Source organism: Triticum dicoccoides, chromosome 4B, assembly GCF_002162155.2.
Source record: "Triticum dicoccoides isolate Atlit2015 ecotype Zavitan chromosome 4B, WEW_v2.0, whole genome shotgun sequence".
Classification (NCBI taxonomy): domain Eukaryota; kingdom Viridiplantae; phylum Streptophyta; class Magnoliopsida; order Poales; family Poaceae; genus Triticum; species Triticum dicoccoides.
In genome coordinates this window covers 643,712,624-643,768,284 of record NC_041387.1, presented here as the reverse complement: position 1 = coordinate 643,768,284, position 55,661 = coordinate 643,712,624, and the positions used below count along the sequence as shown (strand labels likewise).

General features: G+C 46.3%; 1 protein-coding gene and 1 pseudogene across 2 annotated transcripts; one reads left to right on the top strand and one right to left on the bottom strand.

Annotated features, from left to right (window-relative positions):
- Positions 1–18,833: 18,833 nt before the first annotated feature.
- LOC119291979 (sugar transporter ERD6-like 4) lies at positions 18,834–52,433 on the bottom strand. 2 transcript variants are annotated; one of them, XM_037570790.1, is made up of 17 exons: positions 52,107–52,433; positions 51,922–52,011; positions 22,141–22,200; positions 21,994–22,059; positions 21,768–21,833; positions 21,594–21,669; positions 21,241–21,305; positions 21,071–21,163; positions 20,879–20,959; positions 20,711–20,795; positions 20,558–20,604; positions 20,424–20,486; positions 20,282–20,341; positions 20,041–20,106; positions 19,888–19,947; positions 19,667–19,781; positions 18,837–19,574 (listed from the first exon to the last, which is right to left on the bottom strand). In XM_037570790.1, exons 1-17 carry the CDS (start codon positions 52,353–52,355, stop codon positions 19,462–19,464), a joined length of 1,455 nt encoding a protein of 484 aa, XP_037426687.1. In that variant the 5' UTR covers positions 52,356–52,433; the 3' UTR covers positions 18,837–19,461. The 2 variants fall into 2 exon arrangements, with proteins under 2 accessions (XP_037426688.1, XP_037426687.1); XM_037570791.1 differs by lacking the exon at positions 20,424–20,486 and having other exon boundaries at positions 18,834–19,574; positions 20,510–20,604.
- On the top strand, positions 26,699–28,479 carry LOC119291980 (annotated as a pseudogene).
- Positions 52,434–55,661: the final 3,228 nt, after the last annotated feature.

The window sequence follows — 55,661 nt, the reverse complement described above, 5'->3', positions numbered from 1 at the left end:
CAGTTGAGTAGGGGAGGGGTGCGGGGGGTCGGCGGCGGCGGTTGAGTAGGGGAATCGAGGGTGCGGGGGGTCGGCGGCGGCGGCCGGTGGACCGGGGGGGTGCTCGGTGGCGAGGGGGACCAGATCTGGCGACGTGGGATAGCGATCGAGATGGAGGGGGGTCGAGATCGAGTGTCCATGAAATTTAAAAATATTCATGATAGTTCAAAAAGTGCTCATGAAATACAATCAATAAATGAAGGCTACGATTTAAATACAATCGATCTTAGCTAGCTATCTATTCACAATCTTCTTGCCCTTCTTTTTCGCAAATGGAGTTCTTCTGTGGAATGGACGTCCTTTAGGTAGGGTGGTCCTGCTTCTTCTTGTGGTGTATGCTGCTACTTCATCATCGTCGTCATGTTCGATCCTCGGGTCGCCATACTTGTCGAAGTCTTGCTCATTGGTTACTCCATCCATTCCGATGATCTTCCTTTTGCCTCTCCTCACGACAACACGACTGGGCTTTGACGGGTCGGTAATGAAGAAGCATTGGTCAACTTGGGAAGCCAGTACCCATGGCTCATTTTTCGCGGTGACGTTTGCGCCCGCGGTCTTGGATTTGGCTTCGGGTATAACCATGGTGGTGAAATACCGGTCTTCTTTTAGTACGCTCTTCGCCCATCTGACACGGAACATCGGGACCTTCTCTCCAGCGTAGCTCAGCTCCCAGATCTCCTCGATCCTTCCGTAGTATCTGTCCTTGTCATTACCGGTGTAGGATTCCATCATTACCCCGGAGTTCTGATAACCATCGCTCTTCATGTCCTTGCCCTCGGTGTACAATGTGTAGCCGTTGATATCGTACGCCTCATAGGTCATCAGGTTGTGCTCGGCGCCCTATGACAAGGCGAATATGAGTTGTTCTTCCGTGGAAGAATCCTCATGTAAAGGGTACAACAGAAGCTTCTGCTTGAACCAACGCGTGAAACATGAGTTGTGCTCTTTGATTATATCTCCATCCGTCCTCTATTGGCCTCGGTCATTGTACGTCTTCTTAATAAAGGTTTTGTGCTCTACCACCCAAGGATCGACCACGTCTATGTGTTGTAGCGCGACTAGGTTTGCTCTTTCAAAGTCGGCGAGTCGACCCTCTAAGTCAACATGCATTTCGCGGCGACCCTCACGGTGACCCCATCCAGCGAGCCTGCCGAGGTGCCTGTTGACGGGCAGACCAACGGGGTTCTCAATGCCTAGATAATTCGTGCAGTAGGAGATGCACTCTTCGGTCAGAAAGCCCCTGGCTATACTTCCCTCTGGACGTGACATGTTGCGAACGTATCCTTTGATGACACCATTCATCCTTTCGAACGGCATCATGCTGTGCAGGAACGTCGGCCCGATTTGGATGATATCCTCCACTATATGGACTAGTAGATGCACCATAATGTCGAAGAATGCGGGCGGGAAGTACATCTCAAGCTCGCATAGTATCACCACGATCTCTTCCTGTAGCCTTCTGAGTTGCCTCACGCCAATCGACTTCCGAGAGATGACGTCAAAAAAGTTGCATAGGCCAAATAGCGTTTCACGGACGTGCGCGTCCATGATCCCACGGATTGCAACTGGAAGTATCTGCGTCATCAGCACGTGACAGTCGTGAGACTTCATCCCACTGAACTTCTGCTTCGCTGGGTCTAGGTATCTGCTTATCTTCCCCGCGTAACCGTAAGGAAGTTTTACTCCTAGGAGGCAGGTGAAAAACTGCTCGATCTCCTCCTGACTTAGAGTGAAGCACGCGGGAGGGTAGTCATTTCCGGTCTTCTTAGCCTTTTTGCCTTTGCGACGACTTACTGTGTCCTGCTTCGCCTCATCATCATCATCATCATTAGCGTGAAGCTCCTGCCTGATGCCCATTGATTTCAAGTCTGCCCTTGTTTTCGGCCCATCTTTGGTCCTCTCTGGCATGTTGAGCAGGGTACCAAGCAGACTCTCGCACACGTTCTTCGTGATATGCATGACATCAAGGCTGTGAGGCACACGGTGGATCTTCCAGTACGGCAAGTCCCAGAAAACAGACCTCGTTTTCCATACCTTTAGCAGCGGCTCTGGCGCCTTTCGCTTCTTTCCCGGCTCTGGCACCTTTTGCTTCTTTCCCGGTAGCGGGCAGTCTTTCCAATTTTTCAACAGCTTGTCTATTTCCTCACTGCTCCTCGTACACGGGCATTTTCGGGGTTCGGTTTCACCATCGAACAGATCCTTGCGTTTCCTCCACGGGTCATCGTCGCGAAGCCACCTTCGATGTCCCATGAACACGGTTTTCGAAGACCCGGGATCTCTATCTAGCTGGCGATATGTTGTGTCATCCATGCACCTTACGCATCCAGAAAATCCGTGGACTACCTGCCCCGCGAGATATCCGTAACCGAGATAGTCGTGCACCGTCTTGAGCAGTGCGGCTCTCATAGGGAAATATTCTTTCTCTGTGGCGTCCCACGTATTGGCTGGCGTTTTCCACAGTGTGTCAAGCTCCTCTTTCAGCAGCCCCAGATACAGATTGATGTCATTCCTTGGTTGTTCCGGTCCTTCAATTTGCATACTCATGTGAATGTACTTCCTCTTCATGCACAACCAGGGGGGAAGGTTGTACATCCACACAAACACAGGCCAGGTGCTATGTGTGCTTCTCTGGCTGCCAACGGATTGACTCCATCGGTGCTCGCGCCCAGCACGATGTTCCTTGGATCCTTCCCAAATTCTGGGTCTTCGAAGTTCAACGCTTGCCACTGGCTCGCATCCTTAGGGTGACTCAGCATCTTGTCTTTTTATCTATCTCCGGATCATTTGCGTCATCTTCTTGCTTCTTCTCCTCCCTATCCGCGTGCCAACGCAGGAGCTTTGCTACCTTAGGGTCCGCGAAATACCGCTGCAGACGAGGAGTGATCGGAAAGTACCACACCGCTTTTTGAGGAGCTTTCTTCCTCTTCTTGTATCAAGTGACGCCGCACGCCGGACATATGGTAGACTCCGCGTGCTCGTCCCGATAAATGATGCAATTGTTCATGCACACATGGTATTTCACGTGCGGTAAATCCAGAGGACACACAATTTTCTTCGCCTCCTCCAAACTGGTCGGGCACTTGTTCCCCTTGGGAAGACGTTCGTGCCAGAATGACATGTTCTCGTTGAAGCATGCGTCGGTCATTTTGTGTTTTACCTTCATCTCCAGAGCCAAGAGCGTTACTTTCAGGCGGGTATCCTCGGGCCTGCATCCTTCATACAATGGAGTAACCGCGTCTAACTCAAGTTGATCCATCTTGGCTTTCTCTCGGGCGACAGCTCTTGCGTTATCCGTCTGCTTGAGAAGCAGCTCTTGAATATGAGGGTCCTGCACCCAGCCCATCGATGGTCCAGCATCGTCTGCTCTGCCGGCATCATCATCTTCATGATCATGCCCGTCGTCTGCTCCGGCATCTTCCTCATCATCATGTCCTGCATCTTCTACATGATGACTGTGTACAGCATCACCGTCATGATCATCTCTTGGGGATTCTTCGTCTTCTCGCCCGCCCGAGCCACGGTGGTTGTCTTGCTGCCCTTCCTCATTTCTTGCCCGGCCCCCATGGACGACTTCGTAGTCATCTTCATCACCTTGCCACCGATAGCCATCCATGAAACCATGCAAGAGCAGGTGGTCCCGCACCTGCCCGGAATCCGGGTCCGAAATAAGGCTCTTCAGCTTGCATCTTCGACACGGACATCTTATCTCCGTCTAATTCTTTTGAAGCATCTCGGCCTTCGCGGACCTCAAAAACCTACTCACGATGCCTTCGGTCATCGTGCGAACCATGGTCGCCTGCGGGGTAGAGCAAAACGATATTTTAGAACCAAGAAAAAATTTGGCATGACTTTCCCTAAAAAAAGGACCAAAAAGAATGCTTAATGCCAAAATTCTCGCCGAAACGGGAATGAATCAACATTCCGGCAAAATATTGGCAACTATCGCATTTCAAATACCGGTACACCTCCAAACACAAACACATATGCAACAACACAAACATATGCAACACCACGAACATACATAGATCTAGCTAGACCATAAAAAATGCATGTGCACATTGTTGTAGGGAGAACAACATAAATATAGCTTCCCCCCTTACTTACCTATCAAAACAAGGTAATTTAACCACTTAATTTGAATGAATCTATGGTGGAAATGAGGTGAAAAAGAGGAGGCACCCGAGACAAGGAGGAGGTGGAGAGAATGAAGTGGGGAGAAAGTGAGTGTGGGTAGGAGAGGCTGTCCAAAATATCTTGTTGCTGCCCACTTACTAATGGCGCACCAACTCTAAATGCACCATTAGTAATCCAGGTTACTAATGGCGCACCTTCTGGTGGTGCGCCATTAGTAGTTTTGCAAAAAAAACATACTAATGGCGCACTGTTCCACAGTGCGTCATTACTAGTTTAAACTAGTAATGGCGCACGGTGGAACAGTGCGCCATTAGTAGTTTTGCAAAAAAAGGAATAAAAAATATAATAAAAAAAACAACATTAGTGGCGCACTTTCCGACAGGTGCGCCATTACTAGTTACAACTAGTAATGGCGCACTGAGTCTGGATGCGCCATTAGTATGTTTGGACAGGCGCACTAGTTCAAAAAAAATTGATACTAATGGCGCACCTTGGGCCAGGTGCGCCATTAGTAGTTTCAACTCTAATGGCGTATCAGAAGGTGGTGCGCCATTAGTATATACTAATAGCGCACCGCTTGTCTGGTGCGCCATTAGTGTCAATCCCATCTATAGCCCTTTTTCTAGTAGTGGCCCTTGCTCCGCTCTTGGTCTCTCTCTCTCTCTATACTCTCTCGCTTGAACGATCAGAGGAAGAAGAAGGAGGAAGGAGGAGGACATGATGGAGTTTCCCGGCGCACGAACACCGCCGCACAAACGGCCTTTTTACTCTAGCCAAGCCGGCCATGTCGGTCGTGCCTAGCCCCATCAATCGTCGGCCACCACCAGCCCCGCTGTCTGCCGGCTGTGCCCTGCCCCATTGTCGGTCGAGCCATGCCCCTTTGCTGGCCGCGCCGAGAGGATCCCAGCGGCGGTCACGGGAGGCCATGGCGAGGTTGAGCTCGTTCAATTCAAAATGGCGGCGATCGATTCCGACTTCCAGCGGCCTTTTCGGGCGCGGGGTGACGAATTCCGACGAGTCTCTGGCTGATTCCGGCAAATTCCACAATGGCATGTTTGCTCCGACGAGGTTTGACTCGTATATAGGGGCCCTTTGGTTCGGCCTTGGTACTTTCGAATATAAGGGTCCCATGTGTGGATTTTTGGTGCCCTTTAAAAAATTAATGGGTTGGACCACTTTTATGATTTCTCTTCTGGACACTTTTTTCGACCCAAACCTTAAAACATTAAAATTATAAGGGTTTGACCACTTTAAGGGGTCTGCTAGAGATGCTTTACCAGGCACAACCTGCCGACTGCCGATGTCGAGTATGATTTTTTAACAGAAAGTAGAATAAAAATAAAGATGACATCAAGAGTGTTTAAGGCTCATTCTTTCTTTGTTATTGCAGCAAAAATCATCGATAAAAAAGTAAATGGAAATGAAGGTAACATGAGGAGTGTCTAGTACTAATCTGACGCCATTTGTTAAACATATATATTCTCTGTAGGTAAACTGTATGGCTTGTCAAAAAATGTAAACACGGTAAGACATTTTTCTCGAAATAGGCGTTCGCCCCGCGTTATAAATAAAGCAACGATTCATACAACAACATCCAAATTCCTCAAAAAATCCAAACCATGAACGACGGTTGGGGCAACATCACAATCACGCCAAAAAAACACAAGAGAAATAGGAGAAAAGCCACCTAGTGGCTGCCGACACGCGGCCTACGAAGAGACGGCGCGTTGTAGTCAGAAGCGCATCTAGCATGAGCCCGAGTCGATCGTGATCCCGCTGCCTAGAGAGCAGGTGCTTGTGCTGCAGAAAGCAAGGAATTTGGACGCATCAGACGCCTGCCACGGGAAGACCCACTCAATCACCATTAAATTATGTGTCGTTCATAAAGTCCACGACATCGCCGCAAAGATAAGCCAGAATAGATCCCGCTCGCGACCTTGTGCCAGGTATTTTCCCATTTGATTAGTTTCATCTTGTTCTGATTCTAGATTTGCGGTGCTTGGTTCGGTTCCGCTAGGGCACTTGGCTGGCGTGGCCTCGGATTGTGGTATTGTCTTCTAAGGCGGTCCTTGCTTGATCAGATTTTAGCCATTTGCGCGAAGGAGCAGTTAGATGGGGCTCTCACAGCGGTGGGTGCTCGGGCCGAGCACTAGCACCTGAGCGGATTAGTATGGTCGACTGGAGTGGAAGGGTGATTAGGCGACTAGCAAATGTTATCCTCTTTTGCAAATTTTAGGCTCAACAATAAACTAGGTTGTCTAGATATGCAAATAGGTGGACAACCTATATGACAAGCTAAGCAAGTAACAAGTGCAAGCAAGAGTAAAACAAAAGATATAAACTAGCACAAGTAAAGGACCGAAATAATCGCAAGTGGCATCGATGGAGACAAGGATGTGTTTTCGAAGTTCTTTGCTGGAGGTATGTCTCCGCTGGAGCGGTGTGGAGATAAAATGCTCCCCAAGCATTCTAGTGACTCACCCAATTCTCCTCATGCCCTCAATGCAAGATGCCGTGCATGTAGGTACTGTAGTCCAAAGCTTCTACTGGTTTGACAAAGCTTAAGGTCATCCAATTTGAAGAAAAATTGTTGCTTGCTACAAACCCTTACACTTAGGGGACCAATGTTGGAAATATGAGCAAATTACTACGAGTTTTAATCCGAATAAACAGAAGATAAATCATAACAGCACTAGCAGAGATTAAACTAATCATGCAAACTAGCATAGTAGATGAACAGATCACATCTAGGGCACATACTAGAAACATGAATTCTACCACGATCTCGAACAGGAAGGATAGAATCACATACGGTGCAGTGGGAACAGCACCGCCGGCGTTGACGTTGTCGCCCATGTCGTCGAGGATGAGGTTGCTGAAGTCGGGGAAGAAGTCGTCGTTCGTGAAATCGTCGCTCCCAGCAGTCGCGCGAGTGCGCTCCCAAAAAACCTGATCGCCCCTCTCCCATACAGGATCAGGAGAGGCGGGGTTCCTGAGGCCTGCTGTCCCTACTCCCGGTGCATGCTGAAAAGAGGGATGGAGAAGACTTGCTTGGCGGCGCAATGATCTGGAGCGGTGGTGAGAAACTATACGAAGTGGCGGCGGCTAGGGACGTCTTCCTGACTAAATAGTGCGGGTCGGGTAGGTCGTGGGAGTAAACCCCATGTCCGCGTCATCATGATCCAAAAGAATCGGAGATGGTTCAATACTTAATGCGTCTGTTAATTATTAATTAATGACTCACTAATTTTTCCTGAGTAGCAAAAATATAGACAACGTGCATAGCTCTGTCCTCGGCTTGGCTCAATCCCACAACCCGCGGCGCGGCGCGTCATGATGAGGCGTGGAGTGGCGAGGCAAGCGAGGAGGAGGAACGCGCGTGTAGGTCTCCTCTTCTCATGCCCATACAAGTGGTAGAAGAGCTCACCCTATAAAGAGGTGCAACTCTTTCTCAACTTTCGGGGTGGGACAAAACTTTAGTCTCACTCACTCCAATCACATGTGTGCATGAATGGGTCAAGAGAATTTCGGAATTCTAGTTGGGCTTTGGGCCAAAGGCCTACTAGCAAATTCCAACAATCCCCAATAAAGTCTCATTGGCACATCTCATCATTTAGTTCCAAAACATTGTTTATATACCGGTGCTTAGTGGAGACTGTGAATTTGAACTTCCACTTAGAGTTTATGCTACACTAGATCACAACTTGAATAGTGGACTATGCCTTGAACTACAAGTTTTCTGCGAGACTAGTTTCACACAAATTCTTGACCGATACTTGGCTGCCGCAAGGCTTCCCCGCAGGTGGAGCGTATACGTCATACTCCAGGGCCTTTCGTGAATTTATTAGAGAACACCAAATTCTCACAGAATGCGACGTTAATAGTCAAATTCATATAGGTGTGTTCCTCAGGAGATGCTCTGCAGGACAACATCTCTGCTTACTCAAATAAGCCACTTGGAACACATTAAGATAAATATCAACCTGGCATGTAGATCAGGAGAGTATTGCATCTTCACAGAGTGGGATAACTAAAATAGGGATACTCTCCTCTCAGCTGACCAACAGCTTGTCTCCCACTTCTACTTCACGGGATCTCCGATCACATAGAGTGGGTTACCACTATGGACAACTCATGCGATGGGTCTCAAACCCATCTCCATCGATGCATTATCTATCACATTATGTGATAGACCCTTTGTGAAGGGACCTGCCAAGTTTTTCGATGTTTGGATATAATCCAATGTAATAACTCCGGAGTTCCTCAGTTTTCTGACAGATTTTATTCTCCTCTTCACATGCCTTGAGGACTTCATATTGTCCTTAGAACTGTTTATCTTGACGATCACAGTTTGATTATAACAGTTCATAAGGATAGGGGGTATTGGTTTTTCAACCATAGGTAAGTCCATCAATAGCTCACGAAGCCACTCTGCTTCAACAGTGGCAGTGTCTAGTGCTGTGAGTTCTGCTTCCATAGTTGACCTCGTTAAGATTGTTTGCTTGCAAGACTTCCAGGAAACAGTGCCACCACCAAGTGTAAAAACATAACCACTTGTGGCCTTAATCTCATCAGCATCAGATATCCAATTCGAGTCACTATAACCCTCCAGTACCCTAGGATACTCGGTGTAGTGAATCCCATAGCTCGCAGTGCCTTTCAAGTAGCGCATAACTCTCTCAAGCCCACGCCAATGATAATCTCCCGGTTTTGACACAAACCAACTCAGCTTGCTCATGGCAAAAGAGATGCCAGGCCTCGTGGCACTCACCAGATACATAAGCGAGCCAATAATCTGAGAATACCTCAGTTGATCTCTAGCAATCCGTTGATTCCTTTGAAGCAACACACTAGCATCATATGGAGTTGGAGAAGGCGTGCACTCGCTATACCCAAAACGACTCAAGATCTTTTCCACATAATGAGACTGAAGTAGTGTGATCCCACCATTCTCATCTCTCAACAGCTTGATGTTCAAGATAACATCAGCTACTCCTAGATCATTCATCTCAAAACAGCGAGATAAGAAATCCTTAACCTCCTTGATTAGATCAAGTTTGGTTCCAAATATCAGTATGTTATCGACATACAGAGAAAGAATAACTCCTTCGCCCCCACCATGGCGATAGTACACACATTTGTCACCATCGTTTACTACAAAGCCGGCAGCAGTTAATGTTCTTTCAAACTTCGCATGCCACTCCTTAGGAGCTTGTTTAAGACCATATAAAGACTTCAATAACTTGAACACCTTTCCTTCCTGACCAAGTACTACAAAACCATCTGGTTGATCCATGTAAATTTCCTCCTTGAACTCTCCATTGAGGAAAGTCGTCTTAACATCCATTTGATGAACGAGAAGACCATGGGAGGCAGCCAGTGATAGTACCACCCGAATATTGGCCAGTCTAGCCGCAGGTGCGTAAGTATCAAAGAAGTCTTCACCTTCTTTCTGGGAATAACCCTTAGCCACAAGCCGTGCCTTGTACTTTTCAATCGTACCATCAGGTCTAAGCTTTTTCTTGAACACCAACTTACATCCTATAGGTTCGCACCCATAAGGACGGTCAGTGATCTCCCAAATTCCATTAGCTAAGATGGAATCCATCTTGCTACGAACAACTTCCTTCGAGTAGTCAGCATCAGGAGATGCATAGGCTTCTAAAATAGTCCTGGGTGTGTCATCCACAAGGTACACAATGAAATCATCACCAAAGGACTTTGCAGTCCTCTCTCTCTTACTCCTTACAGGAGTTTCATTGTCGCCGTTAACAGGATTCTCAATGTGTTCCATAACAATGGTGGGTTCAGGAATTACAGAGAATTCCTCACTAGATGGAGTAGGTGTCTCCTGATTTGATGAACTCGACATATCCTTCATAGGAAATATGTCCTCAAAGAAAGTTGCATCATTAGACTCCATAATCATACCAACATGCATGTCGGATACCTCAGATTTTATTATCAAAAATCTATACCCAATGCTATGAAAATCATAGCCTAGAAGAACACAATCCACGGTTTTGGTCCATGCTTGTGCTTCTTGGGAATTGGTGTATTGACTTTCGCCAAACAACCCCAAGAGCATAGGTAAGAGAGTTTCAATGTTTTCCTTTACAATTCCTCAAATGGATTCATGGTCTTATGCTTTGTGGGAACTCGGTTTAGGACATGACATGCAGTCATCAGCGCCTCCCCCCACCATTCCTTGGAAAGACCCGATGTGTCTAACATGGTGTTAACCAAATCAGTTAGGGTTCGGTTCTTTCTTTCGGCTACCCCATTTGACAGAGGTGAGTTGGAAGGCGTCCTCTCATGGATTATACCATGTTCCGCACAAAACAAAACAAAACAAATTCATTGGAAAAGTACTCTCCAGCACGATCAGACCTAAATCATTTAATTTTTCAATCAAGTAGGTTCTCTGCTTCAGCTTTATAGTTTTTGAAGAAAGTTAAAGTCTCATCTTTTGATTTCAGAATATACACATAACGATATCTAGTGGAGTCATCAATCAACATCATGAAGTATCTCTTTCCACCTTTTGTCAACACGCCATTCATCTCACAAAGATCAGAATGTATTAGCTCTAGTGGAACCAAGTCTCTTGCCTCTGCAGTCTTATGGGACTTGCGAGGTTGCTTCACTTGCACACATACTGGAAACTTGGAGCCTTTGACAGTGGCGATTTTCGGAATTAAATTCATACTGGCTAGCCGCGCCATGCAACCAAAGTTAATATGACAAAGTCGTGAATGCCAAATATCGGACTCATTATTGTGGCAAACATTATTAATAAATTTAGTGGAAATATATGACAAAGACAAGCGGAACAAGCATCCGCTCTCATAGCCTTTTCCAACAAATTGTCCATACTTTGAAATTAAAACTTTGTTGGACTCGAAAACCAACTTAAAACCATCTCGACATAAACGGGAACTGCTAACGAGATTTTTATTGATGGACAGCACATGGTGAACGTTCTTCAGACGCACTGCCTTTCCCGAAGTAAACTTCAGATCCACCGTACCCACACCTCGAACAATAGCATGTGACCCATTCCCCATCAGCACGGGAGAAGTCCCTGTGCCCTGGTAAGAAAAAAAACATAGAGGCATCAGCACAAACATGTACATTGGCACCGGTGTCAATTAACCAATCAAGAGATTGAAATACTGAAAGGATGGTAGGAAGAATACCGTACCCAGATTCCTTCATATCAGTATCACCGATGACAACATTAGCGGACTTGCCGCTCTTCTCATGTTCACGCTCCTCAAAGTGGTTAGGACACTTTGGAGCCCAGTGATTAGGATCACCGCGGACATGGCAAAGTCCCTTCCCCTTCTTACGAGAATTCTTCTTGAAGTTGATAGAATGTGACGGCTTGTTCTTCATATCAAACTTGCCTTTGCCCTGAGTTTTGTTCTTATTGTTTTTGAACTTATTGGGCTGGAAGTTCTTATTTTGCACCATGTGGGCACTAGAAGTTCCCTCGGCAACTCGAGCACGTGTGTCCTTTGCTCTCGCCTTCTCTTCAACATCAACAGTACCAATGAGATCCGCAACGGAAAACTCCTATCTCTTGTGTTTCAGGGAAGTAGAAAAATTGTTCCACGAAGGTGGAAGCTTGGCAATGATGCCTCCGGCAACAAATTTGTCCGGCAACACACACTTGAAGTACTCAAGTTCTTTTGCGAGCGACTGTATCTCATGAGCCTGCTGTACAACAGAGCGCTCATCAGTCATCTTGTAGTCCTAGAATTGCTCCATGATGTACAACTCACTGCCGGCGTCCGAGCACAGCCCACATGTCCTTCCGTTGTCAAACGACATATACGAATCCGCAACAGAATCACCAAGAACACTCAGAAGAGCGCCTTTAAAGAGAGTATCGATCGATCTTCTCAAAAGCTTCCAGCTGTGATGGATTAAGATCGCCCTCAGGCTTGCCCTTGGTGGCGTCATAGCAGCCCATGGTCTGAAACTAGTAGACTGCTCTCGTGCGCCACCTCTTATATTGCGCCCCTTTAAAGGCAGGCGGCTTCAGATGCGCAACAAAACCAGTCGGAGTAAATTGCCTATAATCAGGTTTTTGGATTGTTAGAAATATGAGCAAATTACTACGAGTTTTAATCCGAATAAACAGAAGATAAATCATAACAACACTAGCAGAGATTAAACTAATCATACGAACTAGCATAGTAGATGAACAGATCACATCTAGGGCACATACTAGAAACATGAATTCTACCATGATCTCGAACAGGAAGGATAGAATCACATACGGTGCAGCGGGATCAGCACCGCTGGCGTTGGTGTTGTCGCCCATGTCGTCGAGGATGAGGTTGCCGAGGTCGGGGAAGAAGTCGTCGTTCGCGAAGTCGTCGCTGCCAGCAGTCGCGCGAGTGCGCTCCCCAAAAACCAGATCACCCCTCTCCCGTACAGGATCACGAGAAATGGGGTTCCGGAGGCCTGCTGTGCCTACTCCCGGTGCACTCTGAAAAGAGGGATGGAGAAGACTTGCTTGGCGGCGCAATGATCTGGAACGGTAGTGAGAACCATATGAAGCGGCGGCGGATAGGGTAGACGTCTGCCTGACTATATAGTGCGGGTCGGGTAGGTCGTGGGAGTAAACCCACGTCCGAGTCGTCGCGATCCAAAAGAATCGGAAATGGTTCAGTAATTAATGCATCCGTTAATTATTAATTAATGACTCAATAATTTTTCCTGAGCAGCAAAAATATAGACAACGTGCATAGCTCTGTTCTCGGCTCGGCTCAATCCCGCAACCCGCGGCTCATCATGACGAGGCGAGGCGAGCGTGGAGGAGGAGCGCGCGTGTAGGTCTCCTCTTCTCATGCTCATACAAGTGGTAGAAGAGCTCACCTTATAAAGAGGTCCAACTCTCTCTAAACTTCCGGGGTGGGACTAAACTTTAGTCTCACTCACTCCACTCACAAGTGTGCATGAATGGGCCAAGAGAATTTCAGAATTTTAGTTGGGCTCTGGGCCAAAGGCCTACTAGCAAATTCCAACAATGCCCCACAAAGTCTCATTGGCACATCTCATCATTTAGTTCCAAAACATTGTTTATATACCGGTGCTTAGTGGAGACCGTGAAGTTGAACTTCCACTTAGAGTTTATGCTACACTAGATCACAACTTGAATAGTGGACTATGCCTTGAACTACAAGTTTTCTCCGAGACTAGTTTCACACAAATTCTTGACCGATACTTGGCTGCGGCAAGGCTTCCCTGCGGGTGGAGCGTATACGTCATACTCCAGGGCCTTTCGTGAATTTATAAGAGAACACCCAATTCTCACAGACTGCGATGTTAACGGTCAAATTCATATAGGTGTGTTCCTCAGAAGATGCTCTGCAGGACAACATCTCTGCTTACTCAAATAAGCCACTTGGAACACATTAAGATAAATATCAACCTGCCATGCAGATCAGGAGAGTATTGCATCTTCACGGAAAGGGATAATTAAAATAGGGATACTCTCCTCTCAGCTGACCAACAGCTTGTCTCCCACTTCTACTTCACGGGATCTCCGATCACATAGAGTGGGTTACCACTATGGACAACTCATGCGGTGGATCTCAAACCCATCTCCATCGATGCATTATCTATCACATTACGTGATAGACCCTTTGTGAAGGGATCTGCCAAGTTTTTCGACGTTTGGATATAATCCAACGTAAACCGGTACCGGTATCTGTTCAAGAAGTCAGTACTTATGCGGCACTGAACAAAGGGTGAGATCGATGAAATGCAATACATGTTTGAATATTTCCTATCTTCTTCCAGCCATCAAACTTGTTCAATTCATTTTCTTGAGATCTGTGAAATAGTGATATCATACTTGAATCCACATTCCCAGTATTTGAGGAAGAAGTAGAATCTTAGTCCTTTCAAATTTCTAAGTTGGGAATTTGATATCGACTAAATCAAGAAACTCGATTTCACTATGATATGACCACTGAACCCTTTGATGCAACATTTCTTGTTTCCAGAAGATCTCGGATGGTTTCTGAAGCTTCCATGATCTTGTAAAAGAAAGAAACCCTTTCTATAAGTCATGAAGACGTGGACCAAAAGACTAAGAAACTGCACAATCTATTGATTGACTGAAAAACTCAAGCTGAGTAACTTGCTTGAATGATCGCTCCGGCTCTGGGCCGTCTGATCTTCGGGATGCAGAATAGGGGATCGCTTGCCAACCGTTAGTTAGGACCAGTGAAAACCCACGCTTGGTGAAGGCGAAGAACTCCGGAGTTCCTCAGTTTTCTGACAGATTTTAGTCTCCTCTTCACATGCCTTGAGGACTTCATATTGTCCTTAGAACTGTTTATCTTGATTATCACAATTTGATTATCACAGTTCATCGGGATAGGGGGTATTGGTTTTTCAACCATAGGTAAGTTCAACAATAGCTCACGAAGCCACTCTACTTCAACAGTGGCATTGTCCAATGATGTGAGTTCTGCTTCCATAATTGACCTCGTTAAGATGGTTTGCTTGCAAGACTTCCAGGAAACAGCGCCACCACCAAGTGTAAAAACATAACCACTTGTGGCCATAATCTCATCAGCATCAGATATCCAGTTCGAGTCACTATAACCCTCCAGTACCCTTGGATACCCGGTGTCGTGAATCCCATAGCTCGCAGTGCCTTTCAAGTAGCGCATAACTCTCTCAAGCGCACGCCAATGATCATCTCCCGTTTTTGACACAAACCGACTCATCTTGCTCACGGCAAAAGAGATGTCAGGCCTCGTGGCACTCGCCGGATACATAAGCGAGCCAATAATCTGAGAATACCTTAGTTGATCTCTAGCAATCCGTCGATTCTTTCGAAGCAACACACTAGCATCATATGGAGTTGGAGAAGGCATGCAGTCGCTATACCCAAAACGACTCAATATCTTTTCTACATAATGAGACTGAAGCAGTGTGATCCCACCATTCTCATCTCTCAACAGCTTGATGTTCAAGATAACATCAGCTACTCCTAGATTCTTCATCTCAAAACAGCGAGATAAGAAATCCTTAAGCTCCTTGATTAGATCAAGTTTGGTTCCAAAGATCAGTATGTCATCGACATACATACAAAGAATAACTCCTTCGCCCCCACCATGGCGATAGTACACACATTTGTCACCATCGTTTACTACAAAGCCGACAGAAGTTAATGTTCCTTCGAACTTCTCATGCCACTCCTTAGGAGCTTGTTTAAGACCATATAAAGACTTTAATAACTTGCACACCTTTCCTTCCTGACCAGGTACTACAAAACCATCTGGCTGATCCATGTAAATTTCCTCCTTGAACTCTCCATTGAGGAAAGTCGTCTTAACATCCATTTGATGAACGAGAAGACCATGGGAGGCAGCCAATGATAGTACCACCCGAATATTGGCCAGTCTAGCCACAGGTGTGTAAGTATCAAAGAAGTCTTCACCTTCTTTCTGGGAATAACCCTTAGCCACAAGCCGTGCCTTGTACTTTTCAATCGTACCATCGGGTCTAAGCTTTTTCTTGAATACCCACTTACATCCTATAGGTTTGCACCCATAAGGACAGTTAGTGATTTCCCAGGTTCCGTTAGCTAAGATGGAATCCATCTCGCTACGAACAGCTTCCTTCGAGTAGTCAGCACCAGGAGATTCATAGGCTTCTAAAATAGTACTGGGTGTGTCATCCACAAGGTACACAATAAAATCATCACCAAAGGACTTTGCAGTCCTCTGTCTCTTACTCCTTACACGAGTTTCATTGTTGCCGTCAACAGGATTCTCAACGTGTTCCCTCACAATGGTGGGTTCAGGAATTACAGCGAATTCCTCACTAGATGGAGTAGGTATCTCCTGATTTGATGAACTCGACATATCCTTCATAGGAAATATATCCTCAAAGAAATTTGCATCATTAGACTCCATAATCGTACCAACATGCATGTCAGATACCTCAGATTTTATTATCAAAAATATATAGCCAATGCTACGAAAAGCATAGCCCAGAAGAACACAGTCCACGGTTTTTGGTCCAAGCTTGCGCTTCTTGGGAATTGGTATATTGACTTTCGCCAAACAAACCCAAGAACGTAGGTAAGAGAGTTTCAACCTTTTCCTTTCCCATTCCTCAAATGGAGTCATGGTCTTATGCTTTGTGGGAACTCGGTTTAGGACATGACATGCAGTCATCAGCGCCTCCCCCCACCATTCCTTGGAAAGACCCGATGTGTCTAACATGGCGTTAACCAAATCAGTTAGAGTTCGGTTCTTTCTTTTGGCTACCCCATTTGACTGAGGTGAGTAGGGAGGCATCCTCTCATGGATTATACCATGTTCTGCACAAAACAAATCAAATTCATTGGAAAAGTACTCTCCACCATGATCAAACCTAAGCCGTTTAATTTTTCGATCAAGTTGGTTCTCTGTTTCAGCTTTATAGTTTTTGAAGAAAGTTAAAGCCTCATCTTTTGATTTCAGAAGATACACATAACAATATCTAGTGGAGTCATCAATCAACGTCATGAAGTATCTCTTTCCACCTTTTGTCAACACCTTTTGTCAACACGCCATTCATCTCACAAAGATCAGAATGTATTAGCTCTAGTGGCACCAAGTCTCTTGCCTCTGTAGTCTTATGGGACTTGCGAGGTTGCTTCGCTTGCACACATACTTGGGCACTTGGAGCCTTTGACAGTGGAGATTTTCATAATTAAATTTATACTGGCTAGCCGCATCATGCAACCAAAGTTAATATGACAAAGTCATGAATGCCAAATATCGGACTCATTATTGTGGCAAACTTTATTAATAACTTCAGTGCAAATATCTGACAAAGACAGGCGGAACAAGCCTCCGCTCTCATAGCCTTTTCCAAGAAATTGTCCATACTTCGAAATTACAACTTTATTGGACTCGAAAACCAACTTAAAACCATCTCAACATAAACGGAAACCACTAACGAGATTTTTATTGATGGATGGCACATGATGAACGTTCTTCAGACGCACGGTCTTTCCCGAAGTAAACTTCAGATCGACCGTACCGACACCTCGAATGATAGCATGTGACCCATTCCCCATCAGCACGAGAGAAATCCCCGTGACCTGGTAAGAAGAAAACATAGAGGCATCAGCACAAACATGTGCATTGGCACCGATGTCAATTAACCAATCAGGAGATTGAAATACTGAAAGGATGGTAGGAAGAATACCGTAGCCAGATTCCTTCATATCAATATCATCGATGACAACATTAGCGGACTTGCCGCTCTTCTCATGTTCGCGCTCCTCAAAGCGGTTAGGACACTTCGGAGCCCGGTGATTAGGATCACCGCAGACATGGCAAAGTCCCTTCCCCTTCTTATGATAATTCTTCTTGAGGTTGGTAGAATGTGACGGCTTGTTCTTCATATCAAACTTGCCTTTGCCCTGAGTTTTGTTCTTGTTGTTTTTGAACTTATTGGGCTAGAAGTTCTTCTTGTGTACCATGTGGGCACTAGAAGTTCCCTCGGCAACTCGAGCACGTCTGTCCTTTGCTCTCGCCTTCTCTTCAACATCAAGAGTACCAATGAGATCCGCAACGGAAAACTACTATCTCTTGAGTTTCAGGGAAGTAGCAAAATTGTTCCATGAAGGTGGAAGCTTGGCAATGATGCCTCCGGCAACAAATTTGTCCGGCAACACACACTTGAAGTACTCAAGTTCTTTTGCAAGCTACTGTATCTCATGAGCCTGTTGTACAACAGAGCGCTCATCAGTCATCTTGTAGTCATAGAATTGCTCCATGACGTACAACTCGCTGCCGGCGTCCGAGGCATCAAACTTGGCCTCGAGCGCAGCCCACATGTCCTTCCGTTGTCAAACGACATATACGAATCCGCAATGGAATCACCAAGAACACTCAGAAGAGCGCCTTTAAAGAGAGTATCGATATTCTCAAAAGCTTCCAGTTCTGCTGGATTAAGATCGCCCTCAGGCTTGCCCTTGGTGGCGTCATAGCAGCCCATGGTCTGAAACCAGTAGACTGCTCTCGTGCGCCACCTCTTATATTGCGCCCCTTTAAAGGCAGGCGGCTTCAGATGCGCAACAAAACCAGTCGGAGTAAATTGCCTATAATCAGGTTTTTGGATTGTTAGAAATATGAGCAAATTACTACGAGTTTTAATCCGAATAAACAGAAGATAAATCATAACAACACTAGCAGAGATTAAACTAATCATACGAACTAGCATAATAGATGAACAGATCACATCTAGGGCACATACTAGAAACATGAATTCTACCACGATCTCGAACAGGAAGGATAGAATCACATATGGTGCAGCGGGATCAGCACCGCTGGCCTTGGCGTTGTCGCCCATGTCGTCGAGGATGAGGTTGCCGAGGTCGGGGAAGAAGTCGTCGTTCGCGAAGTCGTCGCTGCCAGCAGTCGCGCGAGTGCGCTTCCGAAAAGGCTGATCGCCCCTCTCCCGTACAGGATCACGAGAGGCGGGGTTCCGGAGGCCTGTTGTGCCTACTCCCGGTGCACGCCGAAAAGAGGGATGGAGAAGACTTGCTTGGCGGCGCAATGATCTGGAACGGTGGTGAGAAACCATACGAAGCGGCGGCGGCTAGGATACGTCTGCCTGACTATATAGTGCGGGTCGGGTAGGTCGCGGGAGTAAACCCCACGTCCGAGTCATCACGATCCAAGGAATCGAAAACGGTTCAATAATTAACGCGTCTGTTAATTATTAATTAATGACTCATTAATTTTTCCCGATCAGCAAAAAATATAGACAACGTGCATAGCTCTGTCCGCAACCCGCGGCGCGGCGTGGCGGGACGAGGAGTGCGCGTATAGGTCTCCTCTTTTCATGCTCATACAAGGGGTAGAAGAGCTCACTATAAAGAGATGCAACTTTCTCTCAACTTCTGGGGTGGGACTAAACTTTAGTCTCACTCACTCCACTCACATGTGTGCATGAATACGCCAAGAGAATTTCAGAATTTTAGTGGGGCTTTGGGCCAAAGGCCTACTAGCAAATTCCAACAACCAACACCTTCCTAACTAAAGAGGAAGCACTGATCACCAGCTGCACAGGCATGGAACCCAGATAAACATAACATAGCACGGCAATCACATGCCCTCTATACAAAGTCAACTGAAACAATGATGTACAGGAATACACAAACAATAACGTTGTATATGAGCAATCGGACTTCTAAAATGTAGATGATAGCCAACTCGAAGAAATATTCCAACTTACGATGAAAATCTACCGAGCTCAGCGGAACGACCATTGTATCTCCTCAAGAGTTCTTCCCTTGGTCTCCGGAACCCAGAGCATGATGAACACAAGCGTGAAAGCGCTCACGAGCATGTAGCACACAAAGGTACCTGTTTGAGATCGTAAACAAGCAGAAATGATCTCCGTCAGGTCCGTGGGTCCATAATCCTACTCGAGGGAAGAGTGGAAGATCAGTGTGAACCTCCAGCACTCCAGCTTAGCAGCAAGTTTGCTGTCATTGTTATCCCAAAGGAGGTCAGCCAGTTGGCGAGCGTCGCGAAGCTTCCCGACAGGCTCTTGATGCTAACCGGCAGGATCTACAAACACATAGCAAGTCCGGAAGTGTGGTTATATGAATGCTCCAGTGATAACATTAATTATGAGCTATGGTGCTATATACAGTATGTGGATTCACTATATTACCTCAGACATTATGACCCATGGAATGGCGCCCATACCGAAGGAGTAGGTGATTACACAAGCCTGAACAAGTGTCAGTTTCGTATTTCGGGCACAACTCGTGGATTTGCGATGTAAATATTCAGACCAAACAATCTAGTTGGTGGATGGACATACCACAATAGCAAACAAGGAGACCATGCTTAATATGTAATACATGTCAGAATCTTGTGGAACGTTGTCCTGGAACAAATAAATCATAATAATGTAAGAAAAATATTCGGCAGAACAGGCCCAGGATAATATCACCAATCAAAAATAAAAATCCCTGATCCACGTAATAGACTATTATAAGAGGGTGGTCGTATTCTATATTTTATTTATACCAGTACCCTATACTAAATAAACCTGAACATACCTTGAGAAAAAATATGACGGCAATTGCAAGAAGGCTTAGGGTCATCCCAGCAGAAGAGATCTGGAAGTTGAAGTGAGAGCTAAATTATAGTTATAGACAACTACAGTAACAAACTGGTTTTTCACAGAGAGGAGGAAGTTACAATAAGTAGGATCCGTCGGCCAGCTCTGTCTAATAACCAGGTTATAACTCCAGTGGCAAGAAGCTGGTGATAAATTATGTTAGCACCTTAACATGAACTAGTAAGAGACAAGAAAGATCTGTCAAGTCACACACCGCAATAGCTCCAACTCCACATGCGGCCAAATTGCTGTTTGTAAGACCTGAAGAGCTTTTCATTTTGAATATAGAAGCTGAAGTCGACTATAATATAGTAACACTATAGTAATGCACTGAAGGAAATCTAATAAGCCAAATTGTACAACTTGCCTGCAGCTTTGAAGATGCTACCTGCATAAAACAGTATAGCATTGATCCCACTTAGTTGTTGTAGTACAAGCAGGCCAATTCCTAGCTGGCAAGTTGTACCACAATCACGATTACAAAATGTAATTATGAATTTTGGTATTAAATTAACCAGCAAGTCAAGGGAGTTACTATCAGGGGCATGCGGAATTTCTTTTGGTTTAACTCTTGGAAACGGGTTGCCGTTCTTTTGTTTGCTGATGCTACAGCTGTCTGCATCATGTGCAGTATGTTAAAGCAAACATTGGTGGCTAAGCTGAAAGTACGTCATATAGATATATTTGTACTTAGTCAGTCTTGAAGAGAAAAAGGGAAGGTGCTTGCCTTTATAACATTCACTTCTGAGGTTATATCGGTCTCGGATCCTCTCAAAACTTGTAGAGAGGCTTCAAAATCATCCATCTTATTCATCTTTGCCTAGAGATTGATGCACAAGAGTGGTTAATAAAATTTCAGAATGACGCAGCACTTTGTATGCATTTGCATATACAAACCAGCCATCTTGGAGATTCTGGAATGAAGAATAGGCCAGGTATCAATATTGTGCATGGCAAGGTTCCTAGAAGAATCACAACCCAGAGATTTGAATCAGAAATAGTCAGAGGTTCAGACACTAGACGCGTCCACATTCGCTTAAGCCCATAACGTACTAGCGAGATCAGCATAGATTACTGACACGGTAAATTTTCCTTCAAAAGCTTAAATGGAAATATTTGCCATTCTAGTCATATTTTTTGACATGGCATTTACTGTTACTGATCTTGTGAACTCAAATATCAGAGGTTAAGTGAAAACTGACAGTAAAAACAACAAAGTTGAATAACACATCAACACTTAGTCATGTTACCTATCATCGCAAGCATCCTCCAAGGAACAAGCATGCCGAGCACATAGGCCAACACCGTCCCAATTGTTATAGACAACTGCAGAATGAATAATTGCATAATGAGTCCATCATATAAACAAAGCTAATAGGTCGTTGCTTGACAAGAAGACAAGATGCTTGGGGGGATAGGCCTACCGGGTTCACAGAGCCTAGAGCGCCCCTCTTGTTCTGAGGAGAAATCTCTGCTATGTAAACAGGCACCTGTTATCACATAACTCACAGATCACGACCAAGTATTTTAACTAGTGCAAGATTCTTATGACAACAAAAAATCTTCATTTCTGAACAACTTAACCAGATAGACGTATGTATAGATCTTCTATGGCAAAAATAAGCAGGCACGTTGTGTTCTTGAGCTAACCGTGTAGGATATGATACCAACACCAAATCCTTCAAGCAATCGCCCCATATACAGAAACGTAGTGTCCTGTAAAACAAATGTGGGCAAGTGTCGAGTTCAGAAGCAGCAAATGGTGAAACTAAGCTCCGGAAAAAGGTATTGGCATACCTTTGCCAAGGAGATGGCGAACCAACCGAGGATGTTAGGAATAGCAGCGATCATCAACGCCTGGAAATCAATTCACAAGCTTGTTAAAGCTCAAGAGAAGATCATTAGTTCAGTAAGCTGCTGAAACATTGCGAAGATACGACCAACATACAGAAGTTTGAAACAGCCATAAGAGAATTTAGCAATAACCACCGCGACTTCATAATCTCTTTGCAAGAAGCACCGATGGCTCGCTAAACGGGCTATGAAGCTCTTTCTGAAGCAAGGGGGTGACGATGGCTCAGGCCAAATATCCGTTAGACATTTTCACGAACATCTCGCGTGCGTGCCACCACAATCCTGGCTGCTGCTGGCCGGAACACGGCGCGGCGCAGCTTGTCCGTCGGCGGCGGCGAGCTCATCCTGGCAGCATCCCACGGGAGGCCGGAGCGTCGTGTCTTGTCGCCGCGCCCCATGTCTTCTGCCCCGACAAGGGCGCCGGCTCGGTCCGCTTGCCCGACTCTGGTGGTCCACGTCGTCCGAGTGCTCGCTTCCCCTCCCTGAGACCGTGGTGACGCCGTGCTGCTCCCATCTCCGGCAGCAGCACCCCATACACTCAACGCACCCGCATCCGCGCCCGGACGAGGGCATGCGTGTCGGTCACCGCAACGAGCTCCAGCACGCGAGCTGGCTGGCTGCTGTCGGGACTCGGGAGCACGTCGTCCTCGTCCTCGTCCTCGTCCTCGGCGTTTCAATAACTAGGATTCATCTCGTTGGTACATGTCATGCTTCTGTGTCATCCTTTTTTTTTTGCGAAGAGCTTCTGTGTCATCCTTGTCATTGAGTGGATTCAGAATTTTATAAATGATAACCCACGCATGGTTTTTCATCATACCTTAGTGTTAGAGAATCTCCAAAGAAGACCCTCAAACCTCCGGACAAATGCGACGAGATCAGAACTCCAGAGCCGGATCAGGGCACTGTCATGCCAAAGACAGAAAGTGTGCCCGAACCACCTGTCGCCCCATCTCTTGCAGCCCATACAACAAGCCGGAAAGCCACCAACTTCATTTTGGTGCCCGCCGAAGAGTCAACCATGCAGACCACCATGCGGGGCTACCGCCCCGATATCCATGTCTGAAACACCACCACCCGCCCACATCCCAGTGCACCCACCAGGGTAGGAGGAGTAAGAGGTGTCTCCTATCACTCCTAGCCTAACATCAGCCACAGAGTCTAGTTCAACGTCTCCACGGTAGAAGGCACCGAAGCCTGCGACTCCAGCCAGTCCGTCTGACTGGGGGAGACACAACCCAATGGCCAACAACAGCCATCATCGAGCAGGCTCGCACGATGCCATGTCCAAGGTCTTCAACACCGTTTTTCCTGACAGAGTAACGGGGTCCCGACCACCACCAACTATCACTGCACCCGCTAGGAGAGGGACCTCATCTTGCGAGCACCACCTGGATCGAGCCCAATCTCACCCCCTCCCCCCCGGTGCAACCACACCGACTTGCCTCGTGTCCAAATTTGGCCCAAACAAGCGCGAGCCTAAGACAAAGACACCGCCGTCGCGCGTGCGACAAGCTCGGCCCCGCGGTCGACGACTGTCCAACCCCGTACATTGGCAGCTCGGTCCCAAGAGAAGGGAGAGAGCCTCCAGAACCCTGCGCCACCTACCATAGCCCTACCACTAGATCTACTACATCGAGTGTTCAACAGAACTGCACCACCGCCTCGGCTGCCCACAGCCGAACGGAAGAATCAGTCGAGACCTCGCCGCCATGGACGAGCCCCACCACACCGCCGCCTCCAGCACACTTCCCCGCCATGGCATAGGTCACTCGGTCACACCACCCATAGGCAGCAGGATGACAGATCCGGGAGGATCCCATGCCACCGCCGCATTCCTGCCACGTACACCCCCATGAACTCTACGTCACCAGCCATGCCGCCACCATGACATCACTGCCGAGGAGCATTGGCATGCCGCTGTGTTGCGGTGCCTGTCGCTAGCGCCGCATCCTAGCAAGGCCGCCACGCCCCGCACCATGGCACCCACGAGGAGTCGAGAAAGCCTCGCCGTCGTTGGCGCCGACCAGGCTTCACTTGGCCACTCCCCTGGCACGCAACGAGGGAGGAGCGAGGAGAGGAAGGGAAGCTTTTGACGGTGGCGTCTAGGGTTCTCCCCTGATGCGCGCACGGGGCATGTCCCGCGAGCAGGGAGGAGCGGGTTTTTAGGATTATGTAATCTCTCTCTCTCTCTCTCTCTCTCTCTCTCTCTCTCTCTCTCTCTCTCTCTCTTTCTCTCTCTCTCTCCTTCCCTCCCTCCCTTTCTCTGATGCGGTGCAAGTTAGTATTCAGTCATAATGGTACTCCCTCCGTCCAACTTGTCATCAAAATGGATAAAAGAGGATGTATCTAGACGAGATGTATCTAGAACTGAAATACGTCTAGATACATCCTCTTTTATCCATTTTGATGACAAGTATTTCCATACCGAGGGAGTATTTCTCAAGACAACTGGAAATTTGTGGGACTATCTATCTAGATAGCATATAGAACAACAACCATTTCTCTAGTCTTCCTCCATTCCAAAATAAGTATCGTGGTTGAGTAGTTTCTTCCTCTTCAACTCGCCGTGTCATACTTTCCAGCAATATTTTCTCGAAACAGGCATTCGCCCTGCTTTATAGAACAGAGTACACGGTCGAACGATACATTGTGGTGTGGAAGCCCTCTTACAAAGTAGATCAAAAGATACAAGAATAACCTAGAACAAGCTAACATCTCGTCAAGACCCGACCGAAGACTCCTGAACTCCACGACAACGCCCCAATAAGGTGACAATGCAAGGTGTCGCCGTTGCCGAGTCCAAGCTAATAGACAAAGGTTTTCACCCGGAGCCCTGGCATAATGAGACCCACGACGACGGCTCCATGAAGCACGCGACAACCACGGGCGCCGCCGACGCCGGCGCCATATAACGCGAATCTTTTGCTTTGACACTCGCAAACACCACCAGGAGGGGTCCTGACCGCCATCTCTACGAGGACCAGCCCATCCACACCAGATCTGGGCACTGCCAGAGCAGACCAGAGCCTCCCACCACTCCACCCCTTGCCGCCCACAAGACCAAGAAGTAGAGTCACCACCACCACCATGGAGCCTACCGGAAAGCCAACTGTGAGGCCCACCATCCGAGACCGCCGCCCCGACATCCATGGCCCCGGACACCACCGGCCATCCACATCACGACCCCTCCCGCCACGGTAGTAGGAGTGAAAGGGACCGCCTTTCATTCCTAGCCCGGCATCAGCCACTAGGTCTGGGTTAGCGCCTCCACAGTAGGAGGCACCGACACTTGCCTCCCCTGCCGGTCCCGGTGGGTCGCAGGGATGCAACCTAGTAACTGTCGACGACCGCTGTCGAGCAACTCGAACGACGCCAAACTCATGGCCACGGGGGCCAATTCGTTTGACGACACGGCCGCACCCGAAGAGCCGAACTCGGACCGACGCCATGAGCAAGCAGACACTAAGAGCACAACACGAAGGAGACCAACGCGGACCAAGTCGACCCCTCGTAACTCCGCGCCAAGCGTCGTCCACTGCAACGAGCCAGAGCCCCGCCAACCACCCCCGAGAGGCACCAGAGTGGTCAACAGCCCATTCCAAGATGAGCCTGCGGCTCCTGCCATCGCCAGACGCCCACTAAGGCCGCATTTGGTCGAGGGCCGGCAGGCCCGCCACCACCAGGGAGCGCCGCAACAGGGGGCGGCCATCGGAGTCAGCCACCCCCTGCGGCGAGCCGGAGCCCCGCCACCACAGAAGCCCGGACACCCGAACCCCGCCGTGCCAGATTTGGGCCGCACCTAGGGCCGCCGCCGCCGCTGTGCAGCCCGCGCCCCCGCCGCTGCCGCGCGACCCAGACGGCCCGTGCCATCGAACACCAGGCGGGGGAAGGAGGAGGCCCCGCTGCCACCCAAACTGGCCGGGCTTTTTTCATGCGATGTTGTTCACCAAGAATTATATCTAAGCATTACGACCAGCCTAACTGTGTACTTTTCCTTGACCCACCTTTTTTTAGAAGAAGGTTCTCATGTTGTTTGAATGTTTATTTTGGAATGCTCTCTCTCCCTCTCTCTCTCTCTGGGCTGCAGTGCAACCCCGACCCGTCCGTATTCTACCGTGCACTGTGGTCTGACGTCTCATTCTCCCGGCAAGCGACCTGTGGACCCTCAGTGATGGCCCATATTAACATCCTCCAACAATAATTCATTTTTGGTTTTGCGGGGCTCAGCAATAATTCGTTGACGCAGCAACCGATCCACCTACTACTGCAGCACACTGTGCAGGATCAATTGTAGGCTAGCTAGCTGGTAACATGCTGCAGCAGTACGTGTTGGCGCTTGAAGAGGCGATCCGGTGCCCGAGCTGAGATGCTCCCGAAATCGTCGTAGTACATTCCTGTCTCTGGATGCGAATAAATTGCACTGGCGCGTCTGACTCGAGGTCGTAGAAAAGGGCCGCACGGTATACGGTAGCAAACAGTGCTTTGTCTGTGGGCCTGAATCGTATGGGCAGAGATGGCGGACGCGCGCGGCCGTCCTGGTCCTGGTCCGTGGACCAGAGCGTTGCCAGAATTACCGAGCCAGGGATCAGATCAGGAGGCAGACGCGAGAAAAGCTGAGCCGTTTGTCGTTCGTGGGTGTAGCACTCTCTTCCCCTAAGAACACCATCATCGCCTTGCGTGTTGAAGTGAGCGGGTCCAGGCGACGGCGCTCGCTGTGAACCGGCGGCAACGGGACGGGCCTGGCGTCCACCATTACCTTCTTTTTTCTTTTTTCAGGTTCCTGCTGCCAGAGGAGTTCGCCGACAGCCTCGACCTCCCAGATCTGGTTCCTCTGGGTGTTGTTGCCGACAAGCGAAGCCAACTGTACCGAACCTGCATACTCAAATGCTGGGTCTGGTCGCGGTCAGCGAGTCGGCGGCGATGACCTTGACAAAGGATGAGGTGGAGTTCGACGGCGTGCGGATGCATCTCCGGTCGGTGCAGTCTACAGACAGAGTCCACCCAGAAGCCCCCGGGTGAACAAAAAGGTCTGAACCCAAATCCTACCCGCTAAATAACTATACTGTTTTCCGTTCAGCTGTATAAATTATTTTGTTAGGAAATTGTTGTACTAGATGTCCATATGAGCTAGTTGGCTTAGACATTCTTGCATCTGATCCTTAATGGTTACTTGGTTTCACTGTCAGAACGCCCAGTCACTGTTAAATTTGTTGAGGTTGAAACAATATACTGAATATGTATGATTGGGAAAAATTCAGATTATGGCTGGGAAGTGCACCTCCAGACCGGACACGGTGCCCGTCGCGGATGAGTGCTCAGGAGCAGTCAATTCACAAGTACGCAGAGGAGCCTACAGAGAGTGTTATACGTCTGGCACTTGGTTTCAGTTTTGATTCACTTGGTGAGGTGTATGACTTCTACAATTTGTATTCCTGGAAGATCGGCTTCGGAATTAGAGATATGGTAAGAGCAGACTCAATGCCGAGAGGACAAAGTGCATGCAGGAGATAGTCTGCGGTTGCTCGGTTGATTTTCTCTTTGTCCTGGATAGCATTCCTTGAATATCTAAGTTGCGAGCAATGTTTCTGGAAGTATCTATTTATCTCTCCTTTTGTACCTTTTTAGAGTTGGGAGAAGACAGTGGATTGCTGCAGTCCTGATCAGGGGTTGATGCCTGCTAGTTTTAAAGTCAGATCGGTGCCTTTAGATATGAAGTATGAAGCATTTGAGGAGATTACTGACCCTGATTTTGGAGAATCAGCCATTGAGCGGGTAGCACCTGTCAACTTTGGTGAGTATGTTGGGTGGGTCAGTGGGTGTGCTTGTGTTATACCTTTGATGGCAAGTTTTGTTTTCACTGATTTTCATTCCAAATTATATTTTCTCAGGAATTTGGTGGATATTCTCCTGAGGGCATATGGTAACATCACCGGAGATTATGCACTAGAAGAAAGGGTTGATGTGCAGACAGGCATCAGACTAATCCTGAATTTATGCTTGTCTGATGGATTTGACAGTTTCCTACGTTGTTGGTCACCGATGGATCATGCATGATTGGTTGGAGGATGGGAATCCATGGACATCCTCTTGAGATCCAGGCAGGCTAATCTTGGACATTTGATCTTAATATAACCAAGTATCGCATGGTATTTATGGCCTTATGGGGTAAAAGGATACTTGTTCTGTTCTAATAAAAAATCTGAACTGGCAACTCAAATGGAATGACCATCGTAGTTTGACAATTCACGCTGTAGATGTGAGGCTCAGCAGTACATAGGAATAAACTGTTTAAAGAGTGTTCTCGTAGGGAAACTACCAGGAACTTTTTTCACAGGCTCTGTTTCTTTTTCAGAAAAGGATGAGGACCCCCGGCCTCTGCATCCGGGCGATGCATACGGCACTTTATTAATTATTCTCACAAGAGCTTACAAAGTCATACAATAATAAGACTAAAGCCACCGTCTAAGCAACAACTGTCGCTACTCCTATCCAATTAATGAAGGGGCGCTGATAGTTTGGGCCTAATACCAAACAAACATCGCAGCCAAACCTAAACATCTAAGGCCTGAGGTCCCAACCAGGACGCCTGCCGGGCATGGGGCACCTACCAGTCCGGCGCACTCCTCAACCAGGACGCCTGCCGGGTATGAGGCCGCCGCAGCCACCTGCCACCAATCCATCTTCAGTGCTGTACTGCTGCACCATCTTGCCCGGCCTCTCTGCCATCGACGCCACCACGACGCCCGATGACGTCATCCTCCTGCGCGAGTCCCTCGCCACACATCGGGCGCCGAGTCTCCACTGCGCCACGCCGCCGAGAAACGCCACCATTAATGTGCAGGATGAAACGCCGCTCCACCAATTATTTTGTCCACTGGTCCCTCGAGCACGTGTACACCTCCAAGAATGACGCCACAAGAGGGAAACGACATAATAATGCCGCCGTCATCCGATCTACTGATCTAGGGTTTCCCCTGGAGGTAGCAGATAGTGGCTTGGAACCTCTCAACAGCGATGCCTTCAACAAGGGAACGACACCAAATAGTACTGCCATCGCCGGCCTCGGCAGCAGCCGCGAGCAGGTCTTCACCCAGATCTGTTCCAATGGCCTCCATCAAGCGTCTTGCGCATGGATCGTCCACCACCGCGGCCACCGTGTCGCCCGTATCTCTGCCGACACATCCTCCGCCGCCCGGAGCCGCCGCCCCGGGATCCAGCCCTCGCTGCCCCGCCGGAACGAAGCCACCGAGCCCCATCTAGGGTGGCCAACGGGGGCGGAGAAGCTAGATCCGGCCAAGCCCGGCCATGATCCGGCCTCTCCCCGCGCTATAGCCACTCCTACGGCCCTGCCTCTCGCCGCGCTCGAGGCGAGGCAGGCAGCGCGTGCGCGCACAATGCCACGGAAAGGGGAAATGCCCCACCGCCACCTTCCCTGGGGCGCGCGCGGACTTCGCCGGTGGCCCCTCCAGCGGCGGAGAAGCGAGGGAGGGGGCGAGGGGGACTTGGCGGCGGCGGCGCTAGGGTTCCGCGTGTCGCCCGGGGGCGACGCGGGGGCGATAGTTTAGGGTTTAGGGTACAGATGATGGATCCAAGAACTTAATCTGTGTTATCAAGAATAGGGTTTAGGGTACAGATGATGGATCCAAGAACTTAATCTGTGTTATCAAGAACAGGCTCAATGCTCTATCCTTTCACATAAGAGAGTACTATTGGGTTGATATGAAGAAGATAAATGAGATTTATCGTGACAAGACTGAGGAGTATTCACATGATGTTATCAATTAGTTCAACATCTACCCAGAGTAAAATCCCAGCCTGGCTTGCAGACTGGATTCTTGAGAAAGGTGGTTACCTTAGAGGAAACCTACAACCAGCTCACATGGACTTCAGGTTTTTTTTCTCTTGGAAATCTCTGGGCGATTTTCTCCTCTTTAGCTTGGTAGGCCTGACTGTTGGAAATATGCCCTAGAGGCAATAATAAAATGGTTATTATTATATTTCCTTGTTCATGATAACTGTATATTGTTCATGCTATAATTGTATTAACTGGAAACCGTAATACATGTGTGAATACATAGACCACAACATATCCCTAGTGAGCCTCTAGTTGACTAGCTCGTTGATCAATAGATGGTTATGGTTTCCTGACCATGGACATTGGATGCCATTGATAACGGGATCACATCATTAGGAGAATGATGTGATGGACAAGACCCAATCCTAAGCATAGCACATGATCGTGTAGTTCGTTTGCTAAAAACTTTTCCAATGTCAAGTATCATTTCCTTAGACCATGAGATTGTGCAACTCCCGGATACCGTAGGAATGCTTTGGGTGTGCCAGACGTCACACCGTAACTAGGTGGCTATAAAGGTGCACTACGGGTATATTCGAAAGTGTCTGTTGGGTTGGCACGAATCGAGAATGGGATTTCTCACTCTGTGTGACGGAGAGGTATCTCTGGGCCCACTCGGTAATGCATCATCATAATGAGCTCAATGTGACTAAGTAGTTAGTCACGAGATCATGCATTACGGAACGAGTAAAGTGACTTGCCGGTAATGAGATTGAACGAGGTATTGGGATACCGACGATCAAATCTCGGGCAAGTAACATACCGATTGACAAAGGGAATTGTATACGGGATTGCTTGAATCCTTGACATCGTGGTTCATCCGATGAGATCATCGTGGAACATGTGGGAGCCAACATGGGTATCCAGATCCCGCTGTTGGTTATTGGCCAGAGAGCTGTGTCTCGGTCATGTCTGCATGATTCCCGAACCCGTAGGGTCTACACAATTAAGGTTCGGTGACGCTAGAGTTGTTATGGGAATTAGTGTGCAGTTACCGAATATTGTTCGGAGTCCCGGATGAGATCCTGGGCGTCACGAGGAGTTCCGGAATGGTCCAGAGGTAAAGATTTATATATGGGAAATCCTATTTTGGCCACCGGAAAATGTTCGGGGTTTTTCGGTATTGTACCGGGAAGGTTCTAGAAGGTTCCGGAGTGGGGCCCACCTGCATGGGGGGGACCCACATGAACGTGGGTAGTGGGGGCAAGGCCCCACACCCCTGGTCAAGGCGCACCAAGATCCTCCCTTAGAAGGAATAAGATCATATCCCGAAGGGATAAGATCAAGATCCCTAAAAAGGGGGGATAACAATCAGTGGGGAAGGAAATGATGGGATTTCTTTCCTCCCACCTTTGCCAACGCCCCAATGGACTTGGAGGGCAAGAAACCAGTCCCCTCCACCCCTATATATAGTGGGGAGGCGCATGGGAGCTTTACCCTGCCCCTGGCGCAGCCCTCCCCCTCTCCAACTCCACCTCCTCCTCAGTAGTGCTTGGCAAAGCCCTGCCGAAGAACTGCAAGCTCCACCACCACACCGTCGTGCTGCCGGAGCTCTCTCTCAACTTCTCCTCTCCCCTTGCTGGATCAAGAAGGAGGAGACATCCCCGGGCTGTATGTGTGTTGAACGCGGAGGCGCCATCCGTTCGGCGTTAGATCGGATCTTCCGTGATTTGAATCGTCGTGAGTACGACTCCCATATCCGCGTTCTTGTAACGCTTCCGCATCGCGATCTTCAAGGGTATGAAGATGCACTCCCCTCTCTTTCGTTGCTAGTCTCTCCATAGATTGATCTTGGTGATGCGTATAAATTTTTTAATTTCTGCAACGATCCCCAACACTGACTTGGCAAGGAGGGCTGTTCAAGCTGTGGAAAAGAGGCTCTCAGATTTGATGCGTCAATGGCGGGCTTACGCCAGCCTGAACCATATATTACCTTAAAGAGTTGTGTGCATAGGAGGTTACAGGGGGGTTGCGAGGGAAGAGAAGAGGGGGGGGGGTAGCCAAAGATTACATAGGTTACAATCTCGCGGCAAGGTTTGACAACATAGAGCCCCAATGTTGGAGGAGCGATTTGCGCTGGGCATTCTTGCATCTTTGAGACCATAGCTTCAGATCGTCCGCCGCTACCCTAGCAATGTGATGAATGTGCAGAGTCTCATGACGAAAGACCTTGGCGTTTTGGCGCTTCCAAGTGTTCCAGAAGATTGCGATGAGGACTGTAGAGCGAACCTTATCCCTCGGGGCCAGCCGCCAGATATCTGTAATGCTGGTAGGCGAGCCCCTATACAGGTTGTCTAGCCCATCCCATAGCGGCCGTAGGGCGGCGTAGCGGAGGAGGAGGTGGGTGATATTCTCGCTCGTGCCACAGAACGGGCATGCATCCGAGGTAGTGATTGAGTGACGCAGCCTTCGCTCATTGGTGTAGACACAATCTTTGTGAGCCAGCCACATGAAGATTCGACACTTGTTGTGCGCGTAGTTTTTCCATATCGCAGCCGCCATTGGGTCCTTCGGGTGTTCATGCCAAATCGCTGCGTAGGCCAAACTGGTGAAAAGAACTTTGCCCTCCTACCTGCAAACCCTGTTATCGTCAACCTGCGGATCCAAGTTAACTGCAGCCATAATATTACGCAAGGTGGATAGTTCGTTCTCAGCTCACTACACCATGCACCAGAATTCCCTACCGTTGTGTGTTGGGAAAAAGTCACTATTGCCGACCCACGATTGGCCATGAAAGTTTCTAATAGATTGTGGGTCGGGAAAATTATTTACGGTGACACACCGTCGGTCGGGAATGATAAAACATATACCATCGAACTGTCGGTCGGGAATTCCCTTATGGCCCACGGACCATCGGTCGGCAAATAACCCCGACCAACAGTCAGAGGGTAAATGGGCCTCGCGCGCGAACGGACAAAATTTAGCGCGAAGTCTGGCCCAGCCCGCGAAATGTTTTTTTCCCAAATCACTTCAATCCCCACGAAGGGCCAAATCCCTAGCATTTCCCCCCAGCCACACCGCCAAATCCCTAGATCCCAGCCATTCCACCGCCGCCCCACGCCTCCCACCGGTCATTCCCCAGGCCGTCCCACGACCTCTATTACGCCGTCCTGCCTCTGCTGCGCCGCCTCGCGCCGTCATGCCTCTGCCGCGCCGCCCCGCGCCGTCCTAACTGCCCTGCGCCGCCCAGTGCCATCCCGTGCCTCCCTGGACGCCATGCGCCGCTCTGCCGTGCCCGTCCATCTCCGCCCCGCGCCATCCTGCCCGTCCATCGGTGCCCCACGCAGTTCCGTCCTGCCCGTCCATCGGCGCCCCGCGCTCGTCCGTCCGAGTGGCTGCTTCAACTTGTAACCGGGCAGCGTGCGTCTGAGGTACAACTCCTCTCTCTCTCTCTTTCTCTCTCTCTCTCCTAGAGGCATGTTGGAGCTCCGGCAGTGGGGATCTTCCGTAGAACGCATGTGGCTGGGAAAACTCTGAGGTTCTTCTGAGGAAATGATGATACTAACTCTGCAGCTTCATGTGGAGGCCGAACTGGATCTGTACATATGATTTGAGAACAATGTTTCATTACCGTTAGTTGTGTAAGTACACACGTTTGTCCTGACATTAAAAAAGAAGGAACAGATGCATTTTACATGGTTTATGCCTGAATTGTTACAGGTTCAATGAGCAGGGATCACTCATTAAGTCTAGCAAGTTTCTACATTGTCCTTAGTGTTGTTCAGCATGATCTCGTAAGAGATTTTATATTCAACATCATGGGCTAAAACAAAATTCTGTATACTGAACAAGTTTTTATCTTTCATAGGAAGTGGTTTCTCTGACTTGGTGAGATAAGCATCAGGGCTAGATTCTTGTATTTCCTCTTAAGGAAGTTTAGCATCTGAACTTAGGGAGACCTCACGCAGTGTGGATTTTCATCTCTCTGTACATGCGACCTGACTTCATCTCTCTTTTGTTTTTGTTGCAGGTTGCACAGAGAACCATTGTTGGTACCATTGAGCAGAGGAAGAAGAGTAGCAGAATCATTGGTACTTAGTGACCAGCTTGTGGTATTTGATTGTACCTAGCATCATATTTTCCTGAACCAAACACCACCTTAGTGCACAAGGTGTGTGTGGAGTGTCCACTATTTATTTTTCTTTTAGTATATGATTAGTTGATGGAGTGCTTTTAGTCTGGCTGTTTGATTCAAAAATTATGTGAATAACTAAAATGGTAGATAGATTAGGAGTTAGTGGCTAACAAACAGATATTATTTATGAAATTGGTGAGCTTAATATCTTGTTGGTATTTTGTAACAAATGTGGCTCCAAGATTTATTGAAGTTGTTATCTTAGTGTGTTCCTAGCATAACCCAGCCAATGTTGCGTGTGAACATGAATTGAAGGTTTTGCTTAGGCTTCGGCTCTTATGCATTTTTTCCTTCAGGAGGCTACACCGTGGGAGCTCATCTTCAAGAGATCATCCACCGACGTGCTTACTGCATCCACTCAAGTGAGTTCCTCTGCCCCACTCAAGTCTAGAGGCCCTCCATGTGTGTGGATGCCATGAATATGTAGAGATACCTCCTTATGTTTGGCACTGATTTTTGTAGTGTGTAATCTGGTTGGTTATTAGGATTCTTGCTACCAACGACTCAACTTCCAGCAGCGGCGCAGTAATCCCCTTCCGTGCTTGTCACGACATCCTCCACTAGTTGGTGAGTCAACCATATCTTTGGTCTGTTTATTTATGGTGGTATCTACCTTTGCTATGTGTACTACCATTGAATTGGTTCTATGATTCTTACTTTCTTTTTCGAGCCATTGTATTTATAGTACTTCAAGTAATTCCTTGCATTCTCTGCTTGTGATATTATCTATTCAGGATTTAGTGTGTATTTGTAGTGACCAAGTGTGAAGCTAGCTACCATGGATAGAAGTTGGATGGATGCGCCTAGGTATAATGCAGCATATATGTTTTAAATTTCTTAGATGCTGAAAATATATATAACACACTACACATGTACACTTGCATGTAGGCATACAGAGAAGTACTTACAAGGGCTCGCCAAATTCCTAGGCTTTGCATTTAATAAATCATCGGTCGAGAATAAAATCTTATGTCCTTGCAAAAACTGTGTGAACTCATACTGGAGAGAAGAGTCTGAAGTCCGTGAGCACCTCGTATGCGAGTGATTTGTAGATGGCTACAAACAGTGGATGTTTCATGGAGAACGTGTCTCTTTTTCTTCCATTCCTCCAAATCTAGATGAGGGTGACGATAGGGATGAGGGCGATGATATATCTGATTTGCTAAGAGACCTTGCTGCTGGTTTGGATAAAGGGGGAGATCTTGAAGATGATTGTGGTTTAGATCAGGATGATTCTTTTCTAGAATCTCTCCACAAACTTGAAGCTGATTCTAGACAAGAGCTATATCCAGGCTGTAAGAATTTCTCAAAGCTTCGTTTCCTAGTGAGACTTCTTCACACCAAACTGCTTGGAGGGTGGTCTGATACAAGTTTTGATCTGCTATTAGTTCTACTAAAAGATGCTTACCCTCAGTCCACAATACCCAAAAACTCCAATGAAGCTAAAAAACTAGTCAAATGCCTAGGACTTGGGTATGTTAATATCCATGCATGTGAAAATGATTGCATTCTATTTTGGAAGAACAATGCCAATGCCAATTCATGCCCAGAATGTAAGGCATCAAGATGGAAATCTGAAAGGAAGAGTGCAGATGGGAAACGTGTCCACAAGGTTCCTAAGAAGGTTCTTCGTTACTTCCCAATAAAGAAGAGGCTTCAAAGGTTGTTTGTGTGTTCCAGAACTGTGGCTCTCACAAGATGGCATACAGAAGAGCGCACACAAGATGGCTTGATCAGGCATCCTAAAGATTCCCTCCTTTGGAAAGATTTTGATGAAAAAATAAAGATTTTGCAAAAGACAGCGGAAATCTTAAGCTTGTAGTATGTCCCGATGGTTTTAATCCATTTAGATCCATGAATCTCAGCTATAGCATTTGGCCAGTATTATTGATTCCTTATAACTTTCCACCCTGGATGATTATGAAGCAATCAAATTTCATCCTATCACTGTTGATTCCTGGCAGAAATTCACCTGGTAGTGATATTGATGTCTATCTTGAGCCACTAGTTGATGATATGGTAGATATGTTTCTTGATGGTGTTAGGACCTATGATGCTTCAACCGGAGAGTATTTTCAGTTGCATTCTGCCATAATATGCACAATTACGGATAAACCGGGTCTTGGGTCTTTGGTTGCCTATGCTTCCTCTGGAGAAGGAGCTTGCCCTGAATGCCACTCTCAATTATGTTCTCTTAGGCTAAAAAATGGTAGCAAGACTTGCTATATTGGGCATGGTAGGTTCTTACGTGCAGATCACCCATTGAGGTATGATACACACACATTTGGTGACATAGAATGTGGGACAGCACCCGTTCCACTTTCCGGTAGGCAAATCTTAGAGCTGACAGAAAATATGCAAACCAAGTTTGGGAAGGACCCTATAACGAAGAAGCCTAGAACTAATAAACGCAAGAAAGGGGATCCGCTGATCATTTGGAAAAGAAAGTCTATTTGGTTTAAACTACCATATTGGAAGGATTTGAAGATGCATCATAACTTTGATATCATGCACATAGAAAAAAATGTGTGTGAGAATGTAGTTAACACTTTGTTGGCAGTCAATGGAAAAACCAAGGATAATATTAATTCTCGATATGACCTTCAAGCACTCAATATTAGAAAGGATCTTCAACCTATTGATCTTGATGATGATGAAGTTTTTTTTTCCTCCGGCACCTTACACAATGGAATCTGATCAGCAGAGGACATTTTGCAAAGTATTTAAAAATGCCATGTTTCCTAATGGTTATGCATCTGATATACGCCGTAATGTGCATGTTAAGGATAAAAAGATAACTGGACTATAGAGCCATGACAACCATGTCCTTTTGCAAGACTTGCTGCCACTTGCAGTGAGAAGAACATTACCAGAAAGAGTGAGTGCGGTACTGATTCGTGTGAGCAGATTTTTCAAGCGAATGTACTCACAGGTTATTCACATAAGTGACATGCAAAGGTTGCAGGATGAAATAAGTGAGACCTTGAGCCTTCTTGAGGCCATATTCCTCCCATCATTTTTTGATATTATGGTGCATTTGATGGTTCATCTTCCAGCACAAGCAATGATAGCTGGTCCAGTACATTTTCGCAGCATGTGGGCTGTAGAGAGGTATATAGGAAAGCTCAAGGGACATGTCCACACCAGAAGTCATGTGGAAGGATCAATTGCAGAGGGCTATTTGTTTGATGAGAGCTTGACATTTTGCTCACACTATTTGGATGATGAGAGTCGGTTGAATCGAGCTAGGAATGATGGAGGTTTGGATATGGAAGTTGATGATACAACTCCTTTCTTCCACAACATTGGTCGAGGGCTGGCTGGCAAGTGCATGGTGATGTTAGATAACAAAACTTGGCTACAAGCCCACAGATACGTCTTGTTCAATTATGACAACATAGAACCATACCTAGAGTAAGATATCCCTACTATGTATTGCTGTTAGGTTATTTCTGTCCTCCTTGTCAATTAATAAATATAACCTATATGCAGCAAACATATGGATTACCTTTCTTCTATTGGTGTTCGAAGTCATCGAGAAGTCAAGCGTGTGCATTACGAGACCTTTCATGAGTGGTTTAAATTGCACGTAAGTGGGCATGTGACTGTCAACCTATAAGACATATAATTCCATCCCATTGTAGAGTAACAATAGCATTTCATAATCACAGGTGGCAGAAATGGGCGATGAAGCACCTCATGAGATAAAAATATTAGCTAAAGAGCCAAACTTGGTTGCTATGAAGTATAGTAGCTACACTATAAATGGGACAGACTTTCATACACAATCATATGATGAGGGCTGGTCATTTCAGAGTAGTGGAGTAGCTCTTGTTTCACAAACCACATCCTTTGCAAAAGGAAAAGGTGACAATATTAGTGTAAGAAACAAGACCTATTATGGCATTACAAAGGAAATTCTTGAGTTGAATTATCAACATGAAGGGAAAGTAGTGTTGTTCAAATGTGACTGGGTTGATAATCGTGTAGAAGATGAATTGGTGCAAACTGATCAGTTTGGAATAACTTCTGTGAATTTCAAGCATTTGTTCAATACCGGTGAGAAAATATCAGACGAGCCCTTCATATTAGCCACACAAGCAACTCAAGTTTACTATGTTGAAGATCCCATTGATGCTGAGTGGTCTACTGTTGTTTTTCCATCATTATATGACATAGAAGAATCTAAAGATGACAATGGTAATGTTTTATGTGTGACGTTGCCTGATCCATGTACTGCTATACGTGTGAGTGTTGCGGATGGATGCATTGGTTCTGCTAGGACAGATATAGATGGACTAGTTCTTAAAACAAGTGATATTGAAAAAAAGTAAGTGTTGTGTATGATCCTCTAATGTTTTGTATTTTCAGCGATGTACTCACATAGTGTGTCTTTGCAGGAGGAAAATGGCAAGCGCAAACGGAAGAGCTAAAGATGGTGGGGTCACGAAGGAACAACTGAAAGCGGTAGAGTATGAACTACTGAGAAGCAAGACCATTGAAGAGAATGATAAACGGCTAGCAGCGGCACGAGCAACAAGAGCTTCTATGTAGGAAGATATGGAAGCGAACCAAGCCCCCCAAAAGAAAAGAAAGGTATGTAGCCCTGAAGATGTTCTACCTGAAGGAAGCAAATGTAGCTTGCAATACTAAACCATATATCTATGCAGGCACCCTCTAGCGCACCTATAAGCGCGAATGAAGGACGTGTTTTGAGGTCCAGGGTATCAAAAGATCAAGATCATGTAGATCCTGAGCATCAGCCTTCCAAAGGTATTTGTAGTGGGTTATACTTGCTCATATTGTAGCCTAATGTCACTTGCTAGAATTGTTGTATGACTATGTTAATTTTCTTGCATGAAGAGATTACTTGTGAGCTTGATGATGAAGGTATTCAGAAAGGTGGAAGAAAAATTACTCGAAAGGCTAACATATATGCAAGGCTGAATCAACCCAAAATCCATATTCCACTTAATGAGAATGGCCAGCCTGTTGGGCTAGATGCAACTGAATTTGCCAATTTCATTGGTACTTTGGTGAGGAAGCATATATCACCTGCAGAGTTAGATTGGCGAGATGTTGATGTTGACAAAAAATTGTTAGTGTGGGAGACCTTGAAGGTATAAATGAGCATAATTTATAACTTACTCTTTTTTAATGCTATCTAACCGAGTATTCTGCTTTCTCTCATTTTAGTAGGCATTTTATGAGCTCGACTCAACCGCCTCGAGCTTTGTTCTCAACACTTCACACATAAAATGGAAGGATTGGAAGTCAGATTTAAAGAGGTGCAAGTTTGATGCTGCGCTGACTGATGCACAACTTATGAAAAGACGTGATAGCAGAATTAGTGAAGCTGATTGGAAGACCCTTATTACTATTGGAGATCTTCGGCATTTGAAGTAAGTCATCCCGCTGAATCAAAACTGTAGTCGTCCTACTGGACATAGATAAACAAATATGCACCATACATCTGGCAGCAAACAATACATGTGATAAATCTCCTTTACTAGTCTTGTAGTCTCGTGGTGCTATCGCCAAAAAGAATCGTGCCAATGCAGTGCCTCATACATCTGGCAGCAAGAGTCATGCCCGTGTTGCCAATGAAATGGTAAACGCAATTACCCCAATTAAAAAGATATGCCACTGTGTTTTAGTGACTAATGCAAAGTGAAATAAATAAATGATTGTAGGCTGTCAAACTTGGGCATGATCCTCGAAGAGATGAAGTTTATATCAAAACACATACATGCAAGAAAGGGGAAAGGAAAGGGAGTTATGTGATGCAGGCAGCAGCAACAATTGTGAGTCCCTTTTGCCATGTTTTTTCAGTATTAGACAGAACTTGTACAAGTAGAATTTACATAGCAAGTACATATCATTTTGCAGAAAGAACTCATAGAGAAAGGTGAACAGCACCCCGAATGGAAGGAAAAAAATTTAAAGAAGGTGATCTGTTTGCACGTGTATGTGGAATAAAGGAGCCCAGGGGTCGTGTCCGTGTGTTAGGTCTAGGGCCAGCACCTCAAGATTTGGGCACACCGGGTACACGGGGTAAATTGAGCACAAGAGTTCTAGTTGAAATGGAAGGGCGTCGAGAAGCTGAAAATCGCTTTAACATGCTGGAGGGGCATGTGCTAAAAATGCAGGAACGGATGAACCGAATGGAATTGATGTTAGCTTCACAAGGAGGGCATAATCTGGAAATTCCTAGCTCGCAGCACGGTTCCAATTCTTGACAAGTAATGAACTATTTCCACATCTTTTCATTGCATCAATAATCCATCTTCCATGCACTAACTCTATTTCTGTTTGATAGAACTCAAGAGCTGAAGCTGAGGATAATAACGATGGTGAAGAAGATGATGAACGGGATGATGAAGAGCCCTTTGTTCATAGAAGAGTTGTTGCAAAGCCCCCTTCAAGAAGCTCATCAGCCTATGAAGATGAAAGCCTTGTAATCTTCTCATCCTTACCTATATGTTGAAATTTTATTTTGTTTGATGTTTCTAAAATAATCATTGATTCAGATTGGTATGGATGTGCTTCTATATGCATGGACTGGTCCTGAAACTCCTGTTGCTAAGGCAACAATTATCTCAGTTGACCCAGACACTATTGTGGGCGGAGAGCCCCTTGGACTAGGAACTTATGAGGTTCTTGTCAATGTTGCGATCAGAAGGGATGCTACTTTGCCTTTTGAAGATGAAGGTTTACAAATTATCGTTGATGCTGTCACAAGGTCCATTGCATGGCCATCTAGCAAGGTAATCACCAACATTGTGTGCTTGTCCACTTATCTCGAATTGTTTGATGCGTGATACTAACTCATGATCACTTTGCTAGATGAAACCCTACAAACCTGGGGCATGTTCCTCGTCCCGCCGCTAAGGTATATTTGAATCATGAGCTAGTATTTATTTTTTGAGCTACAAAACCAGGGATCAAAATGAACTTAACCAGACCCTTGTATCTTCTTCTTCCTCATGATAGTTGTTATCTAGCTCTGTACATTGAGCAGTAACGATCAATGCTGGTCTATCTTCTCTTATTTTCAATACCTGCCTAGTTCATTGCCACTTCTTAATGTATAGTTCATAGCTTACATGGTTTAGTAGAAATACAAGGAAATAATAATGTGATGCAAAAGTTGCTCTCATGTCCATGCTATTGTTTACAAGAGTAATTGTCCGAACATGCTAATTTTTTGCCTTATGTCCAGATGATGGAAATACAACTTAATTATGTTGCCCGTGATATTGCCCGGCTGCGATGAACCTCCGCAGGTATAATTTCTTCCCAAATCCCCCATCGCTTTCTGTTCTAGTCCTGTGCTTGCTGCCGTTGTTGATCTAGATACTCATTTCTCTGCTCCAAGTTCAATTATCTATCTGTGTTGGGCTGGTTCAGGTTGATTCAGTTTGATGCTTTTGCTTCTTGCGTCGGCGTCAGGCTACGAGTTGTTATGCGCGATCTAATTATCCGATGCTTGCATACATGTCATGTCATGGTGTCACAGAGTAGATATGATGAGGAACAAAGTAGAAGCTAGAGTTCTGTTTCTTGTGCTAGGCTGGTTCAGTCGGCTTGAGTTTCATTTTTTTGCACATCGTATCGTGTAGCCATCGGGCTAGAGTTTTCCTTCTGTGGGATGGGAGCAATAGCGTGGGCTTGGCAGTAAGAACAGTCTATGCCTGCCTTGTGTAGAGCGTCCCTGGTAGCTAGGTTAGCAAAGTAGATCACATACTTGCTGTGCATAATTGGTTACTGGCTTGGCGCCAAGCGCTAGATGGCCGGATGGCCGTTGGCGCGCGAAAAGTTCACCATTTCGCGCTCCAGCTCGTCCCTGGTGCTGCTTTATATTGCAAAATAGTACCGGGTGTTGCTCCGAGTACACCTCTATATTGCTCATATTTCCTGAAATATACTTCATGGTCACGTTGCATCGAGGCTTTATGATGTCCAACACAGCAAAGATCTAATTAACACATGTTGTGGCATTGTTCTGAACTTGAGCTATTTTTTGTAACACTAAAATCCCATAGTTTTTTATTGCCAATTGCCATAGATGCTTTATACAATTATTTTTTTTGCCATTGTCTCTGAATGCATGCTCACCATTACATTTTTATCCTTTGTAGAAAAGACATACAACAGGAGCAGGAAGGAACCAGGAAGATGTCAGTTTGCATCAGCTAGAGATTTTCTGTAATGGAGCAAAAACAATGCGTCTTTTAGGTCTCATTTTGTAAACCTATATGTCATCTTGTCACCTGGGTATTTTGTGTAATGGAGCAAACAATGAATGTTGGAGATGCATCTATCATTTTGTAAACCTGTTGGGTGATTCGGTCGTTGAACCGTAAATGTTTCCTTTACTTGTGAGAAGTAATTAATATGTTATCCTTCTTTGGTCATGATTTAATATTTTCGGAGTACATGCAAGTTCGGTAACTTGACTAATATCATATTGTAATGAGATATGCAACTTGATTTTGGTTGACATTGTATTGTAAGGCAGATGGGAAATCAAGGGTACGTGCTGTCAAATTGGTGGTTGGCAAAACAAAACAACATCCTATTGTTGGTCGGCAAAGGCTCTTGCTAGGACCAATGGAAAGTCGGTCGGCAAAAAAGACACCATCGCACAGTTGGTCGGGAAAGGTTCAGGATAGGGGCAGCAAAAAGTCGGTCGGCAAAGACTGTACTGTCAAACGGTCGGTCAGGAAAGCTTCAAGAGCAACACCAGCTGAAAATCGGTCGGGAAAGATTCCGGGGTAGGCCATCAGAAAGTCGGTCGGCAATTCAGTTTATAGGCGTCCAACTGTCGGTCGGGAAAGACATGTCGGTCGGGAAAAGGTTTTCCCGTCTGGACTTACCCCAACAGACACTGTCGGTCGGCAATACATTTTCCCGACCGACTGTGTGTCGGCAGACGCTGTTTTTCCGACCAACCTGTTTGTTGGGGATGTGGTGCTGTGGTGTAGTGGCTACAAGGGATAACCGAGGCGCAAGATGTAGGCATAGTTCTGGCGAATCCAGCACCCGCACGATCGAGGTCGACTGCCTATTGGAGTGAGAGTAGAGAGCAGCAAATTGACAAGCGAGAGTAGTTTGGGTGTTTGGGAGCCAAAGGTCAGTCCAGAATGAGGTGGTAGCCCCATTCCCTAGGTTTACCGAGGTGATGGACCTGAAGAAGTCTATATGTTTAATAATATCGCGCCACACCGGCTATGCGGAAGAATCCCCAGATCCCAAGTCATGAGTAGGAGACCAGCCATATTTGTAACTAGGTAAGATGCTGCCGGAGTAGAGTTGGAGTCATGTAGCTTTGAGAGGTGTCGAAGAAGCAGGCACACATTCATGTGTTCGAGCGAGGAGAAACCTAAACCGGAATAGCTTCACACATGATGTTTTATAGACGTCATGTGGACGATGCTAAGATCTCACGTTTCTTATTTATGAAGGGATTTCATCTAACGGTGATTAGCGGCTGTCGTGCACGCATCGGCCAGAAACGTCGGCTGCATAGCACTTCTCAACCTAAACCCCCGTTCACGAACGGCGCACACTAGGTCCCATACGGTCTCAAGTCCTTGTGTAGTTCCATACTTTTGCTCCACAGCCAAGACCCGCAGTGCTGCTTCTAGTTTACTGGTTATTTAAGACACAGAAGTTGGCATTTGTAATCTCACCAGGGTAGCCACTTCATATGCCGGTTATCTCGGCAAGTTTGTGGCCCCTTAATCCATCGATGCAAGAGTACACTTGTATAGATTTCACGTAATCGCAATTGTGTACACAAGGCCAATTAACTCAAATTGATTGGCAGTTTTATATACAGATATTATGTAAATATTGGCCATTTGACTATCAAGACTGATAGTCAAGATCTCTGAAATTAGCTTTCTAACTGCGCCCTCTTTAACACGCCGCTGATTGGTCCATGCATGCAATCCCCGACACCTAACAGAGCAGGTAAATTTTCATCTCTGGAGTAGTACCTGGTTCTAGGGGCGAGAGGCTGGGAGTTGGCATTTAATACGGTCTCATCCGGTGGCCGTTTGTGATTCAGGCGCCGTGCACGGCTCAGACGGGCACAGAAATGAGGCTGAGCCGTGAGGACGAGACTTGCCTGCTCCTTCGCGTGTGTCCATCTGTGCTCCCGCGTATGTGGCTTGATTTGATTGGAAAAAATAAGGCCCGGCCCCATCCCTTTAAAATTAGGGGGAGATGATTAGATTAGAAATAGAAAAGAAAAAAAGACAGCCGTAGGATGAAGTGGAAGCATGGATGGGAGCATGGGAAAGGAGCAGGCAAGCCCGATCCGAGCCGTGAAACGACTACCTGATCCGCGTATACAGTACGACCTGCCATCGCATTCATTGCTCACTTGCGCTGGCCTAATATGGGATATACGGTCGTTAAATACACACGGTAGCACAGATCCACATGCCAGTTTGCGGTGTGGATTTCGGGAGCATCTGAGCCCGGGATTAGAAACGAATTTTCGCACTTCTGTTTCTTTTCTTAGGGAAGTCGCACTTCTGTTTTTAGCGCAGTAGGGTGGTCGACTGTGATGCCGAGAAGAAGAAAGTCTCAAACTAAAACCACAACACTCATTTCGGAATGGAGGAAGTATCATCTTGGACCGCGTCCATGTACTACTATGTGAGATATGTGATTGTTGGCTATTTGATTCATTTGTGTTGATAACATAATTAAGTTTAGAATGATAAAACATACTCCTTCGTCTCGAATTACTTGTCGCAGGAATGGATAAAAATCAGGTTACCACAAAGAGATTAATATGTCGCATTGGGAATGGGAGAGATATCCAAGTCCAAAGAGACCAATGGATACCAAGACAAGAAGGGCTGAAGGCAGGCTCTTTCACTTGTAGGTCTCGCATCCGATGGGTGAACCAACTCATCGACACGGCCTCAAAGAGCTGGAATGAGGAGCTCATTCGAAGAATCTTTAGTCATTATGATGCTGAGGCGATCCTGAATATCAGGTTACCGCAAAGAGATGTGGCCGACTGCGTTGCTTGGCACTATGAAAAGTCTGGAATCTTCACAGTAAAGAGCGCCTACATGCTTGCAATGGCCCAGAAGAGAATCAGTGAACAAACATCAAGTTCGACAATAGGCATTGATGATCGTAGCAGTTGGGACCTGATTTAGAAAGCAAAGGTGCCGGAGAAAGTCAAAATCTTTGCATGGAGAGTGGCCACCAACACCCTAGCTACTAAGGTGAACAAATGCAAACGCACGCTGGCGTTTGATAATACGTGTGATACCTGCGGTCATTCAGATGAAACCGAGTACCATGCCGTGGTGGCATGCACCAAAAGCAGAGCCCTGCGACAAGAGATGAGGAAACAATGGAATTTACCCAAGGAACAGGCGTTCTGGCACACTGGTAAGGACTGGCTCCAAGCGCTGCTGAACCAATGTGATGCAGATACCCGGATTAAGATTCTCCTGCTCTTATGGCGGGCTTGGCACCTTCGGGAGAACGTAGTGCATGGTGATGGAAAAGAGCATATACTGGGTTCGGTGGCCTTTCTAACTAAGTACGAGCAGGAACTCAAGATGGCATTAGACAAGAATAACTCTCTATTGACACCAGATTTTGGCACGGTCAATAACTTATTTAAGATGGCCTCAAATGGAGAAGTGATCTTAATGAAAGAGTTCCTATTGTCGATATGAACATCTTTGAAGTTTGGGTCATCGCAGTCCGATTTCATCTCGAAGGCCGAAACTATACTCAAAGTACTAAGATCTTATATTCAGAGTACAGTTTGGCTGATTAAGCCCCCAAGACGACCTCAAATGGAAAAATTATCTACACGGATTGTCTTTGTCTCGTCGAAACGATCGATTTTGATATAAAACTCGTTCCGATCCGAGTTCGTATGCAAAAGTTAGAGCCATCGGAATACGGCCCTGTCACGAGGCAAAAACTGGCGCGCCCCACCAGACACCCTGTCTGATGGGTAGCGTGAGGGATAGTCTGTGTTGCACGAGAGATTTGACCCTCAAGATGAACTCTAATCAAAAAACGTTCAACATAAAAGTTGTTCGTCTCGTCAAAACGGTCAAGATTGCTTTTGGGCTCGTTTCCATCCGAGGTCGTTTACCACCTCAAAAGTTACCCGCAAAGTGCAGCCAGTTTAAACCGAATCGTTTTGGAAAGTTCGGACAAAACCAATCTGAATTTGACTAGGGTTTTGGACGTGAATCCAAGCCTTTTCCTTGCACGGGAAGTCCGGCCGCCTCTTATATACCTGAGGGGTGATGGCCGATTGAACAACACACAATTGATCAATTCATATACCACTTTTTATCTTTTATCTTTTCTCCTTAACCCTTGTTCCTCTTCTTCCTCGTTCTTCGTCTGTTCTTCTTGTTGCAGGGCGGCGAACCTCGAGGCCCTAGGGGCGATTAGGTCGACCTAGGGCAGCCCATAGCCGCCGCACGCCCTGACGGGGTCCCTCCCGGGCGTGTGGGGTTTCGGGTCTACAAAAGCGCCCGCCGGATTGTCTTGCGTACCGCGCTTCCGGCGGGTCTCTTTCGACGTGAGCTGCGGTGCACCACCCCCGACATCGAGGGTACACGGTGACGTGTTCGTATGCGAACACACTTTTTGGCGACTCCGCTGGGGACAAAGCTTTGAACGGTCTCCAGCCCGTTCTTGCTACGAAGAGATCGTCATCTAGGGTTTGCAATCTACAAAGGTAACATTAATACCCAATTCACTTATGTAGATGCAAATAATACATGTGTTGTTGCTAGATCGTCTAATGAGCATATTGTATCGGCTAGCCCTAGTTTTATCAATCATGCATCTAATTATGTGCAACAGCCGATTCAGAATAATCTTCATGCTTCAACTTCATATAATTTTGGCAACATGCAACATATGTATCCCAACTCCCATGCATCGGTAACCCCACAAATCTATATGCCGATGAACAACATGAGGAGTTCGGTTAATCATGTTGAGACACCCCATGTAGGAACTTCCAATAGTATGCAACAAAGTGTTTCAACTTTTTATTCATCGGCAAATAACTTGCAGTATGTTAATCCAAACGTGCCGGTGGATAGGGGAATTGGCCATGCCACTACTAGTTATTCGACCAATTACCCTCAAACATCGTATGCTACACCTCATGCTACGAATTTTTCGGCACCATGCGCAATTGTAGATATTCGTGATTCGGCTCCGCACCTTCATGCTCATGGCCGAATAAGTGAGAATTCTACCAGAGCGCATGTGTCTTTACCTAGTAACGTAGCATATCATGTTGCCCCTGCACAATTACAGAATTTCGGCAACACACCATTGCCGAAAGCGTCTCAAAGTATTGGGGGGCAATCCGATGAAGATTGGACTGAAATTGGTCGAAAAAAGCTTAAAGATAGACTAGCTACAATGTTTGCTGAATTTAGACAAGAACAAGCAACCTTGCAAATCAAAGAAAGAAAAAGTGGTGATTCGGATAACAAAGTTAATTCGGTTATTAAAAAAGCCGAATCAAATAGTATGTGTACCGAATCTATCAAAGAAAAAGAGGATGCCAAGGCATTGGAGAGTCATTCAAAAGTGGAACAAAGTATTATTCAAGTGATACAACCATCATGCTCTCCCAACGTAATTGAAGAGGTATGTCTAGCAAGTGACTTGCCTATCTTTCGATTTGGTCGCAACTTTATTGTCGATGCTTCTATAAGAAAAATTCTAATAAGTAATTTTGAAAGACCAATGAAGAAGGGTAATTTACTTGTTAGCAACAAAATTGTTATAGACTATATCGGTCAACCCATTGCACCATTTATAAAGACCGATAATGACTTATTGTTGTGGCCAAAGCTTTCCCCGTTGCTTTATCTAAAGTTCATATCTAGTTGGGTAGCTTTGCTTATTTCTTACTTGGCTTGCACTTTGTCTCAATTGAGACATGTGTGTTCTAAATATTTTCGTATCGGAAGTTTAAAGCCAAGGTTAATTTCTTTTGAGAAATCCGATGCTAATATAATATCTTATCCAAAGACACCGGAGATAGAGTGGAAAACACAATGTATAACCGAATGGGAAGATTCTAAATCTGAACCATTCGTTTGCTTATCTTCAAAGCCGTTCACACAGCAAGATCGACTAGAAAGCAAGAAGTTTACCTTCAATTCAAGCATGTGTGACCAAATATTTGATTTATTGCTGAAAAATAATTACATAAGAATTCTTGATCACCATGTCAAGCCATCAATTCAAGGACGAATGTATTGTAGGTTGCATCATTCGTTCAAACATAATTTTGAGGATTGCAATATGTTTCGTCAAATAGTTAAATCAGCCATTGAAAAAGGACGATTGAAATTTGTCGAGACACCAAGAGATGACCAGTCTATTCCGATTGGTCTCGATGGCAGAAAGTTTTTGCATCGGCTGCTTCAAGCCGATCCATTTAAAGAGGAGGTAAAAACTGCAGGTGATGGGGTCAAGCTTTCAAGTAAAGAAATTGTTGAAGAGCATAATGAACATAATTTTGAGGGCGAGAATTCCATCGAAGCTACAATGGAGACGCCAAGTACTGGGGGGCAACAAGCAAATCCAATGATTGGTGCAAGCACAACCAAAGGAAACAAAGGCCGAAATAAGCGCAAGTGTAAGAAATCAAAAATCACCTTCGCTGAACTATTGGATAAATATCAAAAGAAGAGTGAAGAGAAGAATGCTTATCGGCCAAATCATGCAAAGAAACCAAGATCACCCCCAAGGCGCAAATATGAGGATTGGTATTGGCAAAGTGATAATTTTAATGCAACATATTCATATCCTTATTTTGGGCCGCCAATGCCAATGCCGTGGATGCCTCCCTATGCTCATATAGATACATATTCATCATGGGACAAGTATGATACAAGGGCACATTCTCCATCTTATTCTAGACCATCTCACCAATACTATGCAGCTCCAAAGAGATCAACATTTAAACAATCACGTGTCAAAGACCGTTTCAATCATAAAGAATTGGTCTGGTGCACAAGGAAGAATAAGGAGGTGGTTGAGCAAATCTACCGCGTCAAAAGAGATGGTCGTAAGAGTGCCACTTCAGATATGATCTCAAATGAAAAAGAGCCAATTAAAGTATTGACATTGGCTACAAAAGGCAATGAGGCAAGTCAATCAAGTGCCAAATCTGAAGAGAAGAAGTTGAGAGTGCACAAGGTAAAACAAGAATTGCCATTACTTCAAACAAAATCGCTGCTGGGATGCCCACTCGGCTTATCGTATTGGCAAAAGAAGGAGTTGAAGAAGCTTAGTGCACAAGAACTTGAAAAGAGAAATATGGCATGGGTTCCCAAAGGAAATATTCAAAATAAGAATTATGTGCGAGCTTCCTATACAAGGAGTGCGACAAAGGTGAAGAAGGAAAAGAGTGAAAGCTACGAAGGACCAAGCCGAAGGTTTCAACATCTTCAGTCCACACATTATCCATTTTCTTCAACAATGCCGTTGATGCCTATGCCATGAAATTCTTCATCAGGTATGATTGGTTTCCCTCAATGGGCTTATTTTAATCCATGGATAAAATATAATTTCTTACATCATGAAAGGGTATTACCAAATCATTATATGCTTGATTAGCTTCACTTTTGTTGCTAATCTAAATGGCCGATATATACTTATCGTCCAAAGCACATACAAAATGGCCGATGGAGTGTTGACATTGCGCTTAGAACAAACTTCGTGCAAGTTATTTTTCGGCACACAAGTTTTGCCGAAAAATAGGGGGGCATGTGTTGACACCAGATTTTGGCACGGTCAATAACTTATTTAAGATGGCCTCAAATGGAGAAGTGATCTTCATGAAAGAGTTCCGTATTGTCGATATGAACATCTTTGAAGTTTGGGTCATCGCAGTCCGATTTCATCTCGAAGGCCGAAACTATACTCAAAGTACTAAGATCTTATATTCAGAATACAGTTTGGCTGATTAAGCCCCCAAGACGACCTCAAATGGAAAAATTATCTACACAGATTGTCTTCGTCTCGTTGAAACGATCGATTTTGATATAAAAATCGTTCCAATCCGAGTTCGTATGCAAAAGTTAGAGCCATCGGAATACGGCCCTGTCACGAGGCAAAAACTGGCGCGCCCCACCAGACACCCTGTCTGATGGGTAGCGCGAGGGATAGTCTGTGTTGCACGAGAGATTTGACTCTCAAGATGAACTCTAATCAAAAAACATTCAACATAAAAGTTGTCCGTCTCGTCGAAACGGTCAAGATTGCTTTTGGGCTCGTTTCCATCCGAGGTCGTTTACCACCTCAAAAGTTACCCGCAAAGTGCAACCAGTTTAAACCGAACCGTTTTGGAAAGTTCGGACAAAACCAATCCGAATTTGACTAGGGTTTTGGACGTGAATCCAAGCCTTTTCCTTGCACGGGAAGTCCAGCCGCCTCTTATATACCTGAGGGGTGATGGCCGATTGAACAACACACAATCGATCAATTCATATACCACTTTTTATCTTTTATCTTTTCTCCTTAACCCTTGTTCCTCTTTTTCCTCGTTCTTCGTCTGTTCTTCTTGTTGCAGGGCGGCGAACCTCGAGGCCCTAGGGGCGATCAGGTCGACCTAGGGCAGCCCATAGCCGCCGCACGCCCTGACGGGGTCCCTCCCGGGCGTGTGGTGTTTCGGGTCTACAAAAGCGCCCGCCGGATTGTCTTGCGTACCGCGCTTCCAGCGGGTCTCCTTTGACGTGAGCTGCGGTGCACCACCCCCGACGTCGAGGGTACACGGTGACGTGTTCGTGTGCGAACACTCTCTAGAACCCATGTATGGGCTGAATTTGTATGGTGACCTCAGTCCGCAGATGCCAGTAACAGTTCAGACAAACTGGGTACCGCCACCGCCGGGGGTGGCCAAACTTAACACAGATGCGGCCTTCGTACCACAGACCGGTGCGAGCGCTTGCGGAGCCATAGCCAGGAATGATTAGGGCCAGATATTCTTGTCAATAGGATGCAACATGAATCAGGCGCGCCAGCTGAGGAGGCTGAATGCCTGGCATTACTTCACGGCCTGCAGGAATTTGCAAAACTCTATAATGGGCCAATACAGATCGAGGTAGATTGCCAATCGGTTGCGAGAGCCTTGTCTCCAAGCATCACCAACAAAACAAGCCTTTTCCCCCTCATCGCGGACATCCAGGACGTCCTGTCATGGTTCTCATCCTCTCAGGTCAAGTGGATTAGCAGGGAGGGGAACAAAGCTGCACACTGCTTGGCGTCAAGAGTGAAGCACCATGGAGATTTTCATCACCTTGGTTTCGCCCCAAGCGAGATACAAGAGATTTTGTCCAAAGGTTGTAATTTGGGAGTTTAACCAAGTGTAGGTTTCCTAAAAAAGAAAAAAAGAATGGATAAAAATCGATGTATCTAGAACTAATACGTCTAGATGCACCTATTTCTGCAACAAGTAATTCCGGACCGAGAGAGTATCCACTTGTGTTTTATTTGCTTTAAATGTAAAAATAGATGGATTGGGTAGAAGATTGCATTGCTATTTAATTTGCTGAATGCGATGGGATTATCGATCAACAAAAGGACTGACATTGACCCTTCTTAAGTGCGAGGCGACAGGCAACAAACCGGTCGACCTCGCAATGGCATGGTAGAGGAAGACAAGCAGCAGGCTAAGTAAAAAGAATCTCACCCCTTTGTGGCCAACGTGCTCCACCATCTGGCCGCTGGCGATGGCGCCCACCATGGCGCCGATGTTGGATAGCGAGCCGAACACCGAGAACTGCAAGTAGCCAGCATCGTCGGTCAGTCACTAGCTAGGATTCCAGGCCAGGCCAGCGAAGCCAAACAAAGACGGGCAATGGAATTGAGAATGACCTCGGAGATGGAGAGGCTGAGGTCGCGGGTGATGGCGTCCTGCGTCGGCGAGGAGAAGCCGCCCGTGAAGCCGAACTGGATGGGGCCGAGCGCCACGATGAGCGTGCAGAGGAATGCAGAGACGTGGGACTTGCGTATGGCGTACCACCAGCTCCCCGTGTTCACCAGCAGCGGCTTCAACATGTCCATGTCGTCGTGGTCGCTCCCGCGGCTCTCGTGCCCCCCGCCGTCTCCGCCCTTGCCGTTCATGGCGGCCCTCGCCAATGGACGAGAGAGAAGAAGAAGAGGAGGAGGAGGAGGTCGAGTTTGAAGTTTGAAATGGGGAGGGGTGGGTGGGATGGGGTGGGCTCGTCTCTGGTTTGCAGACGTACAACGTATATGTGCTTGGCTTCCTTGCACAAGGCGCAACGGAGAGAGTATATATGCGCTGGGCTGAAAAGTCAAACGCCTACCGTCTCTAACGCTGGTCATAGTGGGGAGTAACTTAGACTAGTATCATATGCACGACACTAGTCTAAGTTACTACCTTCATAATGCAAAGTACTCCCTCTCTTTCAGTTTACAGGGTGTGCGCGTATCCTTAAGTTGTCAATTTAACCAACCTAGTATAAGTCATATATTACAAAAAATATATCAACATAAACTTCAGATGCTCTATTTTCAAAAGGTATAATTTTTCGGTAATTGCCTATGCACCCATTGTCGACATACATATTTCGGAAAGTTGAAAAATTCGGAATAAAAATCCCGCGTGTTTCGGGAGTAACATATTATGTTACCACCTCTCATTAACTACTTGCCACGTAAGCAAAATTTTCTTGAAATGAGCTATGCTACTACCTAAGTTACTCCCACAATGACTAGCCTAAAACAAGAAAGTTCTTCTCTTTCCGTTGTGCATTATTCCCTGGTCCTACATGCTACTTCATTCCATAATATAGTGCGCCGGCCTTTTTAAGATTTAAGTTTGACCGTAAATTTAACCAACGAGACCGACTGTGACGGGAGCAAAAATTATACCACTGAATTCGATACAGTCAAACTTGTATCTCAGAAAACACGGGCGCACTACAACGTGGAATGGAGGGAGCAGTATGTACTTTTTCGATTAAAAAACTTTTTCGGATATGCTAGTACTATGTATATTCTGCAGGCTGCTTGTGCCCAACTAACCCATTTATCTCTTGACGGGACAATTGCAGTTGCAGAGTAGTACAAGAAGTTGTTCTGATCGCCATCGTCCTTCCAAGCACCGGATTTGCTTTCCTACAATCCTTCACTGGTACGTAGTTAGTGCAGCTTTAGGAATGAGTACACTTGGCAGTACGGTTACTACATATACTATGCTACCATGACGTCCTCTTGCTTCTACAGAGAAGAAGGGCTAGAGTGAACGCGATGGCCTCATTATTCTTTGACAGGTACGTACGCGATGATCTTACTCGCTTCTAAGGAGAAGCAAGGGCTTGAGTCTATGTGATGGTCCTTATTTTATTTAGGCATATATGGCATTTTCTTGTTAATCGGTGCGATCTTACTTGCGGGTTTCCTCAGTCGCATAAATTATTTTAGGCGTATGGTGTTCCATAAGTATTGGCCGCCGCATCCAGATGGACTTATCTCCCTCTATATTTCGTGTGGAAACTCACATGGACTCCTCCTGGCAACACTTGACCATTCGTATTGTTTTTAGGTTTTGAATGGCTTACAAGAGAAAGGGATCATATGCATGTTTGATCCATGATCTTTGCGCAATATGTTTTAGAGGAGTACTCGTTTTAGACTGTCGGTACAACCGACAATCCTTTTTAGTGCGGAGTTTATTTTCTATCTTTAGGTGAAGATAAAGCCCGTATAATTGGGAAAGGAGAGCTGAACTACATGATGGCCACACAACCAACGCCCAGTGGCAACCCCGGCAGGAAACAAGTAGGGTCATTAGTAAGCTATATGGGGTAAATCTTCTCAAGTCCCAAGGACTAATGTAGAAAATTTAGAAAACCAAAGGGGTGTCATAGAAAAGTTGTGGCGTCAGCCGACCCCAAAGCCTACACGTAGCTCTGCCACTGCCAACATCAAACACACACACACACACACACACAGAGAGAGAGAGATGCATCCTTCGAAAGTCCTATCGAAGTGAACTCCAGCATGCAATGGCAAGCGTCACCGACGACAACACCCGAACTGTGAGAAAAGCGCTTGAACAACGACACCTCTAAGAAAGAAACAACGCGTGAGCACCGCCATGGCCAGATCTACCTACAGAGGGTAGATCAAGAGTTTTGAGCCCAAAGAGGGAGTTCGAGCAAACTCTGGACAACGCTTCCGACAAGGAGATAATTTGAAGCACCAACACTGTCAGGAATAATCAGAGCATGTCACACCTAGAATTTTCGCTCTGGAGGTTGAGACCCTATGATCAAAAGCACCACCAAACTAGAGTCATCGTGTAATGTTGCCCCCACTTCCAATAATGAAAAGTCCATGCTACAAGCTAGAGTGTCTCACCTTGACAACAATACATGCTCACAACTCCGATGTGTACCGAGCATACCAAGTATATGAGGAGTAGATCAATGCACACCCAACAACATCAACAAGGTCACCGACGCCGCCAAGAACCCACTCAACGGTCCAACCGGTGTCGAATAAACCATGATTTACAGAAGTCTCCCTCGTCGCCTTCAGACATAGTGGAACTCCGTTAGCTGTCACCAACTCGCCGATGTTGATCTCAACCCGTATCTATTCTACCATCGTCCAATACACTGTGGCTTGGTACCCTATTCTCTTGACGAGCGACCTACGGACCCTCAATGATCGCCTATGTTAGCATCGGTAATCCATTGATGCTCGTCTCATGGGAAATTTGGAAAGAGCAGAATGCTAGGGTATTTCGTAATGTTGCAGTGCCTGTTGGGGTTTTAGTATCTAGAATCAAAGACGAGACAACGCTATGATGTCTGGCCGGTGCGAAACATTTGTGTAATATCATGCCGCGAGAGTGATACATTGTATTTGGCCTTTGGCCAAGACCCCTAATACTCCTTCTTATTCAATGAAAATGGCAAATCTTTTGCCTTGTTTAAAAAAAACTATAACACACTATGTAGGATCAATTGTAGGCTAAGGTCATCTCCAAGGCTATCCCCTAAATCAATGTACACTCCCATTTTTTCATGGACAAACCTAATGCTAGGCCCCATTTTATTTCCAGTTTTAAAGATTTTATTAAACTTAGATTCGATATATTATATGGAACTTAATTGAAATTTAGTAAACTTAGCTAAAAACTACTCTAAGTCTACCTATCTAGACGGGCGTGGATCTCGAGAATCAGATCTCTCCATTGTCTTCATTGTTGCTCCAATCGTTGGGTGCTGACCTAGCCATCACATCATCCATCCTGGGAAGCGGCGGAGCACTACCTCTGCCTTTAGGCGGGCGTTGCGCTCGTATTTCAGGAGCCCTTCCCACATTATCTCAATGTTACCCAGCGGCGAGCATCTAACTCCTTGGTCGTCTTCGACCAGTCGTGCACCCAGATGAAAG

Bases quoted from the DNA above. Each gene is read 5' to 3' on its own strand.
- LOC119291979 (XM_037570790.1), bottom strand. From the start codon at position 52,355: ATGAACGGCAAGGGCGGAGACGGCGGGGGGCACGAGAGCCGCGGGAGC. The intron at 21,670-21,767 runs GTAGGCCTATCC...TTCATTCTGCAG, and splicing joins CTCTAGGCTCTGTGAACCCG to TTGTCTATAACAATTGGGAC. The intron at 21,164-21,240 runs GTTTGTATATGC...ATCAATCTCTAG, and splicing joins CAGAATCTCCAAGATGGCTG to GCAAAGATGAATAAGATGGA.